The sequence below is a fragment of the Camellia sinensis genome, chromosome 7, assembly GCF_055761805.1.
Source record: "Camellia sinensis isolate YWXY chromosome 7, ASM5576180v1, whole genome shotgun sequence".
Taxonomy (NCBI): domain Eukaryota; kingdom Viridiplantae; phylum Streptophyta; class Magnoliopsida; order Ericales; family Theaceae; genus Camellia; species Camellia sinensis.
The window spans coordinates 194,947,677-195,011,115 of record NC_138967.1 but is presented as its reverse complement, the minus strand read 5'-3'; the positions used below and the strand labels follow the sequence as shown (position 1 = coordinate 195,011,115).

Here is a 63,439-nt window from a genome sequence, read left to right as displayed (position 1 = left end):
GCGACCAAGCTACCCGTCGTCCATACTCTGGCCCTTATCTCGGCCCATTACGTGGCCCAGCTCCCAAAGAAGACTCTTCCTAGCTCGACCCAATTTGCTTACAAATTACCCTCTCAATTGCCCCTTAATTCCATCTGCGTAGCATGATTGGGATTATTTTTCCTCCAGCCGAGCTAAGAATGCCTCCACTCTGCCGAGCTAAAAAGTTTGTTCAGCCCCCAATAAGCCTTGTCAGTTGTTCAACGTGTCCTTCCACTAATCTGGTACGACGTCATTCCCAAGATACATGGCATACCCCAAAAAATCCTCGTTCTCCTGTTACCACCATCATGCCAAAAATTTAAATAGCCTTACTTTTTTACCTTCAACGTATATATCCTTCGAGTTTGCAATCGTATGGCAAGTCATTCTTTCTGTGTCTCACCGAGCAGACTAACTCGGTTTATACTAACCCTACCAACCTACTTTGGCCGAGATAACCATCTCGGTCCAGGAAAAAATTTGTTGGTCAAACTTGCCAACTTGCTTTGGCTGAGGTAACCATCATCTCGGCCAAAGAGTTCAAAAATCTGTTGATCAAACCTGCCAACCTGCTTTGGCCGAGGTAACCATCATCCTGGTCAAAGAGTTCAAAAGTTTATTGGTCAAACCTGCTAACTTACTTTGGCCGAGGTAACCATCATCCTGGCCAAAGAGTTCCAAAAACTTTGTTAGTCATACCTCCCAACCTGCTTTGGCCGAGGTAACCATCATCCCGGCCAAAAAGTTCAAAAAATTTTGTTGGTCATACCTGCCAACCTGCTTTGGCCGAGGTAACTATCATCCCGGCCAAAGAGTTCAAAAATTTGTTGGTCAAACCTGCCAACTTCCTGCAGCCTAGATCCTCATCTTAGTTTAGGAGAGCTAAATGTTGGTTATTCCTGCCAATTTTCTTCAGCGCGGATCCTTATCTCGGCTTGAAGAAGTGCTAAATGCTTGGTCATTCCTGCCAAACTTTTTGATTGCCCTCCAGTAGGGCAAAGACTTGTTGGTCAAACCTGTAAACTTCCTGCAGCTTAGATCCTTATCTCGGCTTAGGTGAAGTGTTGGTTTTTCTAGCCAACCTCTTCAGCCTAGATCCTAATCCTAGCTGAAGAGAGCTCAAAGTTGGTTATTCCGACCAACTTTGAGCGAAGTGTTTGGTTTTTCCAACCAAACGTCCTGCAGCCGGGATCCTTATTCTCGGCTTAGGAGAAGTGTTGGTTTTTCCAGCCAACCTCTTCAGCCCAAATCCTAATCCTAACTGAAGAGAGCTCAAAGTTGGTTATTTCGGCCAACTCTGAGCAAAGTGTTTGGTTTTTCCAGCCAAACATCCTGCAGCCTGGATTCTTATCCTCGGCTTAGGAGAAGTGTTGGTTTTTCTAGCCAACCTCTTCAGCCCAAATCCTAATCCTAGCTGAAGAGAGCTCAAAGTTGGTTATTCTGGCCAACTCTGAGCGAAGTGTTTGGTTTTTCCAGCCAAACGTCCTGCAGCCTGGATCCTTATCCCCGGCTTAGGAGAAGTGTTGGTTTTTCCAGCTAACCTCTTCAGCCTAGATCATAATCCTAGCTGAAGAGAGCTCAAAGTTGGTTATTCCGGCCAACTCTGAGCAAAGTGTTTGGTTTTTTTAGCCAAACGTCCTGCAGTTTGGATCCTTATCCTCAGCTTAGGAGAAGTGTTGGTGTAGACACTCCATTTTTGACTGACCTTAAGACTCAGACATCACCAATTGAGCGCTCGGTGATGATGCATATTGTGCTCGTTCTGGGGTTTCAGAGTCTCGGCTGCGAGCTTTGCCTTCGGACTTCGGGATTCTTTTGTGCTTTGCCTCGGTTTGCGAACCAGGTCCTGTTCTCTCTGTTTTCTCTTCCCGAAGGGAGGGAAAGGTCTCGTAGACCATCTCTCAGTGGCCGTAGGCTACGTTTCGTTGTTGTAGGCCATTTTTCCCGTTTGGAGACCAGTTTTCAGTTTTTAGAGCCATTGATCGTGTGCCTTGGTTCGGGACTGCTTAACAACCTCCGTTTGCTCCGATTTTTGACACACACCTTGTTTCCTCTCTTTTGAGGGACACTGTGGCCCGAGAGACCACCTTCGTGGTCGCACGCCCCTGTTTCGGGGCCCTAGGCCGCGTGTTTTGGCTCCCGAACCCTCGTTTTGCATTGGTTAGGGTTCATTTTTGGTATGGACTCTATTTTCTTTGTTTGGAAGGTGGTAGGATGGTGGGAGACCAACAATTCTTTTGAAAACTATTTTCTCTCTCCTCCAGCCGGTTTTCTTGACAGAAAGTTGGTTTTTCTCACTTTTGGACCTTAATTTCTGGTCTCCCATACCACCATTGTATTGTACTCATCTGGGAGGCCACCAATATCGGTAGACTGACCAGCTTTTCTTCTTGACGCTTTTGAACCTTGCTAGAAAGCTGGTTTTTCTCTCTCTTGGGTCACATTTTCTGGCCTCCCACCATATAGTTATATTCTACTCATCTGGGAGGCCACCTTTCCGGTATGGCCGACCAACATTTCAGCTTGACCCTTTTGAACCTTGGTCGGCCGATTAGGATAAGTGGTCGGCCGACCACTTGAACTGGTCGGCCTACTTTCTGCTTTTTGGCCTTCTTGAGTGCAACACAGCTGTGCCAGCTGTGAAGCATTTGACCCTCTTTCCGAGATTTCACCCTCTTGTTTGTCTTCTTAAGGAAGCTTTGGTCCATTTGGTTAGCTTCTAGGAGAAGCTTGGCCTTTTGACAAGCTTCTTGAGGAAGCTTGACCCCTTTGGTTTAGCTTCCTAAAAAAACTTGACCCTTTTGTTTAGCTTCTCTTAAAAGCTTGGCCCTTTTGTTTGAGGCTTCTCCAAGAAGCCTTGGACCTCCTCTTCTATAAAACCAACCCTCATCTTCACTTGCAAGGGTTGAACATTTTGGTCTCAAGATAGATACACTCCTTCGTATATCTCTACATCCCAAGCCTCCAAACTCCATTATTCTTGGCCATTTACACTACACCTCCTTGCACAACACCTCCACCATCCATTCAAGCACCTTGGAGCTGATTTTCAGAGGTTGAAGACTCACTATTTTGGTCCAGAAGCTACTGGCCTTCTTATCTTCAAGGGTAAGTCTCAATTTCCCCCATTTTGACATTATTTTGCTCCATAGTTTATCCCTATTTGCAAGCATTTTTGGACTTCGACATAAACTAAAAAAATTCTTGTTTTGAGCTCCTCTTCAAGTTTGTTCAAGGTCATTTTTTTATTCGGGGTCATCTACCCCCTTTCATGCTTCATTTCCTCATGCTTTGAGCCATGCATTTGACCATTTGCATTGGCCTTGGTTTGGCCTTTTAGCCACTGAAATCCAGTGAATTTTCAGTATCTTAGATGTGTTTTTGAGCCCTAAAATCAGAGAGGGGTGACGCTCTTACCCCTTGTTTTCTTTACTAGCTTTGTTGGCCTTCCAAAGGAGCTCCATTTTGCATGTTGAGAAGTCTTGTTTCAAGTCATTATTTGTGAGTTTCAAGGTTTGCCTTGACTCTGTCCAGAGCCCTTTTGGCCATATTTTGTGTCTTTGGTGCATGTGTAGAACAATCCCATTCAAGACCTTTCAAAGGGGCCTTTATTTACATATTTCCTAGACCCCTTTCAGGCTCTTTTTAGTGGGTTTTAAGACCCTCAGAACCTCTGTCCAGAGGTGGTTTTGCCATTGTGTGTATCCATCATGCATGTGTAGAACAACCCCCTTATTGGCCTTTCAAAGGAGCCCATCATTCTTGCATGCATTGACTGAGTTTCAGTGGTTATTTGGGCATATTTTGGCAGTACATACTTCTGTTTTTGGCTGGTTTGGTGAGCCTTCATATGCTCCATATAGTTGTAATGTAACTCATGGTTCATTAGCTTTCTTTGCATGCTTTGTTGACCCTTGATTTTAACACTTTTTGGCCATGACTTAAACTGATATTGTGTTTATTTTGGACTGCCCGAGCTCTGTTTTTGGGTCTCATAGTTGAATAATGTTGGTTTTGCATGCTTGTAGTTCAATACCCATGCTTAACTTTGAGTTTCGAGCGTGTTTATGTTTTGGGCTCATTATGCATCATATTTTAGAGCTTGTTTGAATTCCATATTGCCATGTTTTGGACTCTTTAAATGTGTTTGAAAGTCAGACTTGTATGCCTTGTTTTCGGACCATTGAATAAGCTCCATTTCGTTGCATTCCGAGCCATCATTTTAGGCCATTTCTCCACTGTTTCAGACCTGTCTAGGGTCTGTTTAGGATTGGTCTTGCCTTTGGTGCATTTCTTTGGGTACCTCTAGTGTAACGCACTTCACTAGTTTCGGTACCTGGGCCCCCTAACTTGCATTGTGTGCCATATTTGCATGTTTCGAGACCATATTTTATGCCATTTCAGAGCTGTATCATGTGTCATTTTATGCCATGTTTCATCCTTTACCATGCTTTGGTAGAGTGACATTTGATGCCTTAGGATCGGTCCCTTGCATCGTGCATGTTTGCATGAGTTTCGGTTGTCTCATTTCCATCAGATGGCCACTGATTTGAGTGTGGTTGAGGTCTACTCATATTGGTTTAAGTCCACCTTGCATTGTGTATGCCATGTTACAATGTGTTGTGCATGTTATGTTGTTAGCATTGTGTTTGCCATGTCATTCCTCGCATTGTGTATGCTGGGTTGTTAGTCGCATTGAGTATGCCATAGGTTGTTAGTCGCATTTAGTTCATGAGCATTATACATGCCATGTAATGTTAGCATTGCATATGCTAGGTGCATGTTTACATTTCATCCCTTGCATGTTTACATCATTCAGTGGCATTATATTTAGGATTGCACGTTAGAATTGCATTCATGCACATCAAGCATATTGCATTGTGTTTGGAGTAGGGTTTAGTCCAAACACGAGAAACGAGGGACGTTTCGTACTCCAAGTGACGAAACGTGCCTCGATTCCCGGTTACCGACACTCTGGATTATACATGATGGAGTCTAGGCCTTGTCGTGTTCATTTGTGCATTCATTCCATATCAAGTCGTGCAATTCGGTCCCTTGGCCATCATGCATTGAGACGCGTGGTTGGTGGCCCGAGGATCGAGGGCTATGCTCCCTAAAGCTTATGCAAGGACGGGGAGTGTGGTCATGCACACATTTGTTGAAAATACCTTGCCATGTCTCTCTTTTGCTTTGTGTTGCAGAAAACTAGGATCCAGGGGCAGAAAGTGGTCGGCCGACCAGGTTTTTTGGTAGGTCGACCACCTTTTTTGGTTTCCACCACAAAGGGTGGTCGGCAGGTGTCTCCCAAGCCAATACCTGGTCAGCAGCCTTCCCAAGGTGGAGTTTTAGCCTTCTGGAGCTTTGTGCAAATTTCTAAAATCAGTTGCAAACAAAGGCGAGACGAGGCATCGTGATGGAATTTCCCGACGAGGGGACTCGAGCATGCATGCATCTTTCATCATTCGGAACAGAGCTGAGGCGGTCCATGAATTTGCATACTAGTTTATTGCTTTCCTAGTTAATTTGTTAATTAATTAGGGTTTTGTAATATTTAATTATTCATTCGGACTGTAATTATTTATTCGAACTGTATTATTTATTCGGACCCTCCGAGCGAGGGCACAACTGTAATAAGTATGTGTGTGTGTGATGCATGTCTTCCAACCCCACGTCTTTCTCCCTTTTATTTATCAGCTTATGATGGTTAGATTAGGGCATGTTTCAATTAGCATACTTATGCTCGCATGTTTGCATTCATTCATCTGTCTTGCATGCACCGGGCTCGGTGCATCATACTAACTGCATTGTATTTCAATTTCAAGTTGAACATGTGTTAATTGTAGCATTTCACATGCCATTGTAGAATAGCCGAGCCTATTTTAGTAGCATTTTGCATGTGTTGCATTAGGCATTCCAGCATAAATAGGATCATGCATGGATTTCTAACATAACATCTGTTTTGGCTTGGAGTACTCGGTAAGTTCTATGCTTTAGCATCCTTGCATGCGTGTGAGTGACTGCCATGATAGCACGCTTACCATGAGGCTGTTTGCTTATGTGATATATCTGCCTGAATGCCTATAGGTGAAAGTTGGATTATCTGAATTAGAATAATGCATCGACTGCGAGTTTTAAGCTCACTTGAGAGTGGCAAAATCATGTTTTCTAAGCCCACTTGAGGGTGGCAAATCCACATTTTAGCCTACTTGCGAGTAGCAAACCGCTTTCAAAAACAAACATGAGATGTTTTGTTCCGATTCAGGCGATCCGGTCTATATTTGTTTGCTGTGCGCGTCACGTAGTAAATCTAGGCTAATAATCGGAATAAGAGCACATAATGTTTTCAAAACTCGATATCATGGTTAGTAAAGGCCGATCTTTGATCGGGCGAGCGGGGGTGCTCATGAAGTGACCTTTCCCAATCGTACCTAAGTTCCCGAGTCGAGGCAACTTTGGTGATAATGGACATGTGGCCTTAGGCAACGAGTTAGGGTTTTCTAAATTTTTCCAAAAATGAAATATTTAGGTGGCGACTCTGTATCTGGCAAAGAAGTCCATGTTTGGCACTTCTTTCGAAAAAATCTGTTTTTAAAAACGATTTGCCGGATTTGGACTCTTTGATGATTCATCGGTCTCGCATTGCATTCTGCGAGATTAGATACAGGACCGTGACATTTGAGTCCTGAACTGTAGTGAGCCCAAAGGAACAGAATGGGATTTCCCTCCCGGGACGTTCGGGGACGTCTACAGTTGGTTTTTCCAGCCAACCTCTTCAGCCTAGATCTTAATCCTAGCTGAAGAGAGCTCAAAGTTGGTTATTCCGGCCAACTTTGATTTTATTTATAAAGAGTTGGTCAATCCTGCCAACCCACTTTGCCCCCAGTTGGGCAAAGATTTTTTACTTGGTTACTCCTTCTTGTCAACCGTGCTAACTTTTGTCGAGGGTGTTCTATTCGATATCGTAGTTTGTGCCGAACTCCGCCTTGCGTTCGTTTTGAATCTGGTCACAAATGCCTCCGCTAGTTGTGCTCACGAAGCTATGCTACCTTCTGGCAACCTCTCAAACCACATTAAACCCAGGTCACCAAGGCTGAGGGTAATGGTGCGTTCTCTATTGTCGGAACGAACGGTGAGCTCTGCAACCTTGCTAACGCTTTGTCTGCTGGTTCATAGGCAAGGCGTGGCTCTGGAATTCCAACCTCGACACTCCCATGTGTTCTAGGAACCAATCGTTGTAGTGCGGAGACTTTGCGGGAGTCGCGAGCCTGAGTGTCTTTTCTCCTTCGAGCACTTTCAGTCTTCATTCTCTCAGGCCTGAAGTAGCGTGTCCTGGAAGTCTTTGATTGTGTATCGCTCGACCTAAGGCTTCTACTTTCAGTTTGTGATAGTATGACTTGTCTGTCACGATCTTCTGAGTGGCAAGAGTGTGTGTTGCCTTTTATCTGGTGCTTCATCGTCTCTATGTTAGCCGCCATTCTTCTTATTACTTCATCTTGCTCCCTTACGCGATCTTTGAGAACCTGAGGATCCATCTTCCGCCTCTGTCTATCAGGTCTTTGAGAGCGATGTGGTCTTGAGCCCTGTCTTTCTCTTGCTTCTTTCCGCGGATTCCTTCGCTGGGGATCTAATTCTGCCATGGGTGAGATAGAAGGTAAACCTTCATGCCTCCCACCCCCTTTCGGTGTTTGCCCATCAACAGCAGATTACGGCAAGTCTTCATTGTGCACCATTGCTTTCAACTAGAGAGGAAAACTTGATCAAGAGCTTTTGCTCTTTATGAAATTCCCACAGACGGCACCAATTGTACGAGCACAAAATAATTCTTCTCGTACGACCCTGTTGATCAAGTTTGCACTCCTCCAAACAACGTTGTTTTGCCACCTAAAAACACAAACGTGGGCTAACCTGCGGGTGTGTGCCGGAAACCCCTCTGATGCCTAAGTCAGCAACTAGACAATAGACAATAAGCTCTGTGTGTTTTGGAGTAAGAATTGGGATACCTGTACATATGTTTGGTCATGAGCTTTTATAGACTTTACTTGGCACAATCCTAGTAGGATTTCTAACTCTCCTTATAAGAGTCCTTCTAGGAATCACACACTCTACTCACTACCAACCAAGTAAGATGGTTTGCACAATCTTAATAGGACTGTACTCTTCTTAGCAGAGTCCTCCTAGGAGTCATACTCCTACTCACTACCAACCAAGTGAGATGGTTTACACAATCCTAGTAGGACTCTAACTCTCCTTAGCAGAGTCCTACTAGGAGTCTCATCACTGCAAGCCAAGTGAGATGGCTGAACCCTTTTACCTCGGTTATACATTCCTGACCGAATTGCCTTATCTCGGTCCCCTGCTATTCGGACCGTGTGATCGAAAGCCGATCTATCGAATGTCACCCTGCCGAGCTATACACAGCTCGGCCCTCGCCATTGATGTTACCTCGGTTTGCTACAGAACTTTCTTTACTTCAGTTGTCATCTTTACCTCGGCTCTGTGCTCAACTAAGTCATGGAATAGAAGTATCGACCGAGCTATACCTAACTCGGCCATCTGTCTTACAAAACACCTCGGCCAACCCTTGGGCCTAGTATTTAGGTAGCTCGGTCAATGCCCTTACCCAGTTTGGTACTCAGATAAAAAGGGACTGAGCTACCCGTCGTCCATATTCCGGCTTTTATCTCGGCCCATTACGCGACCCAACTCCCAAAGATGACTCTTCCTAGCTCGGCCCAATTTGTTTACAAATTACCCTCTCATAATCAATTAATTTTTTTTCTCATGATCATCAAATTAACTAAAAAAAACTAACTATCATCTCAAACATAACTTTTTTAATTAGGCCCAAATAATAAAAATTAATTAAAATAATTAAATTTCCAAACTCATCTTAATATAATTATATTAAAATTATAAAATTTACTACTTTTTCAAATCTCTTAAGCAAGCGTTTCGTTGGTATTCCTCGAAATGGTTTTGGGGCTAAAACAGAAATGCCCATTAAGGTCCTGTTTGGGAAGTGGAGTTTTGGCTTTTTTTAGATTAAAATTTATAAAAAGATAAATAAATTAAAATAATTAATAAGATAAAATGTCACATTAAATTTATAATAGTTTTATTTTTTCTCTCATAAATATGATATCTAACAATAAAATAAATTTAACTATTTTTTAAAAAAATAAAAATTTTAAACTATTAAAATAATCAAAAATTAAAATAATTTATTAAAATAATAAATTTATCAAGACCTAAAAAAAATCAAGAATAAAGAGGTCTGTTGGTTAGGTATGGGAAAGGACAACTTCGTAGGGTAACACAGCCCGTCTCTCCCTGCCTATACGATTTTATGTAATTCGCGGTATTTTGGTGAGAAGTTGATTATTTAAATTAATTATTTAGTTTTTAATTATTTTAATTTGATTAAAATAATTGTGTTTCAAAAAGTCAGTTATTTTTTTTATTTTTATAGTTAATTTGATACTGTAATTATAAGAGAAAAAATGAAATAATTATGAATTAAATTTCACTGACTATTTTAACCTTTTAGTAAGTTATTTTAATACAATCTCCTTCCTAAACAAGACCTTTATTTATTGATCTGTCTATCTTTAAAATTATACTAGTGGTTGACATATGTAATACATGTAAAATTTAAATATGTAAAAATAAAATATTTTTTTTGTTATATATTATAGGGTGAATTATACTAACGGTCTTTGTAATTTGAAATTTATGTCACTTTGATCTCTAACCTTCCAATTATGATGTATTTGATCTTAAATTTTGAATCTCGTTTTAAAAAAGGATAATTGAAGGCATTGTTGAGCTCGTGAGGTCCACCAGGATCCCGTTTTAATAACTCGAACTGTTCAATGTATAGAATTCGTCAAGTAATTTATGTTTACAAAAAATTATGTTGATCAGATATCGATAGCTCCTTGATCGAAACATATTTTTATCAATAGTAAATATAATTTTAAAAATAAATTATTAACAAAAATATATTTCGATTAACATAATCTTTTACAAATATAAATCCTCGACAAACTTTACAAATTAATCAATTTAAATCTTCAAAATAAGACGTATAATAAATTTTACAAACCTAACAATGCACTCCAAATTGGAGAGAAACCATCTCGTTTAAATTATGTGGTATTTTGAGAAACGACAATGTTAGGTATCATGAAAAATCTTTCATAAAAATAGTCATGAAAGATTTGTGACTTTTAGATTACACCTACAATAAAGCACCACACACTAATCAAAATAATCTAAGAGTCACAAATTTTTCATGATCATTTTTATAAAAAAAAATTCATAATTCTTAACATTTCTCTTTGCGAACCAACAACAGCAATGAATAAAAAATTAATTTTTTGACTTTTAAATTTTTTTTAATAATTTTTTAACAAAAAAAAAATTAATTTTTTTAACTAAAAAATTAAAAAATCAAAATACTGATTTTTTATCTGGTTGCCAAACTGCCCCAATATCTGTTACGTAAAATACTGTCTCACGCAGATTCACATACAGGAGGTGAATCGTGGAGTTACAAATGGATAGACGATGAACCTGATGCCCCTTTTGACGTGTTAGTGGGTGGTGCTCTTTTTTAAACTGTACATCTATCTCTCTCTCTCTCTCTCTCTCTACTCTCCTTTCTAGACTGCTATAATCCGATATTTTCTCCCATATTTTCTCTCTCATTTCTTTCCAAACTCTCCCCCGATAGGGAAAAAAAAAAAGCTTCAGACGATGATGAAGGTCTGTATTACCGTTTTGTTCACTTTCGATTTCTGGGTCTTCTTCCTCTTTCTCTCTTTCTATTTCTCTCTTCTTTTTTTGGGATTTTTATTTTCTTTCAAGAATCGGACGTACTTCTTGGGTGTTTCCTTCAGATTTTCTTTCCGTTTTTGAATTTTCTTCAGCACCAAACAGTGTGAATACACCCAAGATTTCGACTTTCTTTCGTCGTTTCCCCGATTTTTCTTTGCATTTATACTCTTAACCGCTTTTCTGATTTATTTCTGAAGTATTTTCGCAGCAGTTTCGTGTGATTTCATGATCTCTTTCTTTCTCACTCACCGCGTTTCTTGTCTCTGTCTTCTCTTCTTTTTTGACGGACTTTAGAAGTCTTTTCTCTTTGTTTTGATCTTGAATAAACAAATCTAAGTCTTCGATTTATGCTTTAAAACTGTTCACATGACCAGAGCTTTGATTTTGGGTGTTTTGATTTCTTATTAATCGATTCAATAGCTTCTATACAAACAAACCATCCATATGCGTTTGAGTCGAGACTCTACTTCATTTCAGAAATCTTTTGATTCTAGACTCTTCTCTTGCTTCAATACCATACATACATGCTATATATATTTTCTTACCTTTTGTAGATTTGAGTTGTTAATTGCAATAGAGGCCAGTGAATAGTGAGTGGTTCTGGTTCTTGATCTATTTACTAGTGCTTCACAAATCTTGTGTTTTTCTTTTTCTTTCTCTGTTTGTGGGTATACCCACATAAAATAACAGTTCTTGGACTTTGATCTTTAATCACATCTTTGCTTGCTTGTGTCTTTAATTCTTTGCCAATTTTGTTTTTGTTCTTTCCTTGTTCAATCAGGCTTTTGAAAGTGTGTCTGATCTGGTGATTCAACACATACACATACACATAGATGCTTCAAATACACTCTTCCCCAAGCACATGAAATAACCTTCTAGATGGGTCTAGAATCTACCTCTTTACTTTGTGTTTTTCTTGATCTTATGGTTCTTCTTTCTCTTCTGTCTTGCAGGCTAATGGGTGAAGAAAAAGATTTTTGAGATGGGTTTGTTTGTTTGAAGTTTGAATTTGGAAGAGGCAGCTATTGTTATGCTGAAGGGTAAGCATAAGACAAGTGTTTGCTGTGGAGATAGAATAGAAGTAGTTCTTGTGACTGTAGGCAAGACAGCACAAGAAGAGAGAAGAAGCTTATCATCAGATGTTATCCATTGAAAACCCTCCACCAGATCTTTCATGTCCTCTTGAAATCTCACAGCTGAATAGTAGTGATGGGAGGGTTTCTGATAAGGCCTTGAAAGAGGTAGATCTGTTCAAGTCACTCCTTGATGATGATGATGATGACGAAAACAACAACCCACTTCCTAAATTTTCCATAAGGTAATTTACTTTCATCTTTCAGACTCTCTCTTTTGGTTTTGCTTTTGATTAATTAATGTTTTGTCATGGCTGTCAGATCCACTGTTTCTTGGTGGTGAATTTTTGATTCAACCCATCTTGGGGCTAGTGTCAGATTTTCATCTAGCTCTTCTTATCTAGATTTGGGCAAAATCCCAGATGATCAAAGCTTTTAATTTGGTCAATTTGTTATCTTCGTGATCATCCCTTTCTTTATGATTTCATGTATTAACTTGTTGAGTATTTCATTAGATCATAGCTTAATCACGTTGCTAGTGATGTGTTTTAACATAAATTTCTATGGTCAATCTTGAGTTAACATACAGTTTTATGGTCTTTTAATCTTTCAGTGTTTTTTTTCCCCCCAGAATACAGATGGGTTGAATTAATGCTTTGATCTTGTACTCTTTTGTATCGATCTGAAAAGAAATTAAGGTTGTGGTTTGGTTTGTGCTGCAGAGATTATGTGTTTGGTGCGCGGAACAAGGATATCAAGACCAATTGGCCATTTTCTCTGGAAAACTTGCAACTTTGTTTGGAGCGTGGAGTGAAAGATTTGCTGCCTCCTTTCCAGTCTATTGATTATGTTAGAAATCAATTCATCAAGAGATGCGCTGATGAAACTAGTTTGATTGACAAAGAAAATAAAAGCAAATTTGATGGGGAGACTTCTGGGCCAAGCGATGAATTTGTATCCGTGTCTTTGGATTTTGCCGGAGAAAACCAAAAGCTAAATAATCAATCTCATTCCAAGATAAATTCAATTCCTACTAATATTTCATTGGAAGACTCGGGAGTAGAGACAACAGGTCCTCCTACATCCCAAAATAGCGAGAACACAAACCAATCTCCGGTCAAGAAGTGTAGACTGATAGTGAAAGTGGGTACCCGAGCTGATCCTGGTTCTAACGAAGATATTACTGCTACAACAAATTGTGCGACGTTTCCAGAACCAATGGCTTCAAAAGTGTGCCCCGTTTGCAAGACTTTCTCGTCCTCTTCCAACACCACCTTGAATGCTCACATTGATCAGTGCCTTTCTATGGAGTCAACTATTACGTGGACGCCCAATTCTGGGGCGACTAAGCATAGAATAAAGCTGAGGAAGACAAGATTGATGGTGGATATCTACGCAACCGCCCCACACTGCACATTGGAAGATCTCGATAGAAGGAATGGGACAAATTGGGCCATGAATTCTAGTTTGCCTAATCAAGAGACCGCGGAGGGAGTTGAATTGGAAAAGCAAAGAGTGTTGTCACCTGTTAATTTCAACGACAATGGCAATGAAGGTGCAGTCTATATTGATGCCAATGGCAGAAAACTTCGGATTTTATCAAAGTTCAATGATACATCTTCGTCGGTACCAGAAGATCACGGACCTCAAAAACCTTTCACAGGTAGAGTAAGGAAATTGCTTTCAACCTACAAGAAGACGAAGCATCATTCACAGAAACATAAAAAATATCTGAAACTTGCTCAGAGCAAGAAATTTTGCTCTTCCAAGCTTCAACGTACTTCTGAGGTACATCACTTTCTTTTACTAACAGTGATTATAGTTACATTATTTATATTTTGAGACTGAATAAACTTCTCCAACTGGTATATGCTATTTGAGAAATTAATAACCATTTTGAATCCAGTGAAAGATTAAACAAGCTAAAATTTTTAATGGACTTTGTTTTACATGCTCCCAGTAGAGATTAGTATGATATGCTTGCGTTGAATTTCTTTTCTTTACTTCTTATTCTTTTTCGGACAATCTCATTTGGAATTTCTGGTATCCGGTTGAAGATTGAAAAACTGCTGGATTACAAAATGTTGATTTTTTACTTTTAACATGGTTATTAAACTTCTGTTAAACAGATACGTAGAGATGTAGTTACGAATTTTGCATTGGAAGAGAGTCGCGAGAAAGGAGAGAGCATGTCGACGTGGCCCTTCAAAGCTCAAGAGCGGATCAAATGTAATGATTTGGGAACTATAACAAAATGGGCGTGCTCTAAAAGAACTGGTCTCGTGAAGAGGTGGAATCGTAAGGAAGGGCTTCGCCATCTGAGATGCAATTATAGGCAGGATTTGCAAGTTGAAAGTGATCAATCATCTTTTGGTGATTCATATCAGAAGACTCGAAACTCATCAGAGGGTTCACTTTCTTCTCCTGAAAGCAGCAAGAGAATGGAGAATTCGTCATTTGAAGCACCCGTTAATGAATTCAATGAGCAGCCTCCTGTGAGAAAGAGACTCGGGTTTGCTGCTTTAAGGTCTCGAATCAGTGGCAAAATGGAGAGGGTTCTAGAATCACCAAAGCACAATGGGAAGCGGTTGAGGAAAGACAACACATCTGTGGATGGAAGTTTCAAGGATTTTGGCAAGAAACAAGTTGAGATCAATACCAGTCTAGTCAAAAATAGTTCTCATGATGTTTGCTCAAATCTGTCACGGAGTCATCATTCATTCTCACCAAAAGCGACAAAGTTCTCATCCTCGAGGAAGCGCTTGTTGTCGGTCAATCAGTCATCTGTGCTTGAAACCATGTATAAGTTGAATCAGAAGTTTTCAGCCCGTAAGAGGTCTAAAGTGCATTGTGTGGCAAACTTTCATAAAGAGGCAATGCCGTTGCCTTCTGATGTTTTTGAAAAACATGATTCTAGGGAGAATGTTGAAAATCAATCTAGAATAGAAGAAAGCACTGCAAACGTGTCTCGTGGCTGTGTTTTTAAAATCAGAAGGAAGAGGAGAGTGTTTTGTATCTCTGATGGCGAGCAATCCATGAGTTTGAAATCCGCTTTGGAGTTTCACTGTCAGGATATGGGCAACAATGTTGATTCTTCTGCTAGAGTTGACAGTGATTTGGAAGAAACATTTGATGATATAGAATCGGGTAGAAAAAAGATTCAAACTCATAGAGAAGACATTATTATGAGTTTGAGCAAAGATACAGATTTCTCCAATACCCTAGTTGGCTCATTGCAATCTAATGTATTTAAGAGTGGTGATGAACAAGAGATGTTTTGTCTAGATGAAGTTTGCAATGGTGTGATAGATCAAAGCACTTACATGGGGACAGAAATGGATTATAAAGACGGTCAAGGAAATTACTTTATTGAGGTTGATCCGATACCTATTCCAGGACCGCCAGGATCATTTTTACCCAGTCCTAGGGCTGGTGATATGGGCTCAGAAGATCTCCAGGGAAATTCATCACTAACGACTAGCCGAGTTCAATCCTTTGAGGATCATCACCACGATATGGTTGATAGGGATTCATCAGATTCTCCTATTTCTGCCATGTCAACTGTTTCTAACTCTACAATTGCAAGATCCGATTCCAAATCTTCAGAAAAATTGTATGTAGGACAACACATCGCACATGATGAGATTCCACAAGCAGCGGCCATACAAGCAGACACAATCAATCTAGATGAAAGAGTTGACATGATTGTTGTCCCAGAAAAGGGACCCACCAGTTTCAGAAATGATCAGCCGTGCTGTTGCTCGCGCAGGGAGGGAACGTCTATGGGCGTTTCTTTAAATTATCAAGAGTCACAACTTCTAAGGAGACGGAATTGTGATTCAAACAGAAGATCCAACAGTTTGAACTCAAACCCTGAAGTGAAATCTCTCGGTGATTTCCCAAGTTCAGGATCAGGAAAGGTGGGTCCCCTTGTCATGAAACCGGCTGCAGGTCCGATTTCTGCTGATGTGACACTTACGTCCCCAGTTCATGGGGATTATGATTCTGCGAGCCCATCTACTTCCAATTCAGTTCTCAGGCTGATGGGGAAAAATTTAATGGTGGTCAACAAAGATGACAATGCATCCCAACAATTAAATCCGCAATTTTCGACGCTCCATCAACACTCCCTCATCTCTTGCCAGAGTCAACGCAACATGGGTTTTGAATCCAAGTTTCCAGACAGTTTTGGAAGCCATGTTACTTCTAAGCCACCACAAACACCTTCTCCATCAGGTATGTTTTCAAGCAGGAACATGGGTGGTTTTTTCACAACCACCTTCGAGCCCCATGAATACGAAGTTCGATTCAATTCACCTGCTGATCAAGATAGTTCAAGAAATGAGCCACATGAATACAAAGTTCGATTCAATTTGCCTAATGATCAAGAAAGTTCAAGAAACAGACCATATACTCCTCCTTTGGCATACGATACGAACAAAGTAGTAACAAATGCGAATTCTGACATCAATCCCATGAAAGAGATCATAATCATTGATGATTCTCCTGATGGGGAAACTGTTTCAGCCGCCATTTCTCTTCCAATCACTGCCAATTATAACCCGAGCCATGCGAATGCTAGTCCAATTAAGTGGAATTGTACTTCAGAAGGTTCATCTGTCCTGCCTCCGAGTTCTTTAATGGCTTCATCATTGACAGGTCAACTTGGATCTTCATTGTACTATTCTCCGAGCTTTTCATAATCCACAAGCTTTGTTGCTGCTGCTTTTTGATTTCACATCAAAATTGAGCTGAAACTACTAGAACTTTTGGTGTTGAGTTTGCAGTGGCATGAAGTACTGTGGTTTCTAAATGAAAGTCTTGAATCGAGTCTTTGATCAAGTTGCTGCTAAAATTATACGTTGTGAAACTTTCGTAGTTTTAAGCAGCTTTTGAGGAGGCTTCTTAGAGACTGATGTACAATCAAACTTTTAATAATATGTTTACTCTGAGAAACTTTTTTCCATACATGAACAATGTTTAGTTTTATCATTCAACATAAGTTATTGACTGCTTTTGCTTTTCAAGCATTTGTCATTTTTAATTTTTGAATTACTACTGTTCTTTTCTTAGTTTGAATTTTTTGCTATGGTGTGTGAGTTAGCTTGTATATCACTGAGAGTTGGCATCAGCCTGATACTGACACAAAACAAACGAGGGATGGGCTGTCCGGACAGTGATATCTTGGTCTGTGGACCTCATCACGGGCCCACTTCCACTTCCATAATGTAATTCGTTTACCTTGTTGATCCATGTATGTCGATCATTTGTGAGAAAAAAAATTAGGTTGATTTAATAATTATAACCATATAATTTTATCGTGTTTCGTCTTTTAAAAATAAACGATCGAAGATAAATGTGATTAAGTCATCTGACTGCAATTATTGAATTAATATGATTTTTTTATGAGTGATGGGTAAGTCTCACAGATATAGACAACATCGTCCAACCTAATAACGAAATATATATGCAAACTCGCCCACTATATACATGCTTATTGATTGATTTTGTAATTGGTTTTGTAACTAGTTACGTATATACATGTTCAATGATTAATTCTGTAGTTGATTATGTATTTTCGTGTCAAGAAAGTCCTAATAATTGAAGGCACTTGCCTGGTTGTGTTGACATGACTGGTGGTTTGCATGGCCAAGAATGGTGAGAGTGATGGCATTTCTGGTAACCGTGGCCACCACTGGTAGTTTTGTGTTATATTCATACTTGTTTTTAAAGTCATGGTTGTGGGGTAGACATTAATAGGAAGAGCCAATATGTATGACTTCTTAATTTTCTTTTCGTTGGATATGTTGTTTCATAAATCTTAAAACAGACAATCACCACTTTAATCAACAAGCTATATATGCACAAGTTTTTTTTTTTGTTTTTATTCTCGTCTTCTTCTTCTTCTTCATGTTAGGTTTGCATTATTGTATTGTATGTACTGAAAGCTGACAGGGTGAGCAGCCTCCATACAGGACTTGCATATATCAAAGTGATGCATGAAGGACCCATCACAAGGAAATGATAACAGTGCTACGTATTCATAAAAAAAAATATATATATATATATATATATATTTAAAATTTGATCTAGAATTTAAAATTTTATTTTTTGTATAAACCACAACATAATAATTTTTTATTTGCCCCATTCCTGATACACCAAGAACCATTAGAGGGATGTACTAATATTATGTCAAAATAATAATAATTTTTTATTTATCGATTATGCTAATTTCATGAAATTATTGTACTTGTACTATTACCTAACATATTTCACTGTGAAGGTTTCAAACCAATGTTGTGTTTTGATTATTTTTCTCAGCTTCTTAATTTATTTATTTTCAGTGTTATCTTCTCCTTTTTTATCTTTCTTTTGGTTCTTCAAAAGATTAATAATGCACATTATTAATAATAACTCCATGGAGCATGAGTGAAACAAAGCTTTGCCCATCATCACATCAAATATAGCCGTTACAAGTTGACGTTATGAACAGTATGTACTTTGCGTGTGCTTTTTTGATTGTGAATTGTGAGTGTGAGAGAAAGTGTGTTTCTCTGTGGAGGTCACAGAGAGAGAGAGAGAGAGAGAGAGAGATGGGTACACAAAAAGGCCGTTGGCAGACTAGGAAGGGCAATGCTGTAGAGAAATTATTTTGCGGTAACGGTATGTTATCTGGTTGAGTTTATTTGGTTATTTTACTATTTATTGATTTTCATATAGTAGAAATGAGACTTGATAAGTCACTTTGTACTCCGTTTGAGGTGCTAAATATTTGGTTATAACAAGTTTTGGTCTTATTATGGGAGAATACATTATCTTAGTTCGGTTACGTGATGTATCGATTACATAAAATATTTGTTCTAATAAGACGAGCTTGGTTCGGTATTGAGTTCTCTTTCATTTAATAGAGTAGGAATGAGATGAAGAAAATAGAGACGTGATGGGACAAGATATGAGGTGTTACAATAATTTATCATATGAAATAGTATTAATAAGAGATATGTAACATAACATATATGAAGGATAACAATTAATTAAATATAAGAGATAAAATTATCAAAAAAAAAAAAAAAAGAGAAATATTTTGATATTTTACTTTTGTTATATTAAGGAATTAGATTATGTACCGGTGCATTAATATCAAAGGTCAAAAAAATCTTACAAACAAGTGAAAAAATCAAAAAAATACATTAAATTTTAGTAAATAGTAGGGGTGCAACTCGGGCGGGCTCAACCCGAGCAACCCGAGCCCAGCCCGAGTTTTGTTAGGGCTTGGGCAACTATATCTTGTAATCTGGACGGGCTTGGGCAGATTTTTGATGCCCGAATTGCAATTCGGGCCGGGCTTGGGCAGAACCAATGGCCAACCCGAGCAACCCGAACCCGAATTCAATTTAATATATTATATAATATATAATATATAATATATATATAATTTAATAAATTATATAATATATATAAATTAAGTAAAAGAGTTAGTCTTAATTTTTATTTATTTATTTATTTTTTGATTAGTCTTCTATTAAGTAAAAGAGTTAGTCTTAATTTTTAATTTTTATTTTTTTTTGGTTAGTTTTCTACCATTAGATTATCTTTTATGTCTACCCTTAGATCTACCTACAGGTTTCTGAACTCGGGCAATTCGGGCAATTCGGGCAACCCGAGTTCAAAATACAAAGCTTGGGCCGGGCTTGGGCAACAATGTTCGGGTTCATGGTCGGGCTTGGGCGGACTTGGGCAGTGCCAAATACAATTCGGGTCGGGCTTGGGCAGACCCCCAACCCGACCGAACCCGCCCGAGTTGCACCCCTAGTAAATAGTAATTTTAATAAAAAGTGTTTTATGCTCAAGTTTATTTTTATTCTTTTTTCTTTTCTTTTCTTTTCTTTTTAAAGTTGTTCTGCAAAAACACTTTCTTTGGAATATATAAATAAATAAATAAATTTTAATTTTGATTGTTGTAAAAAAAAATAAAAAATTAAATGGTTGATATTTTTGGGCAATTGGTGTGGTGATAGAATTGGAATGCGTATAGTATGGTGGTGGAGTTTGGCTTTTTGGAAGGTGATTATAATTTACTTTTCAGATTATAATTTTTTTTTTCTTATAAAAAATTAATTATAATTAATTTTTAATTAAAAAATTAATTATAATTATCTTTCCAAAATAGTCCTGAAAGTTCTATAGCTCAAATAATAAATTAAATAATAAAAATCTTTCTTTCTTTTTTTCTTTTTTTTTTTTTTTGGGTAAATAAAAGTCTTTGACAAGACTGAAAATGCTCCCAAGTTGGGGTCCACCCTTTGTCATACACGTCACCAACCATTAATGTTTGCCTTTCGAACACGCCCAAACATTAAAATAATGAAAAGTTGTCTCTATGACCATGACTATACCTGTATACATATTTACTACAGAAGCCCCAAAATTCTTTTCTAATATCATTGGCTACCTCTAACATTTCAAAATATCAGTAAACACCTTGTGAAAATAGTATAGGCAAAACAAGGGTTGGTGGCATCTGATATCATATCACCTTAACTTCATCAACAAGGTCTCTTTTAGGCCAAAACCCCTTCCTATGAGTAAGAGAAAAAGTAGACCTTCAAGCCAAGTTAGGGTCAACAAATTAAGTCTAGTCAACAAACTTGAGCTATAAAAGAGAACAACTTCTATATCTATATATGAATTATTGAAAACAAAAGCAAGCGAAGCGATAAGACAATAAGCACTTATAGTCTTATAGTTCAATTTTTGTATGCAATTAAGCAAGTTATAACTTGAAGCGAGAAAAAAAATCTACGAGGGCTCGTTCTGTGAGGAATACTAGCATACTTGAAAGAACAACAATCCATAACGATAACCTGATGATATATCTATTATACAAAGAATCAGAGTTAAGAAGACTTGTAAGCTAAGCTTTAAGCAAACACTGATAGCTAATGTGATTTGATTTTAAAGGCTAAAGGAAACTAATTCATGCCAGTACGGATTCTTAAGTAAGCAATAATAAACACAATAATGCCTAAGCAGTGGAGTTGTGATTCTTAAGTATGTTGTTTCAAGTGAGTTGTCAAGTAAGTCAGGTAAAAAATAAGTTAGGCTAGCTTATTCCAAGTAAGAGAGACAAGCTCTGCATTACTACCTCTTAGAGCATCTTTAATGGATATGTTTTGGTGTGTATTAGTATAAGATGTTAGTAAAAAGATATGAGTGAGGTTTTTTTGTTGGTTTGATGAAGTTGTTAAGTGACTTGCTAATGTGATATGTTAGTTCAAATGTTAACTGTGAAAAATAGAGACAAAAATGAAACATAGAAGAAGAGAGAAAAAGAGAAAGTCAAGGTATTGCTATACTCTTTCATTTCTTCCCATCCCTCCCTCCCTCCCAAAAAAATGTTATTCCATCACATTTCCATATTGCCTAACAACTTTGTCTACCTCATTCCCTAACCATCAAAGCAACCATAACCCCTTCTAAACCCTTGCCTTTTAATGCAAAACAAAGTTTGGTGTAATTGACAATTGTGTTTGGTCCAAATACAAGGTTTGCATTTGCATCTAACACAGAATTACACTTGCAACCATGTTAAAAGATTCTTGAGGTGACTTGTAAATTTGGATGTTTTTAATGTTTCTTTATAAGGTCTAAAGCGACTTTGGCCCCATTTGACAATACTTTGTTTTTTTTAATTTTTATGTATTAAAAACAAGTTAAAATTTAAAATAAAATAAAAAACCAAAATAGCACATCATATACATTAATTAACTATTTTTTTAATCACAACGCCTACGAAAATCATTCCAAAAAAATTTATTTATTTCACCTTATTAAAAAATCAAGTTTTCAAACGAAGCCTTGCTTCATTGAGGTTCTTTCCATAGTACAACTTCTCTCCAGTCTAAATTGGATAAGAGGGTGTTGTTAGGCCTTTGTGGGCTCACCACAAAACCTTCATTGATGATCTAAACCATTCAATGTGTAGGCCTCGCCGAGTATTTTATTCTTACAAAATATCACGTTGATCGGATATTGATAACTACTAAATTAGATCATATTTGTATCAACACTAAGTATATTTTTTAAAATAAATTATTCATACAAATGTGATTTAATCAAATGGCTATCGATATCCGATCAACATAATTTTTTACAAGAATAAAGTACTTGACGAGTCCTATATATTAAACGGTTCAGATTATCAATATAGATTCTGTGATGGGCCTACAGAGGTCTAATAGCACTCTCCAATTACGTGGAGAGAAATCTCTCCCTAATTTAAAATTATATATATATATATATATATATATTAAAAAAACAAGAAAGAGAAAGAGAGAGAGAGGAACGACACAAATGATTAGCCCTAGGCAAATGTAATGGTCCCAAACTAAGCCCATCGACCCATTGAGAAAATAATAATCGGCAAATTATTCACGAGTCCTTTTTGAAAAGTGTATGTTCTATTTAATCCTAAATATTTTTAGATAAATTCAAAAGTTTGGTACCAATTTATCTTGCTCTCTTTCTCTACACCTTACTTCTTCTTTTTATCTCTCTTTCTCTGATATCAGTGATAACCATGACCACACCTTCTTTGTTTTTTTTCTCTTTATAATCTACAGCCACCGGTGACCGACGACCACCATTAATTATTGTTCATCGGTAACCACCGTGTCACGACCCAAACCCGCCCTATGGGTTTAGCACCGTAACTGGCCAATAATTCGTGATTACCGAAGGCCTGCTTAACAGTAATGACAGTAATACAGAGTAAAAGGGCTGGCGGAAGTCAAAACAGTAATTAAAAGATGTCCAATGAGCTGTGGCAGTCTGAATGCGAAAAGACTTTTAAAAACAAAACCACATTCATAAACAAAACATATATACATCATACATCTTATACGTAAACATCCAGGTTAGGGACCAAATCCCTATACCATAACTGTACAGTCAAACTTATTCAATTTATACAAAACAGAGACGAAAATGGTGATTCTGGAACACCCCAAAACAGCCTTAGCTTGAACGGACTTGGAACCTCGAGGCGAGGCACAAAGGTTGGCTTGACAAAACAAGAGCTAACCCGACACTCCTAGCTCCGGTCTGGTGCCTGGACACCTACATATATATATATATATATATATGAACAGTGAGCTAAAGCCCAGTGAATAACAGCTATGTAAAGAGGTTAAGAATGAATGTCCTTTCAGTAGTTAAACAGTCATATCAGTCATTTATAAATCATAGCAGTCATATATGGTACATTCAATAGCAAAATAGTACAGTAGGTCTTAACAGACCGAACAGTCAGTTGATGGCTATCATAACAGTAAACAATAGTGGTTCCAAACATGGGAACCGACAGAGATCTCTGTGGCAGTAGCAGTAACAGTACAGTAACAGTAAATTGCTATGGATGCCACGGATACAGTTTACAAATTGGACAGACATTCATTTATTAAACAATAACGTTTCAGTAAGCAATACAGTTGATCATTCAGAAAATAATCATAATTGAACATATCTTTATAACATTGTTACTCACAGAGCATTGGGCTATAGACAAGCTAACGAGCGTTCTCAGATGCTAACCCTACAGTTGCAGAACGAACACACACTCGGGATTAATAACTTAGCCCCTAATTATACTTGGTGTGGTTCTATAACATTATCCTCATTAATGTAATAACCCCGACCTCCGATTAATGCTAATCCATGATTATTTATGCCTAACAGTAATTTAGAAGGAATCAGGAATTAATTTACATATGTGTTGCATTATCTTTGCGTTTCTATCTATTTGCCATAAAATAATCTATTCATGTTTAGACTTTGAACTGCGAATTGAAAGCCTTATCGGTGTTCGATTTTGAAATTGACTTGATATATATGTTAGTTAGGATTTATAGAATTTTATGGTAGATTTAATTAAAATTCGGTTCGGAACGATTAAATTAGATTAAATAATGTTAATTTACACTTGTTTGAGTTATTACAAGTTTGCCACTTAGTGGCTTGATTCTAGACAACCTTTAATTGCCTTATTACATATTGGATGCATCTTTGCTCATCATCTTGTGACCAAAACGTGAGAGAGGGAGAAAATTGAAAGATTTGGGTCTTGGTTTAATAATTTCATACACAAGAAAGAAGCTTGAAGATTTGTTCATCTAGTTCATAATTCTAGCACCTAAATTCCAATTTAGCATCTAAGGTATGAAACTAAGCCTTTAACATTGGGTTGAGCCAATTTATGCATGAATTCTAGTAGTTGGAGCTAGAAGATATGAGAATCAAGCTTACGGAGTAGAAAAGTAGATCAATCCATACATGCATGCACAAATTTCCATGTTTTGAGTTGGAATTCTAAGATTTCTTCCATGCATGTGTCAATTTCACTCATATTATAGCCATTCAACTTATTTTCCATCAAATTATTAAGTTTGGTTATGTTTTGGAAGGTTTGAATTCAAAGAGGTTCTTGAATGTTGAATTAATAGCATGTTCAGCCTGTGTTTGGCAAGTGGGTTTGCAGGCTTGTTTGGCTATTTTAGCCACAAAAAACAAAATATGCTATTTTAGCCATAACAAACAAAACATCACATCCAATCCATAATCATTACATTCTTCTCTCACAAAAAAATTCAAAAAAGCCAAAAAGCCAAAAAGCCCTTCCCAAACCAAGCTTTTAAGCCCAGGCTAAAATAGCCAAAAAAGCCAAAAAGCCAACCCACTTCCCAAACGGAGGCTCATAAAGTTCATGTTGATTTTGCACAAATTGGTTTACTTTTGGGCCATGATTTCTTGAATTGAAGCTTTAAACATGTTGTTTTATGGGTTACCAAGTGTTTTCCAAAGTTTTGGCCCAGGAAAATGAGTTTTGGATGGCTGAATATTGAATTTCATGTTTGGAGGTCAATCTGGATTTTCCAGAAATTTAACCCACGCTCGAGCTGGGACTTTCACGCTCGAGCGTGAAGTCTGAGTACATGCACTTCCGTTCAAGCGGCGAGAGTCACGCTCTAGCGTGAAATGCGTATGCCCAGAAGTTTGTGTGTTTTGCAGTCTGCTCGAGCGGAGAAAACCACGCTCGAGCGAGGGTTTGTGTCACACGCTCGAGCGGGGGACGAACGCCTGTCGAGCATGAATTTCCTGTATCCAGCACTTTTTCATAAGTTTGCAGTTCACTCGAGCGGGGAAGTCCATGCTCGAGTGGGGCTTTTTTTTTCTGCATGTCCGCTCGAGCGGGGAAAGCCACGCTCGAGCGTGGACCTTATCTTCGGCAAAATTTGAGAAATGGTTTTCAATACATTCTTGCATCCTCATTCCATCCTAGGCATTCCTAGGCCATGTTTAAGACCCTTTAATGAGGATAAGAGATTAAAAACACACTAAGAGCCAACAGAATAAGTTTTGTACAATTAGAACGTGTATTTCAAGTGTGCATCTGTTATGTGTTGTGTAAGTCACGTACCACGTACCGTTTGACCAAGTTTACTCCATCCGTCCGTCTCAAGGCCCACTGTGAGTAATAACTCTGTAAAGTTATGTTTAATTTAAGTATTTTCTAACTGGTATGGTATGATCTGTTTTCTGAAATGCTATCTTATGAATTATGAATGAATGTCCAATTTTCTGAAAAGTATTTGTGGCACCCTTAGTTCACGTGGCCCTCGCCCGGGGGTAACAATATAGTGGCCCTCTGCACGTGGCCCTCACCCGGGGATAACAATACCGCGGCCAATCTGCACGTGGCCCTTGCCTGGGGGTAGCAATACCATGGCTACTTGCACGCAAGATATGGACCTTTATGGTCGTTGGTACCAACTATACATGTGGGTCTCTGGACCAAATTGATCTAATAGCTAATGGGTGTACCACGTATGATCTTATGCAAAATCTGAATATGAACATGAGTGTGTATCTAAATCTATTTCTATTCTGAAGTCTGAATATGTTCTGATTTAAATACTGAATTCTAACTTGTGCTGGACATCATTCATAAAACCTCTTTACTCTGTTATTATTCACTGGGCTTCCGCTCACAGTTTATATTATGTATGTAGGTGAGCCAGCAAGTGATCAGGGCCAGAGTTGACGGCCTTCTGTTCTGTTTTGTCAGCCAACTATTGCGCCTCCCGAGGAGGTTCCAGTCGAAGTCTAATGCTATGGATGTTTTTGTATTCATACTAGTCTCTGTTTGTGTTTTGTAAAGACAGGTCTTAAGATGTAATACTTTGTAAATATTGGTGTCCTTTGACTGACATGCTTATGTATATATATAAGTTTTGAAATGTTCCGTCCCATGTACATTATCACAGCTCATTGGACCTTGTCTATTTTGTATTATTGCTTCCGCAGTCCCTTATTATTTGCTAATCTGCTTAGAGGCCTTTGGTAATCCACGGATTACTGGCCAGTCACGGTGCTAAACCTACAGGGGCGGGTTTGGGTCGTGACAATTAAGATGCCTTAAACTAGGCATAGGAATGCCTAAGATAGAATGAGGATGCAAAAATGCACTTTAAAACACTTTTTAGAATTTGCTGAAACAGAGGTCCACGCTCGAGCGGACATGCAGACAACGAAGCTCCGCTCGAGCGTGACTTCCTACGCTCGAGCGGATTGCAAACTTCATGAAAAGTACTGGATACATGCAATTCACGCTCGGCGGACGCTCGACCTCCGCTCTAGTGTGAGACTTAGGTCCTCGCTCGAGTGTGAACTCTCTCGCTTGAGCAGACTGTAAAACACAAGAACTTCTAGGCATATGCATTTCACGCTCGAGTATGACTTTCCACGCTCGAGCGGAGATGTACGACTCAAACTGTATGCTCGAGCGTGAAGTCCTACGCTCGAGCGTGGGTCCAAAATCTGGAATTTCCAGATTGAACCTCAAGCATGAAATTCAACTTTTAAAGCTTCAAATTCAATCCCCGTGGGCTAATTTTCTATAAAACTCTTGGAAACTCATAGTATAACATGTTTTGAAGATCAATTTGAAAAATCAAAGCCCAAGGGTAAGTCAATTAGGCACGAATTTCAAATAAACTTCAAGAACAAGATGTACGTTTAACATGCATGTGTTTAATTGAATTCAAAGCATCTAACACATGATCAAATGAGTTAATCCTTCCAAAAACATGATGAATTCATGAACTACAACTAGAAAATGGACATGCATGTGGAAATTCATGAAGAACAACCTCAAAATTCAAGGATATGAACATGCATGCATGGATTCACACTCAAATTCAACTCTTTACTTTAATTCTTGACTTAGATCACCAATTTACCATGGGCCATGCAAGTAACAACTTAAATACACAATTGAGATGATGAATTCCTTACTTAGGTTTTGAATTCCAAGTATTGAAGCTTCAATTACACAATCTCTCTTCAATTTCTCCTAAGTTCCAAGCCAAACTTTGTTGAATCAATTCTTTCATTCCAATTCTCTCTCTCTCTCACACATTTGGTCTCAGAGATGAAATGGATGGCATATCAAACATGAGTGAAGTAGAAAAAGAATAGTCTTGAATCAAGCCACTAAGTGGCAATTGTATAAATATTGCACTAATGTAATTTAACTTTATTTAATCTAATTTAATTATACCAAATCACATTTCAATTAAATCCACCATAAAATCACATAAATTCTAATTAGCATAAAATACCAATCAATTCCGGAATAAAACCTTCAATTCGCAATTCAAAGTTAAAACATGAACAGATCATTTGGTGACTAATAGATAGAAATGCAATTAAACAACATACTCATGCAATCAGTTCAGAATTTCATTCTTATCAATTACTTATCATGCTTAATCAGAGATTAGCACTAATAAAAGGTGAGGGTTGTCACACACCGAGTACTGACTCCCTGCTTTGCGTCTACCGATGGCGAATGAGATGAGTGTGCGACGAAGAAGATACATCATATTTGAGTAGATCTACGTCAGATCCGGCTACACAAAAAATAGTTGTCAAAGAACAAGTATCTTTTTATATCTGTCTTTTTCCTTCGATCTCTCATTTTTTTTTACTTTTTTTATACTACAGACTTCCATTTCCTTGTTATCATAGAGAAAATTTTTAATTTTTGAACAAGTTATTTTCGAGTTTTAGTTATAGACGGTGAAAATTGTAAAATTTTATAATTTCAGTTTTTTTGGTGTTGAAATAAATCAGTCTTTAGAACTGTAAGATTTTGTGATTTCATAACTTTCTTTAAAATTGTAAAATTTTACAATTTCATAACATGTTTTTCAGTTTGATTAATAAGGATAAATACTTAATAGAATCATACTTTGAAACTGTAACATTTTATAGTTTCAAAACTTATTTTTCAGTTTGATCAATATTAGAGATTATTTACTTAAACCCTACAAAAATTAAAAGTAACATATGTTTTTTCTTTTTCTCATTGTTAGTTTTTTTTTCCTCTCTCTCTCTCTCTCTCTTCAATTTATCAATATTTAGGACATTTTGCTATATTTTTTTATTATAATTTCACAATTTATTATTTTTTTTGGCAATTTTCTGAAAATTTTGGTGAGTCTCTGGTGATATTCTTAATGTTCAGCGAACGTTCTACACATTCCGACGACTTCCAGTGACGTTTAGAACACTCCAGTAATACTTTGACAAATTTTCGATAATACTCCGGTAACTTTCCGATGATATTGAACATTCTAGAGAGTCTCCAGTGATTGTCAGATGAAAGTCCAGTAGTGGTGGAATGTAACAGCTTCTTTAAATTTTAAAAAATTAAATAAATTTTTTAGTAACAATTAAAAATATATAAAACTAATTGATGTAAATATTTTATTTTGAGGCCAAGTGAATTTTAAATTATATGAATGAAATTTATGAGTAAGTTCTCCAATAATCAACGGCAACCATTTTTATTGTCAGAAAAATGATGTGTCACACAGTGTAGCGGTGAGCATAGCATTTACTGAGTGGACCCTACTGCAGACGATCTAAACTATTGCATCTGACAATCCTCCCTCCCACTTAACCCTAACCCTAAATACCTTCAAAACTTTGAAGGGTTGTTGGCGGTCAAAAATTAGTCAAAAAACACACCCAACCATGCTTTCTCCCACCACCACCACCTCCGCCGCCGCCATTTCCACGGCGTCCTACACCACCATCCCCATCTCCGGCGATGACGTCATTTCCCGATCAATCCAGAACGTCTCGGACACCGTCTCTCGTCACCGCCCATGGTCCGAATTCATCGCCGCCGGGGTCTTCGACAGCCCAGAATCCCTCTCCGCCGCCGGCCTCCGCCTCCAGAAGAACTCCAAGTACTTCAGCATCAACTACGCGATTCTCATCTCGATCTGCGCCGCCTTCTCTATCCTCCTCACTCCGATTTCTCTGATCGCCTACGCCGCGGTCTTCGCCCTCTGGCTCGTCCTCGTCTTCTTCCGCGAAGATCCGATGGTCGCTTGGGGTTACCATGTGAGCGATCGGATCGTGATCGGAGGGCTTGTTTTGGTCTCCGCGATGGCGATTTGGTTCGCTGGAATGGTCAACTATTTGTTGATTGGTGTTGCTGTTGGACTTTTGATCTCGGCCGTTCATGGCGCTTTGAGAAATCCGGACGGTCTGTTTCTTGACGAAGACGACGCTGTTTCTGACGGTTTGATCGGTGCGAACTCGAACTCGAACTTGAATTCGAATCCTCAAAGAAAGGATTTCTGGAATTAGTTTTCTTTTGTTTTTTATTTTGACTTGTGATTATAATTTGATCATTGAATTTAGGATGAGATTTTTCAAAATTCTAATTTCATTGGGAAGAGTTGCATTTGCGACTCATGTTTGGTGTGTGTGTGTGTGTTTTCTTTGTAATTTATATTCAATGTTGTTGTGTTGTTATCAACAAGATTGTTCTTGGTGATTGAATTCAAAAAGAGAGATTGTTCTTATTGATAAATGTGTGTCAATGGATAAGTTTTGAATTTGTTTTTAGTTCAGGTTGATTTGACCTAATGATGAACATAATTGTTATATATTCATGTAGGTACACTGTCCCACATCGATCACAGCTCTACTACATAAGTGAGCTAATTCCCTTAGATTAGTACGACGTGTTTTAAAACCGTGAGAGGGTTAGCTGCTATTGTGCTAGTTGGGCAGGGCTAGCTGCTCTGCACTATACCTCGTCGCTTTGTGATTCCACTACATAAGTGGATTAATCCTTTTAAAGCCGTGAGGGGTTTGTTCTTAGGGGTGTAATATGGGCGGGTTCAATTCGAGCAATTTGAATTTAGTCTGAATTTTTTTAGAGTTTGAACAAAATATTTTCAAATTCGGTACGGGGGCAAAAATTTAAAAGTCCGAATTAAATTTGGACTGATTTGGGCAAAGACATCAAATAACCCGAGCAACCCGAAACTCAAATTATACATATATAGATATATAAAAATATTAAATATACATATAAATTATTAACCATTACATGATATTAAAGTAATTTATATTATTAAATCATATTGAATATATATTATATATTCAAATAACGTAAAATTTTAACTTTTTTTCTTTTTATTTTCACTCATAAATTGTAAGGACTACTATAGTGACATCTCTCTTACATTATATAAATTATTTATTTTGATGGTATTAATAATTTTCTATTAAAAAAAATTGTAAATAGATTCAGATTTTAATAATTTAATAATGTAGTTGCAAAAAAAAAAAAAAAAACTGAAATTCATTTACAATTCGGGCAATTCAAGCAACTCTGACAATTCAGGTTTAACTCGGACAATTCAAGTTTAACTCGGGTCGGGCTTGGGCAGACAATCTCGGGTTACAATTCGGGTTTGGGCAGATCTCAGCACAACTTGGGTTGGGCTTGGACAACCTCTGAATCTGCTCGAGTTGCACCCCTATTAGTTGCTATCGTGTTAGTCCGTGAGAGTTAGCTGTTTCATTTTATGTAAGTGCACTATCTCACATCGCTCTGTGAGAGATCATAGCTCCACTACATAAGTGGACTAATTCTTTTAGACTAGTACGAGGTCTTTTAAAGCTATGAGGGGTTAACTATTATCGTGCTAGTCAGGGAGGGTTAGCTGCCTCATTTTATATGGGTGCACTATTCCACAGGTGCACTATCCCACTTCGCTACTATCATGCTAGTCAGGGAGGGTTAGTTGCTTCATTTTATGTGGGTGCATTATCCCACAGGTACACTATCCCACATCGCTCTGTGAGAGATCTCGACTCCACTACATAAGTGGACTAATTCCCTTAGACTAGTATGAGGCCTTTTAAAGTCGTGAGAGATTAACTACTATCGTGCTAGTTAGGGAGGGTTAGCTGCTTCATTTTATGTGGGTGCATTATCCCACATCGCCATTAACTGCTATCGTGCTAGTCAGGGAGGGTTGGCTGCTTCATTTTATGTCGGTGCACTATCCCACATCGCCCTAACTCCCTTAGACTAATATGAAGCTTTTTAAAGTCGTAAGGGTTGGCTGCTTCATTTTATGTTAGTGCACAATCCCACTTCGCCCTAACTCCCTTAGACTAATATGATGCCTTTTAAAGCCGTGAGGCGTTACTAGCACGATATTGTCCGCTTTGGAGTTTGCTGAAAATCAGTAGCCTATGAAGCATGAACACCTCTTTGGAGGCAGCGTATGGGTGTCGGACACGGACACGCGTCGAACACGCGGTGGACATGTGTCCGACACTCGACTTAACGTGTCCCTGTTTTTCTTTTTGAATTTTTGCAGGCGGACACTCTTTCGGACACTCTTGGAAACGTTGTGGACACGTTGAAAACATAAAGAAACCCTAACTCGGAGACAGAGAAACCCCAACCCATTGAAGAGAGAGAGAGAGAGAGAACCTGTTGAAGCCCTAGATCGAGGCTAGGTCTATTCGTCTTTGTCTCTGATCGAGCCTTGCTCTGTTCGTCTTTGTCTCTGATCGAGGTCTGTTTTTCGTTTCTTTCGTGTCTCTCTGTGTTCGTCTCTGTTTGTCCTCGTCTCTCTCTCTCTCTCTCTGTGTTCAGTGTTCATCTGTTTGTTCGTCGCCTTTCTCTCTTTGTTCATCTCTCTTGTTTGCCCTCTTTCCTTTTTTGTCTGACTCTCTCTCTCTCTCTTTTCCCTCTTACTTACTGTCTCTCTCCCTCTTTATTCTTTTTCTTTTTTTTACCTTTTTTCGTAAATAAATAATATAAATAAATAAAAATAATATATATATTTTTTAATTTTACATATAATATATATATATATATATATTGAGCGTGTCCTCGGTGTGTCGTGTCCCCTATTTTTTAAAAATTTACGTATCCACGTGTCCATGTCGTGTCCCGTGTCCCATGTCTGTGTCCGTGTCCGTGTCCGTGCTTCATAGCTAGCAACTAACCCCTCACAGCTAAGAGAGTTGAAAAGAAAAATAAATAGGTAGAGAAGTGTTTGAAAGTTGAGTATATGATACAGATTTGAAGATTGTGTGGTTGTGAGCAACATTCAGAATTAATATGATTCATACATTTCAATTAGTAAGTATTTTCTAGGTATTGTTATGGAAATGTAGTATTGCTCAATGATAAATTAAGACTTAATCCAAGAATGGACACTAATTGCATATAGTACCAAATACTTCATAATTTGTCTTGTTTTTTTCTTCAAGATGCTGTTCACCGCGACAAATGGTTTAGCCCGTTGGCCTAGAGCGCATGTGCAGATCTTATTTTTGTTGCATTTCTTTTTTAGGTCTCTCCATTTTGGGAGTTTGAACTTCATGGTGATTTGTGCTATAATAGCTTGTTTGTGTGCGGATCTTATTTCTGTTGCATCTTTTTTAGGTCTCTCAATTTTGGAAGCTTGGTGTTTTATGCTATAATGGTTGATTCATCTTACTTCATTGTGGTGCATTACATTGTATCAAAAAAGAATGCCATACGCTATAATCGGGTCCTCTAGAGCAGTCATTTATCAAATGAGATATTAGATCATCTTGGGTGGGGAAGAAATCAAGCAACACTTGGTAGAGCTTACATGTTTTTAGGTCTAATCCACCCATTTCACTGGAAAAAGTAGATAATTTTTGTTGGCTGTTTACAAGGCAAGATAATCTTTGGTTGAAATGAACAATAAGAAGAAGACTTTCCCCAACAGAAACTAGTGTGATTCCAATCTAAACGGTTACTTGGAAGTTGATGGTTGTGTATCTAATGATTTATTTGTCATTTAACTGAAGCTAGTGGAATAGTAAGAACAATTTTATGCGTTTATATCTAATTAGTAACATGGTTAGTGTGACTAAAATTGAGCTACAAAAGTGTAGAGTTGATTTATTTGAAAGAGAGAATCAGATCTTACTTGTCAACTTCACGGACTTTGCTAATGTTTGTTGAGCAGCCAGTGTCTGAGCATGGTTTTGGCCCAGCTTCATTGTCCTGATACTAATACAAATTCTGCAGACCTCTAGGAGCCCTAACACGAAGTTGCACGTTGAGAAGGTTGGGAAGGCTCTAATTGCTAGAGGAAGAGCTCTTTTTCTTGAGGAAGAGAAACATATCAATGGCCTTCAGTTGGACGAGTGGTGGCCCAGATTTGAACCCAAAGACAAGGAATGCAGAGGCCCAGAGGTAGTACAAATTGACCAACAGGTTTCCCATTTTTCTTGCACCTTGAACTATCGCTTTAACAGAGCGTTTCAACCATCTTTTTCCTTCTAGCAAATATCTTAGTTATGGTGTGGAACTGGATTGATTACCCAGGCTGCCTATTAACTCTCTGTGCAAAACATAGTTGAAGTAAAAGAGAAGGGCTGACTGTCCTCTTCACTCTTCCATGTTTGGATTGCCAAACAACCACCGGACTTTCATTAGGAATGGATTGCCTCTGCAGAATTGTTCATCACCAATGCTCAAATTAGTAATAGGAGCTTCCTCAATTGGGATCTGATTTACAAGCTTCAAAGAGAGCACATGGCGAAATTGGAAGTTCAGAAAGGAGTTAACCAATCACCTACAGACCAAGACCTGACCTGCCCGTTTACCCATCAAAATTTCCGAGAATTCTACCTTCTCGACTAGGTATTCATTCTTAGGTTTTCCACTGATCAAAATCATCAGTTCAGACAAAGGAAATGGATGAAGCTGCATTGGATCAAAGTTCACGACTCTTGAGAACCTGGTTGTAACAATGACATGGGACCCTCTTGCATGCTTCCGTTTCCTGCTCCTCAAAGGTTCGAATTCTCCCCCTTTCCCTCTCCACATCAGCACTCACATCACATCCAACCCTAACTTGAATGACAGGTTCATAATATTCTTCCTGAAAATACCGAGCCTCACCGCCTACCCATAAAACCATCCTTCGAATCTCTAGGCATACAAGTAAGCAAACTCTAATCGCAAGCTCTGTCTTCCTAACGTCTGCACCTCCATTTATGCGTACTTCTGCCAAAGCTCTTAAATTTCCCACTTTTTGACTTCTTGTATTGTCATGTGTTTGAATGGTGTTCACAAGAACCATTTTGGCTGTTCTAGAGAGTAGAAAGACTGAACTTTTTGTTGGATTCTGATAAAATATATTAGCCGATCATTCATTCTATGCACGGAATAATTATATATATTTATATTTATATTTATTTTTTTTTAATATATAAATTATGTTTTTTAAGTTTTTTATAAAAATAATTTAACAATCTTATCACTAACCATAGTGTACAGGAGAAATTAAAAAAGCTACTGCAGTAACTATACACGGGCTGTATTTATAATTATTTGTATGAGGGAATTTTAAATACTAATCAGGATTTTGACCAAATCAATAAATGCAGGCATGTGGATTGGAAAAAGTTAATAAATGTTGATCAGAGAATTTTGACCAAATCAATAAATGCTGAGTTTTTTTTTTTTTTTTTTTAAATCAAAAATTTAGAAAATTAAGATTGAGAGATTGGAGCTCCCACAATGCTTGGGTTTAGAAACCTCCTTTTTCTTAATATATTTACAATTATCTATATATATGAATTATAATTTTTAAATGTCTTTTTTTTTTAAAAAAATGTCTCTTTTTTTTTTCTTTTTTATATTATATTAAAGTTTAATATTTTGATAATAATCATATGTGTTGGATTTTTTAAAGAATTAAATGTCTTCTTTTTTTTAATTATATTATATTAAAATTTAATATTTTGATAATAATCATATGTGTTGAACTTTTTAAATTTTTTTTTTTATGTTTGTTCTTAATACATTAAAATGTTATTATGATGGATAATAATTATATGTGTTGAGACTTTTTAAGGAATTCATATGTGTTAGATTTCAAAGAATTTGTTTTATGGTTGTTCTTAATGCATTAAAGTGTTATTATGAGGGTAAGACTTGGGAGTTAGGAGAAGTTAATAAATGCTAAGATTTTTTTTTTTTAAAATAAAAAAATCAAGAAATTTAGATTGGGAGATTGGAGCTCTCACAAGGTTTGGGTTAAAAACTTCCTTTTGCTTAATATATAGTATAGATAGATGTTGACAAATGCAATTGATTGTGTGTGGCTGTGATTGAAGACTCTCTAGAAGATGAATGTAACAGTGAGACTATTGAACAGAGACATATCTACAATGTGATTAATATATCATCTTCATCATCCATTATGACTCTCTAGAAGATGAATGTAACAGTGAGACTATTGAACAGAGACATATCTACAATGTGATTAATATATCATCTTCATCATCCATTATGACTCTCTAGAAGATGAATGTAACAGTGAGACTATTGAACAGAGACATATCTACAATGTGATTAATATATCATCTTCATCATCCATTATGGGCTTCCCTAAATCGATATGTGTTGTTAGTGGGGGTGGATCTACGTATTTGGGAACCCGAGATATGCACATGTTCATGATTTTATCTTGAGTTTCATCAAAGGTTTCTTGCTATAAAAAAAAAGTAGTTGAAAATTATTCACTTTTTGTGTTAGTCTTTTGTTCTATTGGAGCAAAGTAGTATAGGGAGAACATATTGGCCCCGTTTGTTTTGGGTGAAAGAGAAGGTATTGGGATTGTTAATACCAAGGTATTAGTAATAGCCTTGTTTGTTTTGGGAGAAGGCCTTGGGACTATTAGTCCCTTGGTATTACTAATACCCTTGGAGAGGAGATTGGTAAGGAGGAGGTAGAGATGGTATTAGAAAAATAGTGAGGGGATTAGAAATTTTTTTATTTTTTTTATTTTTTATATATGGGAAAATTTTTTTTAAGTATAATTTTTAATTTTTTATATTTTTTTATTTATTTTATTATTTTATATAAAAATAATTTAATAATTCCTCACTATCAATCCCCTCTATTCTATCTCTGGAAACAAACGGGGCCATTGGGTTCGTTTGGTTTGTATTTCTGAAAAATTTTGGATCTAAATAATTATAATATATCATCTTCATCATCCATGTGTATGTGTTGGATCTAAATATATTTGATGTTCTTAATTTTAATTTAATTTATTTATTTATTAAAAAATTTGGGTTTGGATGGTCATATTTATGTTTTGTGCACTTTAATCTTTCAATATTTTAAAAAATTGGCATCACGAGTTTGCTCCTCTACATTACGAGTACTTTAAGTGCAACAAAGCATCATTTGAGATTTTTATTCTCTTTGCATGTGCTTTGATTTCGTCTCACGCATTGCCAAGCGGAATCCCACAATGGTGATGATGTCAATAATAAATAAAATGAGATATGCGCTAAATAGTAGTCAAACAAGAAATGTAGACAATAAGAACATTGTGTCTTAATTTGTGTTGTATATGAAAAGTAACGAAAGTAAAATTTTATTTTTGTGTGTTGAAGTTTGTTAATGATGTAAGAGTAAATAAATGTTTACAGTGATAAAGTTACATTGTGTATCGAGAATTTAAAAAAGAAAAAAAAAAAAAAAAAATTGTGTTAGACGTCCTCTACCTTCACCAACACTTTTTCTCCTTGTTAATTGATTCCATTACATAACACATTACTAAGTGTTACCAAACGACACCTTAACATTTGACTTTTTCATTATTATTATTATTATTATTTTTATTTGCAAACTAACTTTTGTTAACAGTTCAAATGGAAGATAAAAAAAGATTGATAGTTTTGTTTATTGCTAACACTTAATCCTAACAGATGTGTTGATGGATGCCCAGAGTCGAGAGAGGAGCTATCTAAGTGGGTAGGAGTATGGCAAACAAAGTAGAAAATAAATAATAGTAGTTTTTAAAATGGCAAGGTTTCTCATTTTCCAAAATCATTCATCGTTGAGCTATGGAAAGTTTGTCCTAACCATTCTTTGGCTCGGTTCAAAACTCAGAAATAAAAAAAAAGACACCATGCGTCGCAAAAATCACATGAGGATATTAATTTGGCAATCCTTTACTTTAAGCCACCAAGTTAAACAGGTTAAATAAGAGTACGAATCCTCGGTCGCCCTTTCCTACGGCCCTCATTGCCGCCCTCGCCAAAATGACGTCGTCGTTTTTGCCAAAACGATGTCATTTTGTTTAGTGATTTCCCCCCTCTCCCAAAATTTGATTTTCCTACTTCTTCCACTTTCATCTTCCTTTGATATGTTCTGTTTAGCCCTAACATCAACAAGTAGACAGAGACGAGAGAGAGAGACGCTAGACGAAGAGAGAGAGAGAGGCATAGAGAAACTGTTGGCTACATATTTTGTATAAGCCAATTACAATTTGACGCACGGCAAAGTAAGGGTAGTACGGGAAGACCATTCAAATCTTCGATCCTGATCGTACACGTGGCAATTAGTATTGGTTGTTATGAGATCTGAGTAGCAGTGGATCAACAAAGAGATACAAGGTGATGTGGCATCAACGGTTACTCACATTTAAATTCAAATTTAGGAGGGAAGCCTAACTGCAAGTGATGGCGTAATGGAGCTAATCTTGAGGCAACATGATCAGCGATCATGGGGGAGCAGTTCGACGGTTGGAAATACAGTTCGATGGTTATCCTTGAGCAGTATAAATAGCAGAGAAGGCCCTAGAAAAAAGCCCCCCAGACTCAGATCCAAAAAATCAGTCTTATTCTACTTTACTTAGTTTTACATTTCCTGTTCTTTAAATTCCAATACTTTAAATTTTGCACTGCACTTCATTCATAGGAGTAGTTTCAAGTAGATTGTCGCTGTAAACCTCTACGAGGCTGAGTTTGAATCATTGTAAGTTTTTCATTCTAATAAAATGCTTCAGTTGTTCTTTATTTGATTGATATTTTGCTTAATTCTCCTAAATCAAGCCACCAGTGAAAGTCCTCTTCATTGAGGCTGTGAGAACTAAAACACAATCGTCTGATAATTGGTTGGCAATTAAATTTCTGTAAGGACTGATTGATCCTTGCTGGCACGCTCACAATTACAATAACAACCTTCGAAAGCCAAAAAATCAACATATATTTTTGGCACGCCCGGTGGGACAATTGAAATGGCTAGACGTAGGAGACAAGGAGAAAATGAACGCCTAGAAGAAGGCATAGAAGGAGAGGTAGAGATACCTAATCCAGAGGATAATGTGATAACACATCCTGTGGAAATCCCGATTTTATCAGAACCTATGGTCGAACAGACCAGTACTTCAGAACAAGTACCACATGTTCGTAATGTTGGACCAGACCAAGGAATTGGACCATCCACTGTCCCATCTACTCAGCCAATAAATCCATGGGGTGACTTAATAGATGCAATGGGACAGTAATTAATGAACACAATGGAAAGGTGGGCAACGTCCTTTTTGGATCGGATGAATAACCACCAATTAACAAACGTAAGACATATGGAGGAAGTTTTGAATGTCCCTCAACAAAGATTGGCTAGAGATAAACAGCCTATGCAAGTTAATGGACATTCTAATGCTCAAACTAGTAATCAGAATTGTGAAAGACCATCACCTCAATCTTGGTACGAGCCTATTCCGAGGCCTATAGTAGGTCAAAATGCCTCAGTACTTAATAGTGAAGCCATGCAATTTGGTAGATCTGGCCCAGTACAAGAAAATGGCATAAGAATGGTTCCAAATCCCATGTTCGAAGCCATACCTGGCAGAAGGGGTTTCACTAATCCCTTATTCGAATTTATACCCGGGGGATTAGAAGGTTTTCCTACAAATGGAAGAGACACAACACCAGTTCCAACACCTTTCGCAGGTCCTTTCGTAGGACAAGCTCAAAGGGGTTACCCACACCCCCAACAGCAACCTGCACCGCAGAGACAACCAGTCCCAAATATACCACCTTATGGACCAAGAGGACTATAGGCACAAGTTTACCCACCAAATCCTGTGTTTGCCCCTCCAGTAGTGGTTCAGCAGGCACAAAATATGGTCCTTAGGGACCAAATTGCTGACATCATTAGGGAGATGTGTGCACCGATGGCTTAGGGGGTCCAGACTCCTGTGTACAGAAAACCATACCCAGAATTGGTAGATAGGGTACATGAATACCCAAGAGGTTTTAAGATACCAGATTTCGCCATTTTTTATGGAAATGGAAACCAATCAACAGTAGAGCATATTGTTAGGTTTGCTGCTCAATGCGAAGAATTCATTAATAATGACTATATGAAGCTGAGATTGTTCCCAAACTCTCTAACAGGAGGAGCATTTGTATGGTACATTAACCTTACACCTAGCTTAATCCAAACTTGACAACAAATGAAAGAGGCATTTCATGCCCAATTCTTCCAATCGGAGCCAGAGGTTTCTATGGTAGACCTGGCAAGATTGAGTCAAAGGCTTGAAGAGATGGCTACTCAGTTTATTGCCAGATTTAAAAGGGCTCGAAATAAATGTAGAGTCATCTTGCTAGAGCCAGAATTCGTAAGATTGGCTCAAAATGGCTTAGAATTTAGGCTTCGAAAGAAGTTTGACTTAACAGAGTTCAGGGACTTAGTGGAACTGACTTATAAAGTATCTAGGTATGAAGCGTTACTAGAAGAGGAACAAGATCAAAATAATGCATCATACAAGACATACTACAAAGATCCTAACTATGAGATTGATGCAGCAGAGATTGTGGGAAAAGAACCTGTGATCTGTAAAGCATTAATTCATAAGGATACAACAATTGACCAGCAGTTTAAAAAGAAAGACCTTCACAGAAAATACTCTTTCGATTTAACTAAGGCAGATGACATTTTTGATCATTTGCTTGCAGCCAACTTCCTTAAGTTACCAAAAAGGGTTAAAATTCCATCTCTTGATGAACTTAAAGGAAAAGTATATTGTAAATGGCATAATTCTTGGTCTCACTCGACTAAAAACTGTATTGTTTTTCGAGACAGGATCCAAGAACAAATTCGGAAATGAAGTTTGAAATTCCCAGCCAAAGCTGAAAAGGCCATGGGGATCGATAGTAATCCATTTCCAGAAATTGGAGAGGTGGCTGCCAATGCCATTATGCCGGATTTTCAGAACCTGTCTTTGAAAGAATTGGAAGAAGTCAATGTGCAGATGCATGTGGCCAACCAGACAACTATTAAGAAAGACACTGGAAATCTACCAACTATTGGGCAAGATTTCTCACACCAGAGGGAAGACTCTGAGGAAGAAGCACCGGATGACGATTCCTTAAAAGTAGCTGTAATGCAGAGGATGTGTCCTAGGTGCAGATTAAGCTACAAGTGGTTGAAAGGACTTCCAATTGATGGGAAACAATACTACAAGGATGTGCAGAGACGGCCTAAAACAACCAATGCTTACAATAAGAGGCCATATCCATCTGGTGTCAGGCAGCAGCCATTGAGGGTTGAACCAACAACTGATAGGATGCATTCCAAAAGCAAGAGGCCTTTATATGAATCCAGGCCACCTAATTATTACAGAATGGAGAGCAGTCATTCTGAGAGGAGATTGGAGAGAGGATCAGTTTATGGGATCAAAGCCAGAGATTGGCCCCCTAGACCAGCCTCACACAAGACAGAAAGTGGACACCTTCATCGAAGGCCTGAGTTAGGCCCAAAGCATGAAGTCAGGACCAAGCAGTGGCCTTCGCAGCTAGCTTCGAAGATGACTTCGAAAGAGGAAAGAAGCAGTTCAACGGCAGGGTCAGTAGGTTCATGGGTACCTGGGGTCCCAGATTGGTTTGTGATTCAGAATAAACCTAGGGAAGTGTTTACCTAAAGAGATGTAATTGGAAACCAAGGCAGGATAGTTAAGCCTCCTTTGGTAGCTCCAAACAATTGGGTGTTGCTTAAGCACCCAAAAACAAAGGAACCAGATATGGTCCCTGTAATTTCTAGATCACAAAAGAGAAAAATTCAGCGTAGGTACACTCAGTACCAGCGAGACCTGAAAGAGAATAGAGAGAGTTCTTCATTGGTACAGACATAAGGAAAGAAGAATCCAAAGTCTGACCATACTTCAAAACCAACTCTACAAGGCAAAATGGGTTGTAGCAGAGAGCAGTTGGCCAAAGTTCACTCTGAACTAAAAGCCAGAGATAAGTCCAGTTTAGCGGGATTGGAGAAGGCATTGATGGAGAGTGACAGCGAGACAGAAACAGAAGTTGGCTTAGGCCAAAAGAAAGAAATGGTTGAGGAAGAAATGTTTGAAGCCTTCATGGCTGAATAAACATTTCTAGTTGAAAAACCAGTCGTGACGGACCATTCGAAAGATGAAGTGCCAGAGAGCAGCATGGAGGATACTTCTGGAGTAACTGAACAAAGTGGCCAAAAGGAGAAACAGACATAGCCAACCATCCAATTTGGCTCAGTGTCAGTGAACATGGTACACATACTACCACATGAATTCCAAGCTGGAGATGAGAATCAAGAAGGGCAAGAAATTGACCCAATTCTAATCTCTAGCGAAGACTCACAAGTGAGTATGGTGCAAGATAATTCCGGAATGGTTACCCCAATGGAAACTAAATATGAGAGTGAAGAAATGGTGAGTATTAACCTCTCATATCCTTTTGAATATCCCTCGAATTCTATGCACAGCATGTCAAGCCTTTGTATATTAAGGCCTTCTTCGATGGGATACAATTGAACCAAGTCTTAGTGGATAATGGGGCGGCGGTGAACTTACTACCGAAATCTTCCTTGAAGAAATTAGGGAAGAGGAATCCCAGGTTAATCCCAACCAGTACAACCATTGTTGGCTTCGCTGGAGATAAACAGATGGCTCAGGGAATTCTACTCATCAACCTGAGTGTGGGAACCAGGGACTGCATGACGGCATTCTTCGTGATCGACAGTAATGCTAAGTACAATGCTTTACTTGGTAGAGATTGGATCCACACTAACAAATGTGTGCCTTCCTCTTTGCATCAGAAAATAATGATGGCCTTAGGCAACGGAGAGACAGAGGAAATTGACGCAGATCCTCAACCTTTTATTGCCTGCGCAGACTTCGCAGAGGCCAAGTTGTATGTTGAGGGAGTGACACCACTCAGTATTCTGAGGAAATCTGATGGCTCAGCCGAAGTGACGGCTGATGAGGAAGTGACACACCTGAAGCACTTAGTCTAAGAGAGTGCTGATGAAGAAGTTGTCGTTAAAGATGACAATGATGCCTGGTTGTAGGCAAAGAGATGAAGCACCAGAAGCCAAGTCTTTGGCTCTAATTAAGTTTTTAGTATTGGATGTAAATTCAATAGTCCAGAAAGTGCAGGAGCAAGAGAAAGAAGCCATGATAATTGGCTACAAGTAGGAGCAGCAACAAGCCAGAGTTTTGGCTCTTGATAAATACTGTGCATTGGACATTGAAACAAAAGTCCAGGAAATACAAGAAGAAGAAGCCTTGTGGACAGACTTTGTCTATGAGGAGGAGGGTAAAGAGGTTGAATCAAAGAACCTGGGAACAGAACACAACAAGGAGATTGCTTTGAAGCCAGAAGGAATCAAAGAAGGAGCTCCAGTAAGTTCTCAGATACAAGACCCCTTAGAAGAAATAAATTTAGGGAAAGGTTCTGTACAACAACCCATTTATATAAGTGCTTGGTTGAATACTCTTGACAGGAACCAATTGTTGGTTATTCTGAGGAGATATAAAGATTGTTTTGCATGGTCTTATAATGAACTGCCAGGATTAGATAGGTCATTAGTGGAACATAGGCTCCCTATGAAGCCTAACTTCAAGCCATACAAGCAAAAACCAAGAAGAATGGGTCCAGAAGTGATTCAGAAAGTTAAGGAGGAAATTCTTAGACTACTCAAGGCAGGCTTTATTAGGACAGCCAGGTATGTTGAATGGCTATCTAATATTGTGCCTGTAGTTAAGAAGAATGGTAAAATGAGGGTATGCATTGATTTTAGAAACTTAAATCTAGCAACTCCAAAAGATGAGTATCCTATGCCTATATGTAGACACCCCATTTTTGACTATCCATAAGACTTCGACGCGACTGATGATTTACATGGTGGAGAAATGTGTGCAGGGCAAAGGTTCAATTTCTTCGGCAAAGAGAGAGAGTCAAATCTCAACTTCATACCCATGTTCTGGACTAGAACGATCTCGATCAAAAGATTTTAGACTTAAAACCCTCTCTTTCAAAAACATTTTTGAAATAAAGTTTCTGCGATGTTCCGAGGCTCGCATTTTGTCAAAAATTGCGCTTTTCGGTAAACCGAGCAAGGACAAAGTGGAAATGAATGAAAGAGAGATGAAATCTTTGAAAAATCTTTCAAAACACCTTACTTAGGGGTTTGAAGTTGAAGAAAAGAAGAGAAGAGGGAAGAAATCCAGTCGGGGGAGAAAATGGGCATGAACCGTTAAAAGAAAGTCGAGCAACCCTTGCCGAATCAGGCTTATTCATTTGGATACTTGGAATCAAACTATGAGGCCACCACCGTTGGAAAGCTCACTTCCGGGGCTTCATTTTTCACTCAAGAATCTCCGAAATCCAATTCCGGACGGGGAAGATATAGGTGATTGAAGTAGGACATCACTCTGGTTGGACCGAAATCTGCGCGGCTTCACAAAAAAGGGCATAACTTTTTCCACAGGAGGAATTTTAATGCAAGGTTTGCGCCATTGGAAAGCTAACTTCCGGGGCTTCAATTTGGACACTTGAACGGCCACCATTGGACCTTCCTACCACCCACCGGACACTTTTCTTTCCGGCAGTCCATTTTTTTGTGCTGAAAGTAGCTGGCCGGCCAGAAAATATAGCTGGCCGGCCACCTAGCTGGTGAAATGACTTTTTTGCCCTTTTAAACTAGCCGGCCATGCCCCCCTCCCCAAGTGTGTCCTAGAAGTGAATTTTGTTTTCCACTACATCCATGTCCGAGGGTTTGGCCATTTTGGGGGGAAACTTGATTTGTTTCCCCCCCCCCTTTTTTTCCCCCTCTTTTCCACCCCTTTTGCTTATATATACAGCCCCTCCCCTTCAGATTTTAGGTTTACAAAATTTGTTTTGAGAGCCTTGCATCAATTCTCCCTCTCTCTACTCTAAGCCTCAAAACATCAAGTTCTACCCCTTTTTCTTCATCACTACCTAGCATCACCTCCACTACTCCATTTCCAGCAGCTTGGGGAGCTTTCCAGCAGCTAAGAGGCATCACTTCTCAAGCCAAGAGGCAACCAAGGGTTGGTCTTCAAGGGTAAATATTAATTCCCTCTTTTTGAGCTTAATTTTGTAACATTTTTCTAGCTATTTTGCTTGCTGTTTTGAGCTCCGACCAAAACTGAAAGTGGCATTTTTTTGAGCTCTATTTCATCTTTCATTAAGGGTCTTACCCTGTTTGGGACCCCCATCTTGCACTTGCTTCATTACCCCTTTGTATGCCATAATCTTGCATAGTATTTTGTGCCTATGTATGATCTGTTTTGGAGCATGATATAAACTGTAGATAGGCTTATTTTGAGCCCTTCTTCAACATTGAAGAAGGGCTCATCACTGTTTGGGACCTCCATGTGCCACTTGTCATTATCCCCCTCTTTGGTCCCCATTTTTGCATGATTTATTAGCCTATTGAGCTTCTGTTTTTGGACCTTGGTCCAAACTGAAAATGGCCCTATTTTGACCCTCTCTTCATGTTTCATTAAGGGTCTACGGCTGTTTGGGACATCCTTTTTATACTTCATGTTATAGCTCTCTTGGTGCCATTATTTTGCATAGCATTTTGAGCATACTTGTATCTGTTTTTGGGGTTTGTCATAAACTGTAATACATCATATTTTTGGCCCCTCTTCAATATTTTAGAAGGCCCCTTCTCTGTTTGGGGCCAGCATTTGTGAGTTGCTTCATTACCCCTCTCTTGGCCCCATTTTTGTATGCTAATCTAGCCTCATTTGTGTTCCATGTTTGGCCATGCTTTAAACTGTAAACATGCTTGTTTTGGGGCTTCCTAGCTTCTGTCTTCATACTTCATGTTCAAATTATGCATGCATTGCATAGCTATAGGCCATTTCATGCGCCAAAATTCATGTTTCGGGACTCGTTCCATGCATCGGGTATCATTTTGCCATGATTCGGGGCTGTTTTGCATCTCATTTTGCCTCTGAAAATTGCATGATCATATGCCATATTCCATGTTTTTCCATGTCTCGTTAGAGTGGCATTCCGTGCCGTAGGTTCGGTCCTCGATTTGTGTGCACGCGTGCACGCACTTCGAGTTGTCTCATTTTCATCTTATGGCCTCCTATGTGAGTGTGACTGAGGTCCACTTGTGTTGGTGTAAGTCCATATTGCATTGTGTATGACATTCCATTTCATAGCATTGTGTATGCTAGGTTGTATATTAGTGCATTGTGTATGCCATGTTACCTCGTGCATCGTGTATGCCATTTCATAACATTGTGCATGTTAGGTTGTATCTTAGTTTGCATTCATGCATGTCATGCATATTGCATTGTGCTTGGGATAGGAGTTAGCCCGAGCACGGGAAACGAGGTACGGAACGTGTCTCAATTCCCTAGTCACCGACACTCCGGATCATCCATGATGGAGTTAGGTCTTGTTGTGTTTTCATGTGCATTCATTTCATATTAAATTGTGCAATTCGACTTCTCGGCCATCATGCATCGAGATGCGTGATTGGTGGCACGAGGATCGAGGCATGCATACATTTGTGAAAATACATTGCTATGCCCCTTTCCTGCTCTCTATTGCAACAAATCAAGAATCAGCGGCCTTCCGAGGCTTGGCACGCATTTCAAGAACAGGTGCAAACAGAGGCTAATTGGGGCATCGTCATGGATTTCCGCGCAAAGGCAACCCGGGCATGCATCATTCATCATCTAGAATGGAATCAAGGCAGTCCCTGGCTTGCATGCCAGTTTATTTATTTTCTTAGTTAATTTGTTAATTAATTAGGAATTTGTACATATTTGGACTGTAATATTTATTTGGACTGTACTATTCTTTTATTCGGGACTGTATATTTATTCGGACCCTCTGTGCGAGGGCATAATTGTAATAAGTGTGCGTGTGTGTGTTGTATGTCTTCCAACCCCACGTCTTTCTTCCCTTTTATTTACCCGCTTATGATGGTTAGATTAGGGCATATTTCAATTAGCATACAGTATGATAGCATGTTTGTATTCATTCATCTGTTTTGCATGCACCGGGCTCGGCGCATCATACTAACTGCATTGTATCTTCAATTTCAAATTGAATACATGTTAGCTGTAGCATCTCATATGCCATGTTTAGAATAGCCGAGCCTGCTATAGTTGTATTTTTGCATGTGTTGCATTAGGCACTTCTGTATAATTAGGATCATGCATGAATTTCTAATTAACTTCTTTTTTGGTTTGGAGTACTCGGTGAGTTTTATGCTTTAGCATCCTTGCATGCGTGTGAGTGACTGCCATGAATAGCATGCTTACCATGAGGCTAAATGCTTATGTGATATAACTGCCTGAATGCCTGTGGGTGAAGGTTGAGTTACTTGGATTGGAACAAATCATCAAACTGTGAGTTTTAAGCCCACTAGATAGTGGCAAAATCATCTTTTCTTAAGCCCACCTGAGGGTGGCAAAATCTGCATTTCAAGCCTACTTGCGAGTAGCAAACCATCTTTCAAAAGCAAACATGAAATGTTTCGTTCCAATTCAGGCGACCCAGTCTATACTTGTATGCTGTGCGCATCACATAGTAATCTAGGCTAATAACCGAAATAAGAACACACAATGTTTTCAAAATTTGATATCATGGTTAGTAGAGGCCGATCTTTGATCGGGCGAGCGGGGGTGCTCACGAAGTGACCTTCCCCAATCGTACCCAAGTTCCCGAGCCGAGGCAACTTTGGTGATGACGGACACATGGCCTTAGGCAAACGAGTCAGGGTTTCCTAAATTTCCCCCAAAATAAAATATTTAGGTGGCGACTCTGTATCTGGCAAAGCAGTTCATGCTTGGCACTTCTTTTCAAAAATCTGTTTCTCAAAACGATTTGCCAGATTTGGACTCTTTGGTTCAGACTTAGAACCGTGACAATTTGAGAGTCCTGAGCTGTAGTGACCCCAATATGAACAGAACGGGAGCTCGTTCCTCCCGGGGCGTTCGGGGGACGTCTACACTATAGTAGATTTCCTGGTAGACAGTTCAGCAGGGCATCAAATTTTATCAATGATGGATGGGTACTCTGGTTATAACCAAATCTGCATTGCGGAGGAGGATGTTCACAAAACAGCATTCAGATGTCCTGGAAATATTGGCACCTTCGAATGGGTTAAATTGCCATTTGGTCTGAAGAATGCTGGGGCTACATATCAGAGGGCTATGAACATTATCTTTCACGACCTCATTGGAGGGTATTTAGAGTGTTATATTGATGATATTGTAGTTAAATCCCAATCCATAGAGGAGCATCTATTTCACTTAGAAGCAGCTTTTGAAAGAATGAGAAAGTTCAAGTTGAAACTCAATCCTCTTAAGTGTGCTTTTGGCGTATCATCTGGAAATTTCTTGGGCTATGTAGTACACAAGAAAGGAATACAGATTGACCAGAATAAAGCCAAAACCATCATTGAAGCCAGACCCCCATCAAGTAAGAAGGAATTACAAAAGTTCCTTGGACAGGTTAATTTTCTTCGAAGATTCGTTTCTAACACTGCAGGAAAAACTAAAGTATTTTCTTCCTTGCTAAGGTTAAGAGATGAAGAAGAATTTGTATGGACAGCAGAGCATCAAATTGCTTTCGAAGAAATCAAAGCCTACTTGGCCAACCCTCCAGTGTTGATGCCACCAAAGGGCGATAAGCCTTTGAAGTTGTACATAGCTGCAGCAAAAGATTCATTGGGAGCTTTCTTAGCCCAAGACAATGAAGAAAGTAAGAAGCAAGCTGTTTATCACCTTAGTAGGTTTTTAAATTCTTGTGAATATAAATATTCAGTTGTAGAAAAGCTGTGCCTTGCATTGTATTTTGCTGCAATGAAATTAAGATATTATCTTTTGCCTACAACTGTCTTGGTAATTGCAACCACAGATTTGGTTAAGTATATGTTATCTAGACCTATGTTGAGGGGAAGAATTGGCAAATGGGTATTAGCCTTGTCAGAATTTTATTTAGAATATGTTCCCCAAAAGGCAGTGAAATGACAAGTTTTAGCCAATTTTTTGGCAGACCATCCATCTCAAACAGAGAGCCAAGAGATAATGAAACTTGGTATGGCTAGTGTTAAGCCGTGGCAAATGTGGTTCGATGGATCGAAAGCCAATGGCCTAACTGGAATTGGTATAGTGATTAAGTTACCATAAGGAATAGAAACCACACATGGTTTCAGAGTGTATGAAATTACTTGTTCTTATAATCAAGCTGAATATGAAGCCTTGATAGTGGGATTGAAAATTTTTATTAGATTACAAGTACATGCAGTTGACATATTTGGAGATTCTCAATTGGTGGTTAACCAAGTGAAATGAATTTTCAAATGTCAAAGTATAAGCATGTTGCCATACTATGTTGTTGCATTACATTTTCTTTCTCAATTTCAAATAGCAAATGTAACTCATGTCCCAAGATTTTTGAATAATAGAGCTAATGATGTGGCTCAGAAAGCTTTGAATTTCAAAATGAGGGATAATACTCAAAGGGACATAAGCCAAACAACATACTAGAAATCTATACCACCCTTAAATAAAAGGAATGTGGTCCTGGAAGTCAATCATAATAACTTACACGAACAAGATTAGAGGTATCCAATAATGTAGTACTTGGCTGGCCCATCCTCAAAGGCTAGCAGAAAATTTAAATTGCAATCTATGCAATACATCATATATAACAATGCTCTCTACAAAAGGGGGGGAAGATGGTTTATTGTTGGAATGTTTAGGCCCAAAAGAAGTATTAACAGCTATGGCTGAGGTTCATGAAGGCATCTGTGGTGCTCATTAGCTTGGTGTGAAAATGAGATGGCTGCTTCGAAGGCATTCCTACTATTGGCCAACTATCCTTAAAGACTGCATAGAATATGCAAAAGATTGCCAGGCATGTCAAAAGCATGGCACAATAAGGCATGTGCCCATAACTGACCTGCATGCAGTAGTAAAGCATTGGCCATTCAGAGAATGGGCCATGGATATGATGGGGAAAATACACCTACCCTCTTCGAAGCATCATTGTTTCATTTTAATGGCTACTGATTACTTCACCAAGTGGGTCGAAGCTAAGCCATACAAGGCTGTAGATCAGACTGAGGTAAGCTAAGCCATACTTCACCAACAGGCTCTATAAACATGGCCTAAGAGGTAAGGAGCCAGGGCTATACGTTTTTTCAAAACAAGTGTCTTTGCAAGTGAAACGAACTCAAGCATAATCCTCTAAGATGATGTACAAAAAAGGAATTTACACAACCAGTACAAAATGAAGGAAAAAAGTTCTCTATCCCTCACGGGACCTACCCTTTTATTTTCGGCCTTTACAAAATCGCTGTAGGAGGAGTTTAAGGGTGGAAGGGAGAACTTAACAAAGAGGTCTGGATAACTGGGAGTGAAAGGAGAGCCAAGGGGTGAAAGCCCTAAAAGATGGCAAATATCAAGAACGGTAGGAGCCATCATGTCACACCAAAATTGGAAAAAATTGAAGGCCATGTTCCAAAAACAAAGAGCAGCAGGAATCAAGAAAGGGTCTTCAGGAATGATAAACCTGGAAAGACGGAGGGCATCGAGAATACAGAGCTTTTGCAGGTCTTCTTCTCGCGCAGGTACAACTCTGTCATACCATTCTTCCCATTCAGCTCTCAATGTTGGCCAGCAGCGATGAGGTCGGGTCACCCTCCAATTTCCCCAATCGAGCCCTCCTTCGTAGAGAAGAAAATGGTCCTCCAGCCGAGGGTATAAAGCTGGAAGTTGAGCAGGAGCCTCTCGAAAGATGGGGCCCAAGACGTATTCTTGTTTGTTGCTGTGGTGAGGGATGAAGAGACGGCCGTCTATGGCGCTTGACTCACCAGTTGTTAACTTGGCGATCTCTTCATCAATGCATTTTTTCAAAGCCATGGTTGGGCTTATACGATCACCAGCAAGCACTTTGAGAGAAGAAGAAGCCATTGGTAACAAGTAGCAAGGAAGAGGCAAGGAAGAGAGGGTTAATAGAGGAGAAGGGTTTGTGTTTTGAACGAGCGAGTGATTTCAAAGCACGAAATAAAAGGGTTTTAAAAGCCTTTGTGTCTGAAAAATATATCGCGTAATTTGTTAAGTACTAAAAGTACGAGTACGAAGAGTTTCCTTCAATATTGATACTTTTGGAGGGAAAAATACAGCCCAGATGATAATACCAGCTTCGAAATAAAATATTTGGCTTCGAAACCAGATTTTGGCGCCAAAAGTCAAATACCAACGGCTTCAAAACTACGAAGCCGGCTTCGAAGCACATTCCATACCTAATGGATGCAAGAATGCTCAAGTATTCATTTACTTCAAAGGGATTAAAGACCTGTTTTAGGTTTCTCAATAAAAGTAATGTTCTTTGAAGCAAAACTAGAGATCCCTTAAGAATGAAAATTGGTATTCGAAACATCAAAACCAATTGTTGGTTTATATATATTCAGAAAAATTGTCTTTTCAAACTAGAACAGTGCAGCCCTCAAAAGGGGCTTCCATATTTTTTGAAATTATGGACTGTCGTTCAAAGCAAAAGGATCAATTTAAAACTAATTGATCATATTAAATCATTGACCATATGTTGGTTATGATTGAAACAAGTTTTGAAGGGTAAGGTTGTTAGATTCGAAGCACGGATCCTAAATAAAAATCGTCAAAAACTATCAACTGTATTCCATAAATTGGAAAAGTTCATGGTCGTTTTTGTTAATGTTCATTTAAAACGATGGAGTCCAGGTTCGAAGGATAAGATTGTTCAGTTCGAAGCTCTGAAATTGCTTTTAAAGACAAATGGAGACAAGGTCAAACCATACCAAACAAAGAAAAGTCTTAGTGGTATTAAAGCAAAAGCAGTTACATCGAATGGCCCTATTTGGGTATAAACTCAAGCTCATAAAAATAGGGAATGGAATAAATAACAAGATCATGAAATTTAGTCCAACTATGATCAATGAATTTCTGCTCTTTCTTTATTCTATCCTCTATTTCTTCTAACATTGGCTGCATGAGTTGATGTGCTCTCACTTCGTAAAAGAGCTCTTCAGCCTTTATTTCGAAAGTTGTTTCTCTCGATCCTTGTTCCAATTCGTCTATATCCAAGTCATCCCAGTACGCAGAATCTTTATTCTTGAAATCATTGAATTATTCAATGAAGTTATCTGCTTTATACTGGGCATTAACTCGAAGGGACGAGAGTTGGTCTAAAGATTGTGTGGTGGCCATAGAGGTCCGATGCTAGTGGAGAAGCAATGGAAGTTGGTCCAAAAACATGTGAAGCACTACTTGGGCGAGGGGATTGAGGACATGACCCCGAGTCAAAATATCACAAGCCCATCGAAGGTTCTTAATAGGGACTTCGTCCTTAAGAATATTGAAGGGCAAGTGGGAGAAAACCGCGAGCAGAAGTTGAGCTTGCTTTCGCTCAGCCGAAGTAGGGGAAGGTGGAGGCTAGTAAGGTGGAAAGACCTTATCCGTGGAGAGGGCAAGCCTCAGTCTCTCTATCCAGCAAAGATTGGGCGGAAGAGAAGGTGTGGATGCTTCTATTTCAGGAGAAGAAGCAAGGGCAAAAGGAACAAAGACATTAATATAATCAAGCCAGTCAAAAGAACAAATCTTTGCCTTCTGGGCTAAGAATGATGGATTGTACCCTTGTGCCTCTTCTAGATGTCGGGCAGGGTGCACTATTTTTGTAGGTATGGAAGGTGTATACCATGCCACAAGCAGATTCTCCTCCAAACTGCGTCGATGGTCAATGGACACGTAGGGATATACCACCAAGCTTCGCGCATAGGAAGGGAACTCTAAAGGGTCAGTAAACTCGACAAAGTGATGGTTGATTCATTCTCTCAAATCACAGGCCTCAGGCTTTGACCAATTTGTCCAGCCAGAAGCCCCAGAAGAGGAAGAAGCTGCAGCCTTATCCCGTGTAGAAGTTTGTAAAGAAAAACTTCCCATGTCCATATTTGTGACTTTCTGAATCAAAGGATTGAGAGCAGTTTGTTCGTAGTCCAAGAGTGAGGCAGAAGAAGAAATTTCCATGTCCAGATTTGTAAGTTTCTGAATCAAAGGATTAAGGGCAGTATGTTCGAAGTCCAAGGGTTAATAATCTGCAAAGGCATCCATGACCTGAATATAGAAAGGGCGGTAAAGGTGGCTAATTAATGCATGGAGGTTCTTTCGAGGAGGAACAACATCGTTATATGACTCTTCATGTGCTCGATCATTGGAGGAGAAAATTGATTCGGCCATAAAATGTATCAGTCTGTTTGAATGCTAAGGTGGTGGGGGTGTTCAAAAGATTGAAAGAGAGTTTAATGCAGATAGTGAATGACAGTTGCATTTCTGGAAAAATGCAAAATCCATGCACCTTCTAAAACGTGGAAAAAAGACCTTGATCCACTAATATCACCAAGTATTGGGAATCTTAGTGCGGGGGGTAATGTTGGCTATATATTTTGTACAAGCCAATTACAATTCGACGCGTGGCAAAGTAAGGGTAGTACGGGAAGACCATTCAAATCTTCGATCCTGGTCGTACACGTGGCAGTTAGTATTGGTTGTTATGAGATCTAAGTAGCAGTGGATCAACAAAGAGATACAAGGTGATGTGGCATCAACAGTTACTCACATTTAAATTCAAATTTATGAGGGAAGCCTAACTGCAAGTGATGGCGTAATGGAGCTAATCTTGAGGCAACATGATTAGCGATCATGGGGGAGCAGTTTGACGGTTAGAAATACAGTTCGATGATCATCCTTGAGCAGTATAAATAGCAGAGAAGGCCCCAAAATAAAGCCCCACAGACTCAGATCCAAAAAACCAGTCTTATTCTACTTTACTGAGTTTTACATTTCCTGTTCTTTACATTCTAGTACTTTAAATTCTGCACTGCACTTCATTCATAGGAGTAGTTGCAAGTAGATTGTCGCTGTAAACCTCTACGAGGCTGAGTTTGAATCATTGTAAGTTTTTCATTCTAATGAAATGCTTCAGTTGTTCTTTATTTGATTGATATTTTGCTTAATTCTCCTAAATCAAGCCACCAGTGAAAGTCCTCTTCATTGAGGCTGAGAGAACTAAAACACAATCGTCTGATAATTGGTTGGCAATTAAATTTCTGTAAGGACTGATTGATCCTTGCTGGCACGCTCGTAATTACAATAATAACCTTCGAAATCTAAAAAGCCAACAGAAACGAACTGAGAGAGATGGTGGAGGGACGCGACAGCGACAGCGAATGACGAAGGATGGCAGAGGGAGGAGACGACGACGACAAAGGACGCAGGATGGCGGAGGGACGCGACGCGACGACAAGGCGAGATTGCGGCCATGACGAGGTTTATTTCGTCATTTCAGATATTTGTTGTTGATATATCATTTCATCTTCCTCTGATATGTTACATATATAACCAGATTTTTCTTCCTAATTTTTGTATCGAAAATTTGTGAAATGACTGTAAGCTGTATTACTTCATATCAGAAATAATAACCAGATATTACTTCATATCCCTCTCCCGGAAATTTTTGTATCTACTTTTAAATTTCTATAAGCTGTATCTGTGGTTTAGTATGGTTTCATTTATGGTTTAAATTGATTTCAACTAGAGTTTCCATATCCTCTCTCTATTTCTCCATTTCATTTAGTGATTTTAGTTAATTTGTGAAATTATGGTTTCTGGTTTTTTATTTTTTTTAATAATAATTTTTGGAAAATTTTTGTAGTCCTGGGTTTGTTAATTTGTGAAATTTTGGTTGCTGGGTTATTTGATTCATGATAGAAGGATGAAATTGATTCAACTAGAGTTTTTTAATCTGTTTTTTATTTTTATTTTTATTTTTTATGTTTGGTTTGATACTAGAATTTGGATCTATTTATATTCCTTGTTTGTATGTTCTTTTCTTTTTGTTTATAAAGATTGGATGTGTTTGCTTATATTCCTTGATTTGTTTAGGCAATCTGAATGGAATGATTTGTGGAGATTTGCCGAAGTGAGTATATATATATATATACATTTTATCATCTAATGAAATGATTTGGCTGAAGTGAGTAGTATGGAGTTTGCTTTGAAAAACAATTAAAGGTAAAAAAATTAAAGGTGAGTCTCGAAGAGATGACACCCAAAATTGGTAGAAATATTGACAATTTATTCAAGACAAAAACCTCTATTCTATGTTTATTCAATTGTTGTTTATGTGATTTTTAATTTTTTTTATTATTTGTATGGTACTAAATTGTAGGTAATGGAAGAAAATAATGTTGTTGATGAGTTGGCTAGTTGTGGTTGGAAGCCGAAATTGGGCATGTCATTTGACTCTGAACAAGCTGCGTATGGCTTTTACAATAACTATGGTGGAAAGGTTGGCTTTAGTATTAGGAAGGCGTATGCACACAAGAACAAACAAACTAAGGAAATAACTTCACGGACTTTTATATGTTACAAAGAGGGAAGAGGTGAGATCTACAAGTAAAATTTACGAGATAAGAGGTGAGATGTGGTTGTGGTGCCCGATTGAGCATCAAGTTAGATAAAAATTTAGGAAAATATGTTGTAATTGATTTTGTTGAAATCATAATCATGACCTTGTGTGTCAAGAGTGCATTCATAAGTTGCCATCCCAAATAAAAATATCTACCACCCAAGCAATTGAAGTAGAATTGGCTTCAGAATCTAGAATTCCTTTTAGATCTGTTTATGAGCTATTTGGTAGGGAATCTAGTGAAAAAGCAACACTTGGCTTCACGAAATTAGACCAAAAAAATTACTTAAGATCGAAGAGACAAATAGATTTGGAATATGGAGAAGCGGGTAGTGTGTTGTAGTACTTTCGTAAGAAAACTGTGGAAAATCCATCTTTTTATTATGCAATCCAATTAGATTGTGAGGAGCAGATAAGTAATATATTTTGGGCCGATGCTCAAATGATAATGGACTATACTCAATTTGGTGATGTAGTGACCTTTGACACTATTTACAAATTAAATAACGAGCATAGACCTTTTGGAACCTTTGTTGGATTTAATCATCATCGAGAAACAGTTATATTCGTTGCAGCGTTTGTCACGACCCAAACCCGTCCCTATAGGTTTAGCGTTATAATCGGCCAGTAATCCTTGGATTACCAAAGGCCTCTTAACAGACTAATATATAATTAGGGATTGCGAAAGCAAATAACAATTATACAACATCTATTGAGCTGTGCAGATTTATATGAGACAGAAAAATTTTAAACTTTATATACATACATATACATATATAAGGTAGACAAAAAAAGACTTAGCCTTATTTACAAAATACACAAAGACTTGTCTGACTGAACAGGAAACCAAGACTTCAACTTATGTATTTAGCTATAACCACTAGACATGTCCGGAACCTCCACGGGAGGCACATAGGTTGGCTGTCAAAAATTGGTTCCAGGCAGACGCCTCTAAGCTTGGTTATGCCCTGATCACCTATATATATATATATATATATATAAACAGTGAGCTAGTACCTAGTGAATAATAACAGAGTAAAGGGTTTAATGAATGATGTCCATCACAGAGTTAGAAATCAGATTCTTATCAGGAACAGATTCATATACATATTCATGATCATTTTCATATTCAGATTTTGTATATAATCATACGTGGTACACCCCTTAGCTATCATATCAACTTGGTCCTGAGACCCACATGTATAGTCAGTACCGACGACCATAAAGGTCCATATCTTGTGTGCAAGTAGCCATGGTATTTTTACCCCCAGGCGAGGGCCACGTGAATATAAGCCTCGGTATTGTTACCCCCAGGCAAGGGCCACGTGAATATAAACCACAATATTGTCACCCCTGGACGAGGGCCACGTGCATATTGGCCACGGTATTGTTACCCCCGGGCGAGGACCATGTGAACTAAGGGTGCCACAAGTACATTTCAGAAAAATGGACATTCATTCATAATTCATAAAATAACATTTCAGAAAACATATCGTATCATATCAGTCAGAAAATACTTGTAATTAAACATAGCTTTACAGAGTTATTACTCACAGATAGTAGCAGAAGCAGATCAGACAGATCAAGCAGACAATAGCGCGTGATCTACACAAACACATAACATATACACATTGAAGCACAATATTACTCCCTTGATCAAACTTGATTTTCTGTCTAAATAATTCGAAGGTCCACTACGCTTATTATTTCTTTAGTCAAATGAATTGGGTTCTCATTTCATAAACCCCTTTTATTACTAAATCATTCTTTTCTGAATAAACCAATTCCTCACTTGGCTTCTTAATCAAGTACCACTAAGTTAATGACTTATTGTTTAATCAACTAATTAATGTTGATTGTTAGCTTATTAATCCTTATTGAGCCATAAATCATGTCTAGAATGTTTTGGAGAGAGATGAGAATAAAAATGTGAATTAAATGCAATTTTTCAAAATATGTTGAAAATAGGGTATTCGCTCGAGCGCCACTTTCGTCACTCGAGCGGACCGTAAAATTTTGCAAAACTTCTAGGAGCTCGATTTTTACGCTCATGCGGAGCTTTCCTTGCTCGAGCGTACAACATGAATTCTGGAATTTCCAGAACTGTGTTTGAGCTTCAAGGTTGATACTTAAAGCCTCAAAACTTGTGTTTTTGGTACAAAATCATGGAGAACCATTGTGTAATTTAGTAGACACTTCCAATTAGAAATCATTTATTCAAAATTATGCTCCAATTGTCCAAATTTAGATTTAACTCATTTTCTTTATATCAACCCACAATTTTAAAACATGAATTAGACTTTCCAAACTCTTGAAATTCCTTGATGTATGTAAAAATAGAACCTAATTTTATTATTAACAAAAATCAACTTAACTATGAATTACACAAATCCATTTCTTAGAAATCCATTTCTTAGAAATTCAACTTGACTCAATTTTTAACCAAAAACTTAATTTATGATCATAGATGTTCTAAAATGTGTTTAAATTGAATAAAACTTTTAAATTAAATTACATGCATAGATTAAAGATCAAAATCAAATAAATTCCTAATTTTCAAAGCTTTTCCTCTTCTTTTTTTTTTTTCTTCAAAATATAAGATTGAATTAGTCCAAATTCTTCAAAATCCAAGATGCATGTATAATTAGAGTATTAAACTTGTAGAATTTACTCATGCATGTAACAATGAGGCTTAATTTCATGCAAGATCACAACTTCAAGCTCAAAATAATTAATTTCTAAGTTAATTTCCATAAATTTGAACCTAACTCTATTGCATGGATCAAATCTTCAATACATCATTATTGCATGTAATTTATATAACAAAATTTACGAATAATTCTCAAAATTAAATTCAAACTTAACAAATTTAAAGAATTATAACTCATAATCTTCAACCTAACTTGATTTTTTATGCAAAACTCAATTTCTATCAATTTATATAATTGATCCTCAAATTTTCATTTTTAATCCTCTCAAAATTCATCTTGAATCAATTTATGTCTAGATTATTTAAACAATACTAGAAAGATGATGGAATTTCTTACCTTAAGATGAATTTTTCATAATTTTTAACTTCAATTTTGGCATCCCACGAAACTCTCTTCCTCTTTATTCTTCTACGATTTGCTCTAGTAGATTTGACCACAATGCATATATATATATATATAGATAACGAAGATCTCTCTCTCTCTCTCGGCTGTGTTCTTCCAACATAAGTTGAATACACAAAATGCACACCTACACTAAGTCTTTAATAATAAATAAATGAAGCCACCATTCATAATCTTTCTAGGACCTTCATAATTTTACTCCATTTTATTTTATGATTAAGATTAGATTAATCACTAATTATTCATTAGCTTAATTAATCACTCCTTAATTTTAATTAATCCTAATCATAATTTAATTAATCATAACTAACCACAAGTCCCACATAATTTAATTAGTCTAATTGACTTCAAATAAGGCCCAATTAAATATATTTAATTTTTACCATTTAGATTTTTAATCAAACTCCCGAAAGGCTCCAAATATTAAATTAAGATTATTGTCATCATCAATCTTAATTTCCCAAATCATTTAGGCCTTCAATTTCTAATCAGACTCAAAATTTTCGTCAATAAATTACATATTCAAATTGGACATCCCATGAATAAATTTAATTCATAATAACCACAATTCTCAACCCTCATAACTTAATCAACTCCAATTCGGACCCAATTAATAAATTATCAATTTATAGATCTGAATCGAATATTTAATTAAGTTCCCATACGGTCCGATACTCAAAATTAAACTAATTCAATTCACCAATTATACTCTCTTGAACCATGTTGGCTTTCAATTTCTAATTCCAAAATAAATCCTCAGTAGAATCATATACGAATCAAACTAAATAGTTCTTATGACTCCAAATTAAATTAGAACAATGGGCAATTCAAATTCAAATCTCCTTAATTAATTAAGTGTTATTCATTATACGCGGCGGGGTCGTCACAACGTTGATGTATTATGAGACTGCCGAATCATTCACATGGTAGTTTCAGTTTTTTTTGGAGGCAATTTCAAACAAAGCTCCAAAAACTATTTTCACAGATCAAGATACTGCGATGGCTAAGCCCATTCCAATTGTCATGCCTACTACAAACCACCGACTTTGCACATGGCATTTGATGCAATATGTGGTGAAGCATGTAAGTTCTCTTTTTGAAGATGTAGGGGTGAAGGGTGTGTTTTCAAAATTTATGCATGAAATTGATAATAAAGAAGAATTTAGAATACAATGGGAACAAATGCTTGATAGGTATGATGCACGCAACGATCATTGATTGGAGCAAACTTTTAGTGTGAAGAAGAAATGGGGATGACCATATATTATGAATTCTTGGGCAGTTGGAATGAGTACTACTCAAATAAGTGAATCCTCCAATGCATTTTTGAAGGATTATCTCAATTGTGATCATAACTTGATAGAATTTTTCATGCATTTTAAGAGGGTGCTCTATGAGAAGAGAAATAAAGAATTCGAAGCCGAGTATAATTTGTCCCAAAAATTGCCAAGGGTTTCAATTCCAACTTTGATGTTAAAGCAAGTGGTAGAGATTTACATCAAAACAATTTTTAAGGAATTCCAAAATGAGTACGTGTAGTCCATTGAAGCGTCCATTGTAGGCACTATTAATGATGGTGAGAGTACCATGTTCACAATTAGAATAGTGGTAGATGGAAAAAAAGATAAGAATGTGACAATAGATAGAGATGGTTCTTTGAGTTGTAATTGCAAAAAGTTTGAAGTGAAGAGCATATTGTGTCAACATTGTTTGAAGGTGTTTAGAGATATATTCAATGTAACAAACCTTCATGCACAATACATACTGAAACGTTGGACTAAAAAAGCAAGGGCTGAAAGTGTGAAAGATAGCCATGGGTATGCCGTCAAGGTTGATGTAAAACTACATCAAAGCGACCGATATAGGTCATTGATGAATATGTTTAGAGCAATATCAAGGAGAGCTGAAATTGAAGAAACTTATCATTTGTCATTTGCAAAAGGTGAAGAATTGAGTGTAATGGTTGAAGACAAATTAAATATGCACACTTGTGGTCTAGTGGAGGTCACTGAATTGATAAATTCCTTAACTAACACATGCCCACAGAGTGATGAAGTAGATTGTCCAATCCAAGCTAAGGGACTGAAGAAAAGACAAGCAACTAGTAAATGAAGAAGAAGGATCAAGGGCGTGATGGAAAAATCTATTGCAAAGAAGAAAAGAATGCAATCTAGGGTGTTGCTATTTATACTTTCCAAGGTCAATCTCGACCTCCTTTCGCCATCGGTAGTAATTATGTTGAGGTAATATTTCATATTGTTTGTTTTTTTAAATGAAAATGCATTATTAATTTTTTTTTTCATTTCATATATTATTTTCTTTATATTGGTTTACTTTAAAGTCATGGTCATGATGTCTATATTTCTCAATCTCGACCTGAATTCCAATCTCAACCTCCCTTTGCCATGGGTCATACAAGTGTTCATCATGTCATGTATCCTACATATGATGTGAGTTATAATTGCTTACATACTTTACATTGAAATGGTAGTATATATTGTATAAATATCTTAATAAATATAGCACTATTGCAAGGAAATAACACGTCTCAGTCAATGTCACCTCAGTTAATGTCTTTAGTCTATCACATGCAGGCATCGTTTCAGGAGTTGCTTCGAGGTACTAGTGTTCAACACTTTGCAATCCAACTGTCGCAAGCCTCACATAGTCCTACTAACAGTCATGTGGATGGACATCCCTGGAAGGCTTGCACTGAACGATGATGTTATTATATTTTTGGATTTGGGTGTATTTCTTTATGTTGTTCGGATTCGGGTATTTTTTATGGACATCTTTTTTATGTATTTTTTTTTTTTTAATGTTTGGGAACGATGTTCTTCTCATTCATTGCAATGGAAACAATGTTTGCAATGGGAACAATGTTCTTTTTTGATGTTAGAGATGGTTATGATGCTAGATGTTGGTTGTATGACTGAGAAGAATATGTTGGCTTTATGATGTTGGGTGTTGGCTGTATGTTTGTTTCATGGGTGTTGGTTGGCTTTATGATGTTGGGTGTTTGCTGAATGTTTATTTCATGGGTGTTAGTTTTATGATGTTGGGTGTTTTTCAATGGGAACAATGTTATTTTTTTGATTCTTATGCTATGAATGAGAGCAAAAATACATGCATATGATATGATTTTTATGCTATGATTCTTATGCTATGATTTTTTTGAGCAGAATTGTTGAGAGCAAAATTCTTATGCTATGATTCTTGAGAGCAGAATTCTTATGGTATGATTTTTTTAATTTTTTGTATATTTGATTCATGGGGCAGAATGCATGCATTAATATATTTGGGATAGGGATGGACAGATTCTTTATATATATTTGAGCAGAATGCATGCATGCATATTGTAGCAAGCCCGCGAGGGGGGGACCCCGCTGCTACAGTTCGGACTCGCGATTCTTGTTGTCGCGGATCTTAATCTGAACCAAAGAGTCCAAATCTGGCAAATCGTTTTGAGAAACAGATTTTTGAAAAAGTAGTGCCAAACATGGACTGCTTTGCCAGATACAGAGTCGCCACCTAAATATTTTTAAAATGGGAAAATTTAGGAAACCCTGACTCGGTGCCGAAGGCCACATGTCCGTCATCACCGGAGTTGTCTCGGCTCGGGAGCTTGGGTACGATCGGGGAAGGTCAGCTATGAGCACCCCCTTTCGCCCGGTCCGAAGACCGGCCTCTACTAACCATGATATCCGATTTTGAAAACATTATGTGTTCTTATTCCATTTATTAGCCTAGAATTACTATGTTATGCGCACAGCAAACAAGTATAGACTAGATTGCCTAATTTGGAAAGAAACATTGCATATCCGTTTGTTTTGAAAATGCTTTGGAATTTGCTACTCGCAAGTAGGCTAAAACACGGATTTCAATGAGTTTTTCCAACTCAAACAATCCAACCTCCACCCACGGGCATTCAAACAGTTTATAACACATAAGCATCTAGCCACATGTTAAGCATGCTGACATGGCAACATTCACACTCATGCGATATGCTAAAGCGGAAATACTTACATCGTACTCCGTGCCAAAACAGTAAACTAGTTAGCAAACATGCGTGTCCTAGTTCATGTTAAATTGCCTAATGCAACACATACAGGATGCAATTAGATAGGCTCGGCTAACCTAAGCATGGCATATGAAATGCGATCAACTATCACATATTCAATTTTTGAATTGAAGTACAAATGCAGTTAGCGTGATGTACCGAGCCTAATGCATGCAATACAAATGCATGGATGCACACATGCATAGCATAAGGTATGCTAAATTAAACATGCCCTAATCTACCATCATAAGCAGGTAAATAAAAGGGAAGAAAGACGTGAGGTTGGAAGACATACACACACTCACGCACACTTATTACAGATTTGCCCTCGCTCGGAGGGACCGAATAAATATTACAAATTAATTAACTACGCAAGCTAATTAAATAATTACAAATTAATTAATTAATTAACAAATTAACTAAACTAAAGAAAAACAGTAAACCGCCTCGGGGCGAGGGCCAGATGCAACACATGCTCGGGACTGGCTCGGAATCGCACTGCCATGCATAGTTTGCCTCTGTTTTCCCTGCTTTGCTCCTCTGAAAACTGCCAAAGTCTCAGGGATGCCTCTCAGGACACTGGGGGATATCATCGGCTGAGCAGAATTTCCACCGGCAGTAGCATTTAGTCACCGGCACAAAATAGATCCACCGGCCATCGATTGACTGCCGGTCGGCACTAAATACTGCCGGCCGGCAATAAATTCCTGCAGAACCTGCAACTCACAGCAGCAGAGGGCAAGGCAAAGCATGGCAGCACAAATCAAGGCATATATGCACCAACCATGTCCCTTATCATGATAATGACTCAAAGGGGCATGTGCCTCGATTCTCGGACCACCAATCACGCATTTTCATGCATGATGGCCCAAAGAACCAAGTATGCAACTTTGATTTCAAATGAAATGCAAACCAAATCAAACCAAAGTCCTAATCCCTATCACCAAATCAAGGGGCAAGGAATGCATGCAAAATGCAATGCAACCTAAGCATACAAGCTAAGGATGCAAGATGGCATGGCAACTAACCTATGCAAGCATACAAGCATACATATGGCAATGCAAATGGGTGCAAAGATGGACTTAAACATGAATTAGGCAACTCTAAATAGGCCTAAAACAGTAGCCATAGTGCTACAATGAGGGACCAAATACACATGCACACATACATATGTTGAAAGGCCAACACTTAGGCATAAATTGAACAACTCTCAAGCACACTTGAAAGGGGGAATCATGGACTAATTAGCATGCGACATAAGCATTGAAATCATGCTAAATCATGGTGCCAAACCAAGCAATAAATCAAGCCAAACATGCAAC

The 63,439-nt window shown here is 37.9% G+C and overlaps 2 protein-coding genes and 1 long non-coding RNA gene across 5 annotated transcripts; 2 read left to right on the top strand and 1 right to left on the bottom strand.

Moving 5' to 3' along the window:
- The first annotated feature begins 10,548 nt into the window (after positions 1-10,548).
- On the top strand, positions 10,549-16,960 carry LOC114256857 (uncharacterized). 3 transcript variants are annotated; one of them, XM_028196542.2, is made up of 4 exons: positions 10,549-10,643; positions 11,814-12,178; positions 12,656-13,721; positions 14,063-16,960. In XM_028196542.2, exons 2-4 carry the CDS (start codon positions 12,000-12,002, stop codon positions 16,634-16,636), a joined length of 3,819 nt encoding a protein of 1,272 aa, XP_028052343.2. In that variant the 5' UTR covers positions 10,549-10,643; positions 11,814-11,999; the 3' UTR covers positions 16,637-16,960. The 3 variants fall into 3 exon arrangements, with proteins under 3 accessions (XP_028052343.2, XP_028052341.2, XP_028052342.2); XM_028196540.2 differs by having other exon boundaries at positions 10,578-10,788; XM_028196541.2 differs by having other exon boundaries at positions 10,602-11,450.
- A 5,744-nt stretch (positions 16,961-22,704) lies between these two features.
- LOC114256856 (uncharacterized) lies at positions 22,705-33,429 on the bottom strand. Its single transcript, XR_003627336.2, has 3 exons — positions 33,290-33,429; positions 27,806-27,904; positions 22,705-23,054 (listed from the first exon to the last, which is right to left on the bottom strand). It is a non-coding gene; the product is annotated as an uncharacterized LOC114256856 (long non-coding RNA).
- Positions 28,821-29,883, top strand: PRA1.G2 (prenylated RAB acceptor 1.G2). Its single transcript, XM_028196538.2, has one exon. It carries the CDS (start codon positions 29,034-29,036, stop codon positions 29,655-29,657), a length of 624 nt encoding a protein of 207 aa, XP_028052339.2. The 5' UTR covers positions 28,821-29,033; the 3' UTR covers positions 29,658-29,883.
- Positions 33,430-63,439: the final 30,010 nt, after the last annotated feature.

Bases quoted from the DNA above. Each gene is read 5' to 3' on its own strand.
- LOC114256857 (XM_028196542.2), top strand. From the start codon at position 12,000: ATGTTATCCATTGAAAACCCTCCACCAGATCTTTCATGTCCTCTTGAA. The intron at 12,179-12,655 runs GTAATTTACTTT...TTTGTGCTGCAG, and splicing joins CTTCCTAAATTTTCCATAAG to AGATTATGTGTTTGGTGCGC. The intron at 13,722-14,062 runs GTACATCACTTT...TCTGTTAAACAG, and splicing joins AGCTTCAACGTACTTCTGAG to ATACGTAGAGATGTAGTTAC.
- PRA1.G2 (XM_028196538.2), top strand. From the start codon at position 29,034: ATGCTTTCTCCCACCACCACCACCTCCGCCGCCGCCATTTCCACGGCG.